This window comes from Apodemus sylvaticus, chromosome 10 (assembly GCF_947179515.1).
Source record: "Apodemus sylvaticus chromosome 10, mApoSyl1.1, whole genome shotgun sequence".
Taxonomy (NCBI): domain Eukaryota; kingdom Metazoa; phylum Chordata; class Mammalia; order Rodentia; family Muridae; genus Apodemus; species Apodemus sylvaticus.
The window spans coordinates 57,269,204-57,339,988 of NC_067481.1; the positions used below are offsets into that span (position 1 = coordinate 57,269,204).

The following is a 70,785-nucleotide window of genomic DNA, read 5'->3' on the forward strand; positions in this document are numbered from 1 at the left end:
CTGGTCATTACTGTAATGAGTATAGCAACTGTCGTAGCACCGTAGTATAAAAAGCATTTCTTTTATCTGAAATATTTAGGTATTTGACATTTTCAGCCAAAATTTCATTTATATACTGTGATTTTTATTTGTTGTAATATGTTAAAGTTCAGAGGTACTTTGGAGCTCAAAAGCTGGGATTTCTAAGTCAGTATGCACATTTTACATAATGAGCTATTAATGGTGCGTGAAGTGTTTTGTACTGACTAGATTTTTTTCCCTATCTATACAGTATATTGTATGTATTTTGTGGTCTTGAGGTTCTAGAAATTAGGGTGTCAATGTGCCTTTAATGTGTTTTTAAACACATTTATGAAAATTAAAATATTTGGAGTCAAAGATATCACATTTCAACTTGTAGAACTCTTTTAACTATACCACCAATAAGCAGGGCTCCTCGGGCATGCCTTGGCATATCTGTAGTCTTGGCTGTCTTCCCACAGGCATGTGTGTGGTACCTACTGGGCTTGGCTTGGCTGCTCTCCCTGATAAACCTAGGTGACTAAGGATTTTGTCATAGATATAAGCAAAATGTTTCCTTTCTTTTTCTCTCCCTGATGTAACAAAATGGTCAGCCACCATGGAAAAGGGGAAGGAAGAGACCGACAAGCTCTTGGCAGATAAATTTTTTATCTCCAAAAGTTGTAAGTACAAAACAGAGTGACAAAGATCTTCACATTTTGCTCATCTCTTTGGTCACTTTCCTGCATTTGGATCGATCACTCTTCGCTTATGATTTTGGTGTGAACCTCGCGGCTCTTCACCCGCAGCTTGTTGACCTGGGACTCCGCGATGTCAGCCCGCTCCTCGGCTTCCTCCAGCTCGTGCTGGATCTTGCGGAACTTGGCCAGGTTGACATTGGATTGTTCCTCCTGTGAATAAGAATGCGTTTGTAAGGAAGAAATGCTCACAGTTCTAGACTTTAGGGTCAGTGCATCTTGGGTGTCTTTTTACTTAAAACCAATGCACTCTAATACATTTTCAGAGAAGTCTAGAGAAGTGTGTACTTTTTTTTTTTTTTGGTTCTATTAACCCCCTGTGGTAAACACAGATGACATTGTCTGAACTTTCAGAAAAGCTAGTACTATTATGTTTGTGCCAGGTTTCCAGGCCATGTCGTCATTTCTGTTGAGGCTCCTGAGGATGAATGAGACTCACACAAGCAATCGCTATGACACCAAACTGAATATAAATTATTGCCACTTGGGTCATAAATTATCCTCAACTTAATAAAGTTTAGAAATTAAACATGCTTATTATTCTCTAAAATAATCCAAGTTGTCTCTGATTATGCTTATAGATACAGCAATGAATTTTGAAAGGCCAGTTTTAATTTAGTCTCCAGTAATTATTCATTTTTTTAACGTCTCATTAAGAACCTTCGCCAAATATGACATTCAGATTTAGAACATTTATGAAGCTTAAAATTACTTTAAATAGGGAAGTTCGGAAAAGCCCTTGCATCTTCCTCTCATGGTAGAAAACAGCAAGAGTGGAGGGAAGCTACGTGGTTTGCCAGGCTGTGGGTACAAGGTACACGTGTGTGTGTGTGTGTGTGTGTGTGTGTGTGTGTGTGTGTGTGCTTGTTCTCCCTTCTGCCTTGGCTGACTTCCTCCTCTTTCTCTTCCTCTCAGAGCTGATAGCTCAGGAGGTAAACAAAAGCCACCAGTGGACAGAGGAGCATATCTACATGTATCCACAGAGACACAAGTGACCCTTGACTCCGTAAGATGAGTCAGAGAGGATAAGTGTGATGGTGTGGAACAGTAGTCTCCCAGTGGGTAGAGCATCACTGAACCTTCCGGCCTCCATATTATATGACACTTCAGCTGCTCCCTGGATCTCTTTACTGTGTATGCAACAATGTCTTGTGACGTGATTAAAGTAGAATTCCTATTTCTTTCTCGCCCAGACATCTGGTCCCTTTGTTTTCCATTTCAGTTATACTTGCTTCACCCACCTGGCTACTCACACCACACAACTTGGTGGATTATTGCTGCTTTGCTTCCTTTAACTTTCAGGGCCAGCCTACTGGCCAGCCTACTGCCTTCTCTCTCCAGGACATATCCTGAAGCTTGTCAATTCTTTTTGTTTTATTTTTGCCTTAAAGCAAGCCACAGACCCATCTGAAAATCTCAAAATACATTCCTGCACCTACTTGAGTTATCCAACAATCTCTTCTCTACATTGTAGTAAGGACACCTTTACAAATAAAAAGCATTGCTTCTCGGCCTTTTGGCTAAGATCAAGTGTAAAAATAAAAAGCAGGCCACATCTGGCCTGGAAGAAAATATTTCCCTTGGTTCTGTGGCCTGATGGCATTTGTATTATGATGAAGGCGTCTTTCCAGGACCCAGAGGACCTTGTGACCTACTTTCTGCCTGGTTCTCTGGCCTTAGGTACACTGTTCTCTTCCTCAGACTTACTGATTCATGAACAAGACTATGTTGCTCTTCCCCCTCTCTAGAGCACTATAGGGACTATGCTTTAGCTGGTTAGGTTGATCCTCACAACTGAACTCAGGGCCTGAGAGATGCCAAGCCCACATTCTTCCACTGAGCTACACCACCATCCTTATTCTCCCTAGGACATTTCTCTCTGGCTTGTGGAATGCCCAGTTGCGTCACATTCTTAGACCCTTGCTAGGTCATTTTCCTCTGATCCTTCCTTGTCTTGCTCATCTTTTTTTTTTTTTTTCACCCGGTCATGTCAGGGGTTCTGATCTCACCGCTTCCTCAGCTTGTCTCTTGTATGCCTTGACCTTTGATTGCAGTTTGTCCACGAGGTCCTGGAGCCTGAGAACATTCTTGCGGTCTTCCTCAGTCTGAAAGATTTTTAAAGGGTGAGTTTCTTGAAAGCATAAATACCACTCACTTCTCTTTTCTGTATCTATGGTTTTTAATGTCTTGTGGATAGGGGTAGGAACCCAGAGAAGGCGTTTCCTTACTTGGTAAGTCAGTTCTTTCACTCTTCTCTCATGTTTGCGCAAACCCTTGATAGCTTCAACATTACGCTTCTGTTCATTTTCGACTTCTCCTTCAAGTTCACGGACCTACACAAAAAGGTAGATTAAATTTTTATTTTTTTTAGATTTGCTTATTTTACTTTATGTGTATGAGTGTTTGCCTGCATGTGTGTATGTGCACCACAGAGGTCAGAATATCAGATCCCCTGGAATTGGTGTTACAGATGGTTGTGACTCACGGCGTGGGTGGGCCTGTCCATGAGCAGTGATTATTCTTGCTATCTCTTGCAGCCCCCAAAGGCACATTTACAAAACTGTTTTCTATCATCTAGTCAGTGAGTTTCTACTTCTTCAACTGGCCTGCTATTTTATATGTAAATCCTGATATCTTCATTCAAGTGTCCAAACCTAAGCTGTCAGGCAACAGGAATTATCTGCTCTTCATCTCACAATGCCCTGCAAGGTCTAGCTGTCTTAGGTACTGACAGTCATGTGCTAGAGTAGAAAGAGAGAAGCACATATGGACCAGAACACCCACCCTGGCCTCCAGTTTCTGGATCTGCTTCTTGCCGCCCTTCAGCGCCAGCTGCTCAGCCTCGTCCAGACGGTGCTGCAGGTCCTTCACCGTCTGCTCCAGGTTCTTCTTCATCCGTTCCAGGTGGGCGCTGGTGTCCTGCTCCTTCTTCAGCTCCTCCGCCATCATGGCGGCCTGGTGAGTGATAAAACAGTGTCGGTTAAGGGCTGACAAGGCCCAGTGGGACTCCGTAGTGCTACTACCATCTTGCCCTCTGCTCACATCAGTGATGGCTTTCTTGGCCTTCTCTTCTGCATTGCGGGCTTCCTGGACAATGTCCTCCATCTCTCCCTGGATTTGGGAAATATCTGTCTCCAGCTTCTTCTTGGTGTTGATGAGACTGGTGTTCTGATTAAAATACCAAACACAGAAATATTAAATATTGAAAGACAAAGTTAGAAAGGTAGATGTCCAAATGAGCCTGTAAACTAGTTATTAACTAGCTCAGGGGTTCCATAAATTATCTGAGTTAACAGCATTTTAAAAGGACAGTCAATTCTGGATGTCATAGGTCAGATAAACATGTTGTTACCCTTCCCCAGTTAAACATGTTAAACTTAGTTCTTCAAAAAACATTATGGGTCTATTTCTGAACAATGTTAATATCCATGTATGAGTTTCCCCTTCATACTTATCTACACACCTGGGTGTGGAGGAGCTGCACACGCTCACTGGCATCCAGCAGCTCCTGCTCTGCGATCTTCCTGCTCCTCTCAGTCTGCTCCAGCGTGGCCCGCAGCTCCTCGATCTCAGCCTGCAGCAGGTTGGCCCTGCGCTCCACCATAGCCAGCTGTTCCTTCAGGTCCTCCTGGCCCCGGAGAGCATCATCCAGGTGCAGCTGAGTGTCCTGTGCAGTGAACAATCATTGAGATGCTGTGTCCTCAGGACAGGTCACCTGACTCATCTGGGACCACCTCTTGGTGCCACCTACCTTGAGGATGCCTTGTGTGTTCCTGTAGTTTCTCAGGGCCTCGGCAGCCATGCGGTTGGAGTGGTTCAGCTGGATTTCCATCTCGTTGAGGTCTCCCTCCATCTTCTTCTTGAGCCTGATGGCATCGTTCCTGCTCCTGATCTCGGCGTCCAGCGTGCTCTGCATGGACTCCACGACTCTAATGTGGTTTCTCTTCAGCTGGTCGATCTCCTCATCCTTCTCAGCAATCTTCCTGTCGATCTCAGACTTGACTTGGTTCAGCTCCAGCTGGATGCGCAGGATCTTCCCCTCCTCATGCTCCAGAGATGCCTTAAGGACAGCAAGAGGTGACATTATCAGGAGAATGGCACTGTGCGGTGTCCAAGGAAGGTCATACTATCCCTCTTCACTTGCTCCTGTCTTTGTGCTACTACCATACATTCTGATACTCTATTGCTATGGAAATATATGGTGTGCATGATTGTTGATGTTATGTACTTTTCTCTCTCCAGCCAGGTGGTTCTCCATAAGGAAGGACCCTCCCCTTACTCATACTTGTTTGTTTTCTGTTTCTACCACAGTTCTTAATATGTACTTCTGGTACTTGGGTTCAATTCTTTATCTCCATCCTCAGTGGAGAGAATAAAGAATCATTTTTCATGTTTTTGATTCACCAATCTTTGCACCCCAGAGCAAGGACCTAGTTCATTCTATAATTGTGAAATGTTCAATAGAGTGTCTACCTCTGCTTCCTCTAAAGCAGCCTGGAGCTCAGATTTTTCCTGCTCAATTTGCTTCTTTATTTTCTCCAGTTCATGGATACGTTTCCCTCCTTCTGCAATCTGTTCAGTGAGGTCAGAAATCTCCTCTGTTAGGAAAAAGAAATAGAAATGTCTATAGAGATGGGGGAGGGTTCCTTTAAATCTCTCATTAAAGAAAATAGGAAATACACTCACGTTGCAAATTCTTATTCTCCCTTTTCAAGGTTTCGAGATGGTCTAAAGATTCCTCATAAGCATTCTTAATCTTGAACAGCTCTGTGCTGAGAGAGCGGGACTCCTTCTGGGAGGCTTCAAGTTCAGCATGGGTTTCCTCATACTTCTGTTTCCATTCTGCCAGGATCTGAAGAGCAAGGGATGAATAAAAAATGCAGCTGGGCAGGGTAGACATTGTGTGTTCTAGAAACTCTGAGTTTTATCTGAGTCATCTCAGAATGAAAAATAATTATGAAGGAGAAAAATTAACACAGGAACACACACACACACACAGCACAGTTCCTGCTAATGGATGAGGGTAGCCAAGTGGTTTGGAAGGCTGGTCACATTAAAGACTCTAGAAGAATCTGGAAGCACACCTTGTCAAAGTTTCTCTGTTTCTTGTCCAGGGCGGCACAGGCAGCGTTGGTCCTCTCCACATCAATCATGAGGTCCTCCACTTCATTCTGCAGCCTCTGCTTTGTCTTCTCCAGGGAAGCACACTTGGCGTTCACGGCTTCTACGTGTTCCTCAGCATCCTGCAGACGCTGAGCCAGCTTCTTCCTGAGAATGAAAATGGACAGCACCTGAGGATGGCTATCAGCAGGACTGTTTCAAAACAGCTCTAAGTGAGCATTTCAGAGGCCAGACTTCCCCCAACCAGTGTTTCGGACGCTTGTTTGATGCAACAGGTTCTCTGGGGACTCAGGGTTGCTCTCCTACCACCAAGTGCTAACTGCAGCCATATTTCAGCACAGTTAGACTTTATGGAGCATGAGTCAACTTGAACCTTCTGCCCTCCTTTGTAGAACGTAGAATCTGTGTCAAATTCCTGCCAGTTAGACCCGTGCCTCAATTCAGTTTTAATGCGCAGAGAGTGGAGTCTGTATTTTGCTAATCTTTGTGTTCTTATAGGCTGGCCCACATACTAAGTATTCAAATGTTTACCATGTTAAATTTAAATGAGACATCCTTGTCTTTGTCTGAGTAATTGTATCTCTTTTCTTCTTTGCCATGTTTTTGTTAATCCGTCAATTTAAAAAAAAAAAAAAAAAACTTTCCCAAAATAAATGCAGCTCTGAGAGTTTATTTCAAAACCACTCCTAAGCATCTACCAAAACATTAATTTCATCGGTATATAGATTGTGCATTATTCTGAAAATGAATGCCTAAGGGCTCCTTAAACTGATGAGTAAGATTCTTTCCTACCTAGATCCTTTCTCACAAAAATTCAGCCTTGAACTTTCAGATGGCATTGGATGTCTGTTCCTTTATAAAAACCGTGTGCTTTCTCGCTTACTGCAGCATCTCTGTCCATATAACACATTGGGCCTTGATCACATCTTTCAATTGCCACTTATAGTCATATTTTTGCATATAAAAAGAGAGCTACTATCAATCCAGATTATTTTTCTCTTTGCACTCATACCCCTAGGCCAATTATTGCATTAGTGGTTGAGAGAGAGGAGAAGCACACAAGAGTATATAATTAACTGAATATGCTATTATACTAATTCTATCTGCATCTGTGTAGACAGAATGAGGTCAAAAGTTTCCCCCTTTGAAAAATTACCATTCCGCTTCCTCTTGCCGACATCTTTTCTCTGTCTGTCATGGACTTCTGTCCTCTCCACAAACTACCTAAGGTATTTGTATTTCCCATATAGATTGATATTCACATTTTCTCCAGCATTCTTGAACTTTGAAAAAACAAGGGCACTCTGCCCCTCAGAGAATTCCTGACCCCAAGCACTTTGTTAGTAGATATATTGCCATTTTCACCAAGTCAGGCCCATACTTGGCCTCCTCCAGCTCCTCCGTGCGCTGGATGGCATCTGTCTCATATTTGGTCCTCCACTGGGCCACCTCGCTGTTGGCCTTGGACATGGCCCTCTGCAGCTCGGCCTTGGCCTCCTGCTCCTCCTCGTACTGTTCCCGCAGCAGGTCACAGTCATGGCGGGAAGACTGAAGAGCATGAGCCAGGGCACTCTTGGCCTGAAAAATAAGAGTTTAGAGGTTTAATTTTATGTGTTCAAATGGGTATTTATTCTCTAAGATCTTAGATCACATCAGCAAAGAGGGTTGGAGCATGCACACACACTGAAACGTACAAAGAACTGCAAAACCAGTGATAACCATGACAACAAGAAGAAGCTGGTTCACCTTTATCTCCTCTTCAAGCTGCCTCTTCAGCTCCTCAATCTGTTGAGTGAATGCCTGTTTGCCCCTGGAGAGCTGGGAAACTAATGAATCCTTTTCATCTAGCTGGCGTGAATATTCACCTGTAAAAACCAAGGTCCAGAAAACTCAGCCTTACATTAAACATTAAAACTCTCAAATAAAAACTGGAGTAGAGAAGGTACTGATTCTAAACCATTGTGACAGGTGGAGGTGAAATCAGATGTTCATTGTCCACTTCAATGCTGATGAGCAAATCTTTGTACAATGAGAAGATGGAGAATTTTGAACCAAACTCTTTATGATCAACCAGAAGGTTTTGGGAGATATTTAAGATCTGATTGCAGTTCAAAGAGGTGACTGAAAACATGAAAAACAATGGACAGACAACGGTCAAAGCACTCAGATGCTTTCTGGCTGCCGAGTTACTGTGTTGGACCCCTGAAACATTTTTTGGAGGGAAATGGGAATCTTCAAATAATAGACCCCATATGCAGAACTGATGATTAGTAAACACTCTGGGAGGCCTGTCCATGTTGGGAAAAGAGGCAACTGTCTTTCTGTCCCCCAGAATAAGTTGGTTCTGAATCAAAAACAGCTCCCAAACCAAACAGTGCTTAAGTTTCTCTTCTGTTCTTGAAGTAACATGTTCAGAAAATACAAGGTGAGGAAAGCCTTGCAGCACCCCCTGTGAAAAGTCGTTACAAGTCTTACCTGTTTTGAAATTTATTAGGAAGCATGTGTTTAATGTTTAACCTTTTAAGATCATGCCACTGATAGGAATAAAAACATGTGCTGAAGAGGGGGAAATTTCCAGGAGTATCCTAAACTTGAGAATAGCTTTTGTTTTACTCTGAATGTCCTGTCCAGCTTAATAACAATAACACAGTCTTTGGGTGTCACAGGAGTAACATGACTTTAGTAGAAAGTTGGTCAAGTCGTTAAGAGGAATTCATACAGAGACTTCCTTATCAAGCTGGTCAAAACTATAGCTTCACTTGAGCTCCTGTTTCCTTACTGAACTCAAATTTGTACTTGGACAAGATTGAAAAAGTGAAGAGTCAATAGGGAGATATACTTTGTATTTAATAATTCTGTTTGTTTTTGAGATCAAGCCTTGATATATAGTCTAAGCTGGCCTAAAGCATACAACACATGCCAGGCTGATCTTAAACTTAGCATCCTTCTATTGCCACTCCCTGGAACTACAACTATGGCTATGTGCCTAAATGCCCAACTCATATTTGATAACTTTTGGATTGCATCCAAATCCGCTATATGATGTTCAAAACAAAAAATGATTGTAACAACCAGTCTATCTACCTATCTACCTACTAAACTACCTATCTTCTTCTGAAAAAAAAAAAAACAGCTTTATGCCGTTGCTCAACGATGAGACGTCTCCACGGAAGGTAATGTGTAACCTCAAGTAACTGAGTAAAGCGTTCAGCAAACTGAACACCCATGGCAAGTTTGAGGATCCAGAGATACAGCCTACCTGACTCCGTCTGCAGACGCCCCCTCTGCGCTGTCAGCTCGTTGATGAGCCTCTGCTGCTCCTCCTCCTTGGTCTTCAGCTCACTCACCTGGTCCTCCAGAGTGCGGCACATCTTCTCCAGGTTTCCCTGCATTCAAAGAGTTGTAGAAGCTATTCAAGCGAGAACTTGCACAGAAGAACAATTGAGTGATCCAGACATAGCGGTTGATTTGAGAATAAAGTATCTCCAGACAAAGATAATAGCAAGCTTCAGATATCATGAGAAGAATAACCAGGCATATGGTCTGAGCAAACCACTATGTTGTTTGGTGAATCCAGCCCTTCTTTAGATTTTCTTAGCTGTGGTTTAAGATAATGATGCCTGACTGAGCCCATGGCATGTTTGCGAGAAGCCAATTTTGTTTCATCATACAGAATGAATGAAAAGCCCTGTGGTTAATACAAAGCATTTTAAAACTTCAAAATGTATAGCTGGACAGTAATTTTTGGTTTCTGAAGGAGATCAGTTTCCACTCCTATTATTTGGGTATGGCTATTCTCAGGGTGAGGACATCAGACTTGCTCCCCATTTCCTTAGTCCCAACTTGTGTTGTCCCTCCTCCTGTGAGTTCCTAGTGATTTGTCTACAGAAATCTCTTTGACGTTTATATCATGTTTGTACCTTGGATTTGGAAATGACCTCCATGTTACTAGCGAGGTCGTCGATCTCCATCTTCATCTCGCTCTTCTCCTTCTCCAGCTTCTGCTTCACCCGCTGCAGGTTGTCGATCTGCTCCCCAAGCTCCGCCACGCTGTCTGCGTGCTTCTTCCTCAGGGTGGCTGCGGTGGCTTCGTGCTGCAGTGTGGCCTCCTCCAGGTCCCTGCGCATTTTCTGGAACTCGGCCTCCCTCTTCTTGTTCATCTCGATCTGGGCTGAAGTGGCCCCGCCAGCTTCTTCCAGCCTCTCGCTGATCTCCTCCAGTTCCCGGGAGAGGTCAGAGCGCTGCTTCTCTGCTTTGGCCCTGGAGGCCCGCTCTGCCTCGATTTCCTCCTCCAGCTCCTCGATGCGGGCCTGGGGGTGGTGGAAAGGGCTGACTCAGCTTCTTGGGTCAGTCAGGTTTTTTCCCTGGTGAGTTAGGCTGATGGAAGCCATGGGCTTACCTGCAACTCCTTGATCTTCTTCTGTAGCTGCATGCCGAGGGCCTGCTCGTCCTCAATCTTGCTCTGCAGGTTGCTCATTTCAAACTCTTTCCTATAGAGAAAGCCCTTGTGTCAGTCACAGAGCCTTCAGTAGTAATTTCCCCCGAGACCTTTATCTTCACTGCTTACTTTTTGAGTTTCTCATCAAGCTGTTGTTTGTCATTTTCTACATCCATTGTGGATTCCTGGGCCAGTTTCAGGTCCCCCTCCAGTTTCCTCTTGGCTCTTTCAAGATCCATCCGGATTTTCTTTTCTTGTTCCAGAGAGCCTTCAAGCTAAAAGTTAACAATTCGTGAATGCAGTTCCTAGAATAGCACATTTGCCCCAGGCTGAGTTGGTGACATTAATTCATAGTGTATCTGCATTGGGGTGGGGAGGGGGAGGTTATGAATTAGTGAATTAGGAAGACATGTCTCATCACTCTTCCCTTTGTACTGCTTGCTTAGACTAAAGAGTCGGTGTTTAAAATGTGAAGTGTACTGATCTGGTGGCATGACTACTAGTGAGACATCATGGCTTCTATACCTCACATGGATTACCTTATAGGCAATATTTCTAACTTGTGAAAGACAGCAAAGGGATGTTTTCACACCATGACTTTAGCTAATACATCTGTATTTACAACCAATAGGTTCTCTCTTAGATATCCTACCATGTATAAGACCAGCTGATCTTCAATATTACTGTGTCCCTCTGAGCATGAGGCCTCTTGACATGTTGCTCTGCTTCTTGCTTAGAACATGTGCTATCACACATGGGTTCTTGAAGCCACCAGTGTTTCTAGTGAGCTAAAGATTGGTTTGTTCCTACAAATCTTGGTGAACAAGTCCTCATTGCCTTTCACTCTTTTTAACTCATATCATCTGTTATCAGCCACTTGTCTGATTGATTTTCTTCTGTTCACATCTTGGTCTTCACATCAGCAGTTATGTACCAAAGTTCTTGTGTTGGGGAAGTGCTTTGGCGATGCCCATTATGTCATGGGGTGCTTAATTATTAAACATTAAAAGTTGTTTCTGGGGTATTAGACTCACATCATCCACTTGCTGTTCAAGCTTGATTTTGGCTTTGGTCAGGGTGTTGACTTTGTCCTCCTCTGCCTGCAGGTCATCCAGGGTCTGCTGGTGGGCCTCCTGGAGGGCCTTCTTCTCCTTGGTCAGCTTGGCGATGGTCTCGTCCAGGCCTGCCATCTCCTCTGTCAGGTTTTTCACCTTGGGAAGCAAGTGTGCTTTCCATTAAATGTTAGGTCTTAATAGTTTGGGTTTTCTGTTTTGCTTCTTAATTAAAATGAGTCATAAGCTTCCCATGTTCACATCTCATACCTTGTTCTCCGTGGCGTGCTTCTCCTTCTCGACCTTGGCCAGTGTCAGCTCAAGGTCATCGATGTCCTTCTTCAGCTCTGAGCACTCGTCCTCCAGCTTCCTCTTCTTGGCCGTGAGCTCAGCGTTGATCTCCTCCTCGTCCTCAGCTCTCTCAGTCACCTCTTTGATTTTGGCCTCCAGTTGGATTTTGGTTTTGATCAGCTGGTCGCATCTTTCCTCTGCATCAGCCAAGCTGTCTGCTTCCTGTGAAGAGATATTAGACATTTTTAGATTTTAGTTCCCTAGACCTTTTAGGTTTTATTAATATTTTGAAAGCAAGCAAGCTAATGATGTTTAAAGGCATTAGGTTTCTTTTATTAGCTCTCTACCACTGAGCAGAATTGTCAGGGCACTGACTATTAACTTGAATAATAGCAAAGAAATGTAAAACACAGGTTCCAGTGAAACTATGATTCTATTGCTTTGCTATATGTTTAATGTAACATAATTTCAAATCGGCTTTCTTTGTTTAATGTATATTTTTATTAAAGCTTAGTATACAAAAGAAGATATTAAAATAAAGAAATGAGAATCAAGACCTTACTAAGAGGACAGTGAACATCAGAAAAAAGTGACCTAAACGGAGAGAGTGTCTTCAAATGACAGCGTAGCTTAGAATTAGAAGAATGACTAGAAGAACCAAAGAGAATGGGTCATAGGGCCACGTAGTACTTGGAAAAGTATTAACCTTGTTTCTCATGAAGAAATAGGATTTGAAATATAAAATCTGTGACAACATGCTTGTATCTCTAGGCTCTAGAACTCATAAGATAGTTACTAAGTGGGTAGTAGATGGAATACTGCTAGTACACCTTCCCCCCCCCCCCAGAGAGAGAGAAAAAGAGAGAGAAAGAGACAGAGAGACAGAGAATAGTTGGAAGCTTAGGTGTCTTCTTCATCTCTTTATTCTTCTCATTTTGGAAAACCTCAGTCTCTACAAACAACAGTAAAGATACAAGCCAACCTTGGTGTTAGTAATTCCTTTTGTTATGTATTCGAAATAAAGACCCAGTGGGACTGATTGCTTCCCCCTTCTGATTTCAAAAAACTAAAGGGGAGCCTTTCATGTTTCTATGCTTGATCATGATAGTAGCTTGGGCAAAACCAAAATAGATTAGATGGTAGCCCCCTGTCACACATTATTTTCCAAGTCTCTGGTTATTTATTGGGTTATCAGAGAGAGATTATGAACCCAGTCCCTCATGCCATATGAAAAAAAAAAAACAAAACCAACACTACCTATAGAAAGCCTTGCTGTGATCCAATTCCTTTGAAATTAGTCTAAAATTTCTACAACAAAACTGTATAGAAATGTTTTAGAAAACTTTGGTTAAATATTTGGAATATTGAACTGAGGCTGATGCATTTTTATTACAAGGCCTCCTTCCAATTCATTTATCAATAGGTAGGATTGTGGGGAAGCAAATATCTCCATATTTCCCATCCACAGTCTGCCAGGAAAAGCAACTAAAGAATGGGAAAAATTTGAGAGGTTTCTTCCAGGCAACTAAGACTCCCATTGAACTGATTTGCAGTATGGTTGGTTGTGGAATGTTACAGAACACTCAAAGAAGTTGTTAATTTAAACAGTTGTTAGCCAATCACTTGATTCTGAGGAATCCTGGCATTTTCTTAGTCGTCACTGAGCTGAGATTTTAGCATCAGAGAGAACTTTGAGACTCACAGACTGAACTTGGAGCTGCAGGTCATTTTTCTCTTGCATGAGAGCTACCATTTTTTCTTCCAGCTCTTTTCTTTTGGCCTCTGCCTTTGCAAGATTTTCTTTAGCTTTTTCAAATTCTTCCTTCATGTTGGCCATCTCCTTCTCGGTCTCCGCGCTCTTCAGCAGCGGCTTGATCTTGAAATACAGCTTCATCCAGGGCCAGTGCTTGACATTCATGAAGGCACGGACATTGTACTGGATGCAGAAGATGGACTCTCTGTGATAGGAACGTTCAAAGTTGGATTCTAACAGGAATCAGGAATGAGGGAACTAGAACAATGAATGTTGCCCTTATTCATACCTTCTCTCCACCATCTTCTGATACTCCACTCTTGCCAAATACCCTCTGCACATGGCCTGGGTCCGGGTAATAAGCTGGGCCAACTTGTCATCTCTCATCTCCTCTAGGAGCCCCAGAAGACCAGCTTTGAAAAAGACCTGTGTGCAGGCAATGTTGCAGATCAGAAACTTCACACAAAGTTTAAAGGGGCAGGGAAACGTCAAGTTGTATTTCAAGAGGATTACCTTGGTGTGACCAAACTTATACTGAGTATGATCAATGTCAATGGAGCCAAGGAGCTTCTCAGAAGCCTTCTTGCTATCAATGAACTGTCCCTCAGGGATGGCACTTGCATTTAAAACCTTGTATCTGTTTAAACCAACCAATACATGATATAGCTATTGTCACCGAACAAATCTCCTTACCATAAAAACCGCATTGAAGGAACTATATTATCCCTTTATCTTTTCTTTGTATAGTCAAAGGACTTTACAATGTGTCCCCCAAGTCACTTGAATGTGTTGCTTTTCTAGTTGTTAAATAAGAAAAAGCAATATCAAAAGCCTTAAAATAATCCACAGTGACAAATATATAACCTCTGTTTGAAGTCCGCATAGAGGATCCTGCTGGGGAACCCCTTCCTGCAGATGCGGATGCCTTCCAGCACCCCGTTACACCTCAGCTGGTGCAGGACCAGTTCATGCTCCATGGCACCTGAAAGAACACATGCATGTCATGGTCTAGACTCTGAAACAAACACACTGGGACCTGTCTGGATAGATACCAGGAGTGTCTTACCAGGAGTCTTGGTTTCATTGGGGATGATGCACCGTACAAAGTGGGGATGAGTGCTCCTCAGATTGGTCATTAGCTTATTCAGATTCTCCTGTGGATCCATAGAATTTCTTGTTTAGTATGTGCTGTTATATACACTCCTATTTACAGACATAATGGCCATGAGCCATCACTTTGGTTCAATTCTACTGAATAGTATCCAGCTTTGAATTTTTCAAACTCATGGCTGGAGTTTCTAAGTTCTTAACATGCCCTCCTAGCTTATGTTTTGTGGACCACAAGCATGGTTTCCTATTAGTTGTTGAGATGGCTGCTCACAGCTGATGAATTTCTTGGCATATGTAACATACCTATCATTGCACTAGGATCTGCATCCATACGTGGGCCTTTACTGAGATATTCGGTGTGGCTTAGCTCCTAATCCAGTGCTGCCTTCCAACCCTCCATTGATCCCCTTACTTTCACCAGCTCTTTTCTTGTTCCTGGCACACAACTGTATCATCCTACTAACAGCCATATTACTGAGTATAGAAAGTTTACCATTTTTCAGAGAAAGTCTTTCAGACAAGAGTGTCTGGTTTTAAAGATGTAATTAAGAGCTGAGATTGCCAAGAAAAGACATTTTTTTTCTTGAAATCCTCCTGATTTGTCACATCTGGTTTCTTATATTTTCTCCTTTTGACTCACTCTTCAGTTCCTGCCATGATTCACCAGTCCTCTACTTTCAACTGAGGCCTCTACTAAAGATGGACTCCTAGTATATACCTAGGAACCTAAATCACTTGGAAGCTCTCAGAGGCTCAAGAAAAAAAATCTCATTATATATGCAATCCTCTCCTACTGGATATTTTTCTTTTTAATGACAAATGACCTCATTATTGAATCCCCAATTTAGTTTTCCATCTGATGCTTCTGTAATTTACTCCTGACCCTTATCTTATTTATTGGAGGATTGCTTCAAAGTTATTCTGACTCACCCTAAAGTTCAAGTCTACCACTGTCAGCTGACCCACCCCCTCAAGTTTCAGAGCATTCAAGACAATAGCCATGTCCCACCATACCCTTTATATATAGCAGCATATAATCTAACATCCTAAACCCATTTAGAGAGAAAATGAAGTTTGTACCCTGAAGAGAGCTGACACCGTCTGGAAGGAAGAACCCTTCTTCTTTGCCCCTTTCTTTCCACCACCACCACCAGACTCTGGGGGAGCAAGGAAAGCACAATCAGTCAGAAGCCAGACTTCTCTGCTTAGAAATTTCACATTAAATAAGTATCATTGATTGAAAATCACCTGCTTCAGCAGCTGCTGCTGCCCCAGAGAAGAGGTAAGCCAGAGTTTTCATTGATGACTTCTGGTACAGCCCCACCACGGTCTCATTCAGGGGGTCCTTGTTCTTGTCTAGCCAGCCAGCGATGTTGTAGTCCACGGTGCCCGCATAGTGCACTAGGGAGAAGTGGGCCTCAACCTTGCCTTTGGCTGGTTTGGGCTTCTGGAAGTTGTTGGACTTTCCAAGATGCTGCTCATACAGCTTGTTCTTGAAGGAGGTGTCTGTCGCCTTGGGGAACATGCACTCCTCTTCCAGGATGGAGAAGATGCCCATGGGCTAAAAGAATAAACACAGAAAGAAATGCTCTATGAACTCCATCTGCTCATAGGAATGAAAGATTACTCAAATGGCTAAATTAAATCTTCAGTTCCACAGAGCTAGAAAAGACTCCTTTGTTTGGTCAGAAGTCATTGATTTAATGAGACTCCTAGCTATATAACGAAGGAAGACAAATGAAGGCTGTGCCCTTCTGGAGTTTGTGTCTTTACTCCAAAAGTCTTAGAGCAGAATTTCTCCAAGTACACCTTCTGAACTAGTTGCACTAGTTCATTGTTGGTCTTGCTAACAATGTAGACTCTAAGGCTTACTCAACCTTTGCAGAAAGAACTCATGGGAGTGAGAGCAGGGAGCACCACCATCTTTGTGTTAAGTACTTGGGATGAGTTTAGCACAGCTTGAATTTGAAAGCCTATGTCAAGCCTGGCGGTGGTGGCACACACCTTTAAGCCCAGCACTCAGGAGGCAGAGGCAGGCAGATTTCTGAGTTTGAGGCGAGCCTGCTCTACAAAATGAGTTCCAGGACAGCCAGGGCTACACAGAAAAACCCTGTCTCGAAAACCTCCCCCAGCCCCCCAAAAAAGAAAGTCTATGTCTACAGCATTAAAAATACATATTTCAGAGGTCAATAGTAATGAATCCAAGGATGTTGGAAAGTAAGAAAAAAATGTTCTAATAAAGGCTAAATTTTCACAAGAAAGGTAGCTTTTGATGTAAGAGTTTGTAAATTCTGGACTCTATAGAACATATCTATCTCAAAAGAGAGAACAGAAAGAATGGAGGATCTGAAAGATGGGGGATGGGTGAACCAGTATCTTTAGATGTGACATAGCTGGTCACTGTCCTCATGATTTCAGTGGCTGTGGTTAGTTACCTGCCAAACACCTGTACAAAATGGAGTCTGTTAGCCTTCTATCTTGGATGGGAGGGTTCGTAGGCTCCACCATGTCCTGAGGTTACAAGCAGTTAGTGGCAGCTAGGGAGAGAAGGTGTATTTTCTTCTGTGGGATAGCCTCTGACAAGTTGCCCATGGTGTGATGAGCAATCCCCTCTCCCATGCTCGTGTATGATCATGCAAACCCAGAGGATCAAAAAAAAAAAAAAGGAAGAAGAATTTTGAGGATGAGTCAAGAATTAGTGGTGGGGTAGGGGGGACATTGGTAATGTGGAATTGGAATAATCAAAATATATTATGTATAATGTATTATGTATTATATGTGTGTGTGTGTGTGTGTGCACAAAGTAGTCCAAAAATGAATGTTTTTTAAAAGAAAACATCTTGTCTCATTTATCAGCATACTTTCCTCATTTTGTTTATCAGTAGGCATCCTTTTCCGTTGTACATACTGAGGTTTTGTTGTCTTTTGCTTACACACCATACAACTGTGACCTGAACAGGGCACACAAACCTTCTCGATGAGCTCGATGCAGGCCGCCAGGTCCATGCCGAAGTCGATGAACTCCCACTCGATGCCTTCCTTCTTGTACTCCTCCTGCTCCAGCACGAACATGTGGTGGTTGAAAAACTGTTGCAGTTTCTCGTTGGTGAAGTTGATGCATAGCTGCTCCAGGCTGTTGAACTAAATAGGTGGAGGTGGAAATTAGCATTCCGTTTCTCAGGAAAGCATCTCCTGGCTTTCCTCGGTTGGCAGGCTAATCGCTCTCTCAGCACGGTGGGGTTTTCCTCTCACTTGCAGCAAACCCCCTTACTCAAATTTCATCCAGTTATCAATATGCTGATAGAAAAAGGCACAAATACAGTTTCAGGATGAGACCAATGAGAAATCGTACTGATTTCTAAGTAGAGAGCATATCACCTTTGCTGACTGGACTGTATGGCAGTCTTTTTAGGCAGGCATACTTGAGTTTATTTAGTTGCCATTTCTGTCCACTTATGCCTGGTCAGTTGCAGAAGATACCTTAGTGTCAAAACACACTTCATTTCCCTAATCAAGCAGATAGGGATCTCAAAGTCTATCAATTCAACATTCCCTGTCCAGGGGCCATTTGGAAGCTATTGTTGCTTTACCATCTTTTCAATCATTTACTGATTACTGATTGTGTATTGAGGGCTGTTTTAAGAGCTTTAAATGCAGCAGTCTTATAACTTACAAAAAGACATGCAACAAGGTGTTACAAACATTGACGGGTCTTCCTTGAAATTCTGAAAGACCAGGCATATGGCACCCACATAATCACACCGTGAAGACAGAGATCTAGTTTAAATCCAAAGTTCATATTTCCAGATTTTTCAATCCTTTTGCATGAATGAGTTTATATGCAGTTATTTTTCATAGATGTTCCTCAGTGACTACAAGATTTGTAAACTTTTCTCCTACAAAGTGTCTGCTAACTCACATCAAAGATCTCAAAGCCAGCGATGTCCAAGACCCCGATGAAGTACTGTCTGGGCTGCTTGGTGTCCAACTGCTGGTTGATACGGGTGACCATCCACAGGAACATCTTCTCATAGACAGCCTTGGCCAGGGCACCCACGGAGTTGTATACCTTCAGAGACAGAACAGTTCTTGTTGGCATCATTAACAATGTCAAGGCGGTCTCTGGTATGTGTGGTTCACAGAAAGCATCCATTTACCTGCTGCACTGTCTGGCCTTTGGTGACATACTCATTGCCGACCTTGACCCTGGGGTAACACAGGGCTTTGAGCAGGTCAGCAGAGTTCAGATTTTGGAGATAGGCAGCCTTGTCAGCAACTGCGGAAACAGAATTTAGGTTCCCAACATTTCCTCCTCCAGGGCCCTTAATACATAGAGGTAGAATGTTTAGACTGCTTTATACACCCTATTTGGGGATAAATTTGAGTGTGCTCTCTAGAAGCTCAGCTTCAGAAGAAACATGACTTTGCACTATATTTCCTTTTCGAACCCATGTGAAGAGTTTTGTTTGGCTTTGGCTGTTTGGGTTTGGTACCTTCGGTGCCATCCGGTTCAGCCTGCTCCTCACGTTGCTTCTGCTTGAACTTCATGTTCCCATAATGCATCACGGCCCCTGTGAGCTTGTAGATGGAGACTCTTTCATCAGAAGTGAAGCCCAGAATATCAATGGCACTCTGTGAGGAGACATAAGAGGATAAACATAAGGGCGGAAGACGCTGCTCTCTTAGCAGGACTTGTAGTTTGCCCTAACAAGGCTTTTGCTAGCATATACTCATCCGTAATATATGACTTACGTCTGTGGCCATCAACTCTTCTTGGTCATCAATGCTGGGCACTGTGATCTCCCCTTGACTGACAAAGGCGTAGTCATATGGGTTGGTGGTGATCAGGAGCATTTCTGGGTGCATAGGATTCAGGGTATGTTTAGTATTTGAAATTGTTAATAGGCAGACTAAGTTTCATCTATGAGTGTAAGGTTCTTACCAATCAGATCTGGCTTCTTGTTAGACATGATCTGGTAAAAAATGTGGTAGCTTCTCTCAGCTTTTAGCTGGAAAGTGACTCTAGACTTTTCCAGAAGATCTGTAGTGGAGAACCAATATCAGATGAGAGGGGATTACCAAGCGTCTTAGTCTGGTTTTAGAACTTGAGGTCATCAGCTAAGTCTTAGGACCCCCTGAGATAGTAGCTCAATGTTTATAAGGTGCTACATGCTACATCTCTGTGAACACTGAGTTTCCTCTTACTACCTCAAAACTGAGGGGGAAATGTAGTTGGCTAAAAGAATGCTCACTTGTTATAGAGAGGAACCTTGACATATGGAATGTAATCTAGTCTTGAAACTGCTGCTTCTTGGAGTCTCCTGGCATTCTAATAGAGAAGCTACTGAGGGAATTAGTTACTGAAGCTCATAAAAAGAAAAATCACATACTTTGAATCCATAGGCAACTCAGCTACCCCCATGTTACTTTGTTCTTTGAATATTTTGAAATATTCAATTTGAATTGAAAGTGTTGTGAGCCAGCATACTTCAAACGAGTCCAAGAATGCCTGGCAGTTCCTACAGAATCATTAGCTCATGCCTGGGTTGGTAAAGCACCCTGTGGATTTTGCCTAGGGCTGGCACTCACTGCAAGCCTGTTTGGCAGCTGAGTTGGTTTCTAGGCTCCATGCTGAGCAGGAGCTGCGGAGTGTCCCTCCAAACCCTCATTTGTTATTCTTGGATTCCAGTTAGAAGGTCCAGTTACTCACATGTTTCAATATCAGCTGAAGCCAGTTTCCCTGTGGTACCAAAGTGGATCCTGATGAATTTACCCTTGGAAGGAAAGAGATGATGTTAGCTTCAAAGCTTGAAGCACACAGATAGGCGTAATGCAATGCTTCTGATATAGTTTTCAACAGAAGGCAGAGAAGACCAAGAGACTCACAAAGCGAGAGGAGTTGTCATTCCTCACGGTCTTGGCATTCCCAAAGGCCTCCAGCAGGGGGTTGGCGCTGATGATTTGATCCTCCAGGGTCCCCTGTGAGGAAAAGAGTGGTCCTCACATCTCAGGCTCTGGGCTTCCTTGTCTGAGAGCCCTAAAGAGCCTGGACTCTGGACTGTGACAATCAGCTCACCTGCATTTTGCCAGAAGGCGCCTCCTCCTTCTTTTTCTCCCCAGTGACTGCAATTGTTGCAAAGTACTGGATGACACGCTTGGTGTTCACAGTCTTCCCGGCCCCGGATTCTCCGCTGTCCAACAAACACCAATATGCAGGAAATTGAGCTTTGTGTTTAGTGAAACTATTTCTGCCAACAGTATTTACTCTCTCATGCATCTGTTTTTACATCTATCTCTCTATCACTGTGATGTAGGTGAGGTCTTTTTAGTCTACAGATAATTGTTTCCCTTAGTTTGCACAGACAAGTAGGAAAATCCATTTATTATCTGTGGTTTGGATGCTTAAGATGGTCTAGGCTCATTTCAAGGTGCTGAGACCTGCTCTTGAAGAGTCCACCAAGCAGCCGTGGAGGGAGGAGTAAGAAATCTTGAGTGATGTGTACTCCTTGGCTGCCTCAGACTAGAGATACAGCTCCAGTTAGCTCTCCCAGGGGTTAGAAGTTCCCTAAATAGGCCTCAAAGAATAAGGCTGACGCTGTCCCTCAAAAGCTTTACAGCTTCCTTAGGTTCTGCGTTACTCTCTGCACTGGACTGAGATCTGGCCAAGCTCCAAGAGGAAATTTACGTCCCTTACTCCCATGGGTGCCACGTGGACAGCACTCTCAAGGCTGTACTGAGCGGCAGGATAAATTGCCGCGTACTTGTTTTACATCTGGACTCTATCTACCTACCCTCTACAGTGAAACAGAAGCAGAGTCTAGGTCCTCAGTGACCTCATCATTTCCTTAGTGCTACCTAATTTTCTCTTAGGGTGGATTTTTCATTTTCCCAGTAGGAGGAAAAAACACCAGTAAGTTTCAGAATAGAAATACATACGTGATCAAAATAGACTGGTTCTCCCGATCTGGAAGAGAAGCAGTGTGTGGTCAGCACATAAATCAGTCACATATGTTCTTCTTGACTTGCTAAGTATCATACTTTTACATGGAATCTTTTCACTATATTTTTGTAAAGTTAGAGATGGGATTTAGTCTCTAGTCTTTCAAGTTAAGAAATAAAGTAATAAGTTGCTGTCATGACTACATTACCACAGGAAGAATAATACCCCATTAGTTTCATATAAAGGACTGTATACTCCAAAGTCAGACTCTTTCCTTCCCCCTACCCCCAGTCACCGTAGGAACACTTCCTACTGATTAATAGCTACTGCTAGAAATGCATAACGTGCTTTGTTACGGGTGGGAATGGCGATGTTCTAGCCAGGATTAAGATTGCATTTCTAAATGGGTGAACTAACCTCACAAAGAAAGCATTACCTCTTCCTGTGGCCCCAGAATACAACCCTGTGAAAGGCCTTCCTTGAATTGTTAAAGAACAAGCAGCAAGATATATCTCAAAGTGAAATCCTTTGTGGGGTGAACACTTCTGGATTATAACCATGAGGGATCCCAAACACCACCTTCTTTAAGTAGAAGCCACCTTCTAGGATATGGTGACTTTAAAAATGGCAGTACTTCTAAAAGTAGGCAGTCCAAGCAAGTAGCCACTGAGGCAGTGCGAGGGGTGGTGGATGACCTGATTTGCACTTCCAGTCAAGCAATGTGTCCCTCGGTTATCATTTCTCATTTATTCAAACACACAAAGTAAAGCACACATTTCCGAGCAAGACACTGAGAGGCAGCATGGAACTGCAAGCAGTTAGTGCCTACTGGTCTCTGCTTTTGACACATTTTGTGAACAATTAGAACATAATGAACAATCACGAACAATTGTTTTTTTTTTCTAAAGGTCTTTTGGACTCTGATATTTCTGGGTTATAGGTGATAATTCGTATGAAAACTATTTGAGCCCCTCACCCGTCAGCATGAACTGGTAGGCGTTGTCAGAGATGGAGAAGATGTGGGGCGGAGCCTCCTGGCGCTTTTTGCCTCGGTAGGCCGCCACCACCTCTGCGTTGTACACTGGCAGCCACTTGTAGGGGTTGACAGTGACGCAGAACAGGCCCGAGTAGGTCTGCATCAAGAGAGGGAACATAATTATTGAATGGGACGTTCATTGTCTACTTTTTTTTAAAAAGAAAAAACAAATTAACTGCTCTCTTGTTTAAAAGACCACGATAGCGAACTCACGTAGATCATCCAGGCTGCATAACGCTCTTTGAGGTTGTACAGCACAGCGGGCTCGTGCAGGTGGGTCATCATGGCCATGTCCTCGATCTTGTCGTACTTGGGAGGGTTCATGGGGAAGACTTGATCATCTTTTACTGTTACAGTCTGTCCATAAACAAGAGATATTAAGTTAGAAACTAAGTGTCAATCAAACTAGCCCAGCAGAGTATTGTCACCAGCTCCAGATGTTTTACTCACAGCTCCGCCTTCGGTCTTGGCCGTCACCTTCCCCCCTTCCCTGCTCTGCACTGTTGCTTTTACAAAAGACTCCTTAGCATCCACCACAAACACGGATGACTTGGCATCAAAAGGCTTGTTCTGAGCCTCGATTCGCTCCTTTTCAGACTTTCGGAGGTAAGGAGCAGCCTCCCCGAAAACGGCCATCTCGGCGTCGGAACTCATGGCTGCGGGCTATTGGTGGCAGCCCAGTGGGAGAGCTTGCCTGGCCAAGGGAGAAATGGTAGAAATTCAGAAACTGACTACTAGAATCACATGCACTTTTTTTTTTTCATTCCCTGACAGTTGGGTGAATGCATTGCACCCGGCCTAACCGCCTCCTTGGCTGTGGTGTGGCTGAAATGTCAGACTCCTTGTTCCTTGCCAGTGTTGACAAGTACTTAATCATGCATTTGGAAAGTAGTTGTTTGTGGCTCACCTACTGTGAGAGATGTCTACTGCTTCCTGCACCTTGTTTGTTGTGTATATTAACCTTTAGAAGCTGCCTATCTTTGGCTCTTATAAAACACAAAGCACAGAGGATGTTAAGATTTTCTCAGGTTTCTTTATACATTTTTTTCTTCCCCATTGGATTTCTAGAACCTTTCAGCAAGAAGGGAGTCCTTCTCTTTGCCAGTAGCCTTCACACCTCTGAGAACACATGCTGGATAGTGAGGTCTCAGAGCTGGATGCCTCGTTAAAATGAACAATCAGGTTACGTGGCTAAAGTTTTAGGGTCTCTCTTGCATGTGGAGATCCATGGGGAGTTTGGGATTCCCCAACCCCAGTCTCAGCGGTTACAAAGACTACACACTACAATAGAAAGCAGAAATGTGAAGAACTTGGTTTGGCATTATTTTGTTAAAATGACAGTTTATTATCCATCTATCTGAATTTTCACAAACTTCATTATGTTTCTTTTACTCATACTATTTTAAATATTTTCCTGAACTGTTTCCTTTAAGATTAACTTCTTACTATCCATGAATGGTCTGTGGATAGTCATCCTATATAATCCATTGTAACTTTAAAACATACCCTTTTCTGGGAAAGCTCCATTGGGAAAACTTTTTCCCATTTCTCCATTCAAATTGCAATCGCTGATATCAAAACTAAAGTACTTTATCTTGCTGAAACCACTTTCTCACCATTTAAATTTTTATTTGACAGACTATGAGACAACATGCAGATTTGTACTTTGGTAAGTCAAGGGTTGATCCATTCCATCTGTCCAGTTAGACATCATCTCACTGCCTTATTAATTACTGTTAAAAGCTGTAGCATAGAATGCTTATGTTTGTCTTTTTAAATGAGCAAACTGTGTCTCATTGCATGTTGCAATCACTTAAAAGACAAACTACAAAGCTAGATATAGAAAACCCCATGCACAAAACTCCCAAGACTCTGAGAAAGTATCACATAGGCTGCAAAGGATCTGTGTTAATGAGACCCAGTTTCCTGAGCTCCTCAGAGTTTTTCAACAGAAGCATGATAAGCCATGACATTGAAATGCTTTTCATTTTTCAACCCCAACAGACACTTTGCAAACACTAAAGAAAATTGCTTGCACTAAGAATGAAGAAAAAGCGGGGAGGGAGGGGAAGACCTTACCTTTAGGGATACAACTTCGACCGTGGGTCCGAAACTGTAATTGAATTGAAAAAAAAAATGCCTTCTGATTAGCAGTGACTCCCAATAAGAGCACAGTTCTTATCTGAGGGAACCAGGAAATGGCTGGGGAGACCACAACATCTAATTACAATTGCTACAGAGTAACTTAGTGCTTTACTGGAAGGACTGCCAGGGGCAGCAGGAGCCAGGATGTGTGGCATGCACACCAGTAGCCAGGCATCCCTTCCCGACCACACAGAGCCCTGTCCTCACACACTCTTACCTTGAAGCTTTATGAGGAAAGACAAGTCATTCTCATTCCAAGGAGTACTTTTATAGGATCAAATATGGAAAACACGTAACCTCCTCCTCTTTCTTAAAACATATTTGGCAAAATGTGTTTTTGGCAAGGAAGGTCTCCAAGCCTAATTCCCTTCATATTAAAGATGTTTGGATATAATTAGAAATATTCCCTCTCACATTGGGTTAAGTATATGAATCAATCTCCTATAAATAATTTTAGTTGTTGGTGATAGGAAAACGATCTGTCCTTGGAATAATGTAAGGTGTTGTTTCAGAGACTGCTGAGTTCTGGAATTTGTGCACTTTGTTGCCTGGAGTTCTTCTGTTTCACCAGTGCCCTCTGTGAAGGCTCTTCAGCTGCCACACAATTGCAATATTAAACCAAGGAAACTTTCTGCTCCTCAGTGTCGCTGCAACAACTGTTGCTTCCTCCCAAGAAGATAGGATTATTTTTTTTCAATTCATTGTCCCTTTTGAAGGATGCTTCAGAGCTTAATTTTAAAATCTGGTTGATGAAGAACAGCCAAAGAAAGACAGCTGCTTTTGTTTCCTCCTGTCTGTCACCTCTGACTCACTGTCCAATAATCCCTTTCCTACTTCTGAGCTACTCTCAAACTGTTGCCCAGCCACACGCATGGTTCTCTCATTAAAAACAAATGAACAAATGAACAAACAACCTCAAGTTGCTTGTGAAAACCTGTTTCCTCTATGAAAATGGGTGCAAGAAAAATATTAAAATGGGATTTCGGTCTATAAGTGCCGATGAGTTTGACTTTTCCAGCAGCCACAGTGCTATATATTTAAATTTTCACTTACAAATAACACCTGAACATTGTTTCCTATTTTAACTTGTGTTTGCTTTGCTGTCTGAATGGCCTTGAATCTTCTCTCCTGGCTAACGTTGTATGACTGAGACTGAGCCCCCAGGATCTAGGTTTGCACCCATCTCTATTCCACTGTTGTGGCTAAAGCAAATTGCTATGTGTAAAAGTAGGTATCTAGAGATGCAGATCACGATGGTCATATGATTTCATTACTGCAAAGGACTCTGTGATCCACATTCCTCATCCTTCTAACAAAGCAACCCAGTTCAAAGAAGAGAGGACAATCTACTCTTCTAAGAGAGTCACACTGCGCTTTAGACTCTGGACTAATTGATCTGTAGCCCAGCACTCTCAATGGTGACACTATCTAGAGCAGATTAAAGACACCAGGAAAGGTCCTGAAGAACTTTGCATCCACCAGGAGCTTCCTAGGCAACTATTAGCTGCTTTGCTCCCTCAGGTACATCATTTTGCTTCTTATGTGTCTGTTTCTCTATTAAGTATCTGTAAATGTGGCTAACAGTTCTCAGAGCGAATGTTTTCATAATTCTCTGAATAGGAGTTGATGGAAATCTTAAGATGGACTTTGGTTCAATTGGGGGGAGGGGCGAAAGAGACTTTTCAGAGAGTAGAAAGCAAAGCCTTGGTTTGCTGTTGTTGTCACTACGGAGCTGTAAGGTACTTACACATTGATAGGTGACTTGGTGGGGGAAATGAAAGAAAAGCCAGGACAGTGAGAAGAGCAGTCCTGTGCTCTTCCTCAAGACCAGTGCAAACCAGTTTACCTGGGAAGTAACTCCACATGTCTTGATTGAACTCAGTCTCAGACTTGCCACTTAAACCAAGACCTTAATCCAAGACAATTTTCTTTTTGCTCAGTTGGGAAGTTAGCATTTAGCTTTTACTAGGTACTGTCTAGGAAGACTGTGGTTTTGGCTGTGCATCAAAGTTGTGTCCAGTTCTAAAATGTTAATTTTCTAGATAGCTACTATATATATATATATATATATATATATATATATATTCTTTCTAGTTGTTCCTGGTATCTTCATATTGTATCTATATGCATATATATATATGTATGTATATATATATGCATTTGAGTAAACTGCTTTGAGATTCTTGGTCTAATCTCTTAGTCATTAACTTTATTCATACAATTACACAGGAGGCTACAAAGAATGTGAAAAATAGGCACATAACTTATTATACAAAATTATAACATATAAAATAGTGTTTTCTATGTGTTCAGATTTGATAGGCATCCTACAGCTTTCACCAAAAAAAAAAAAAAAACCCTAAACCCATTATTTACAATTGATGGTACACATGAGCCATCATATATACTATGGGTTAATTCATGGTATTAAAATTAATATTAGAAAGGGTTTTCATGAACTAATGAAGAATACTTGGTGCTTGTTTTCTTTATCCCATTATTAAATGTGGAAAATTAATGACATAGTCAATGTGAATTGTCTCTGTAGAAATATACTTAGCATCATTCTTTGTCTAGACTGAGAAAATTGGGTTTATGTTATGGGAGGTAAAAGCTACCTGGGATTTGGCAATATAAAAATACCAGGAGCAACAAGAAAGAAATAGAAATTACTTCCAGAGTTCTGTTCATTAGAACAGGCTTTCTTGATAAGTGACTCCTTTATCAACTTAAACTTTCCCAATAAACCAAAGATAGACGTGAAGATGTGTGTGTTTCTGAGTTGCAGGTGGGATGTGATTATCGCTGAGATGTTTTACACTTTGAAACTTTATGAAGGTGACAAAAGACAGGGCCAGCCTGAGGGTGTTGCTTGCAAAGGAACTTGGGCTCTTTATTTCCTTACAACAGGATGGAATAGAATCGCACAGGGACATGACCAAAGGCTTCACATTTTGTGCCTCTCTTCAGTCATTCCACAGCATCAGGACTGCCTTACTCTTCGCTTATGATTTTGCTGTGAACCTCTCGGCTCTTCACCCGCAGCTTGTTGACCTGAGACTCGGCGATGTCAGCCCTCTCCTCGGCTTCCTCCAGCTCGTGCTGGATCTTGCGGAACTTGGATAGATTTGTGTTGGACTGTTCCTCCTGTGAATAAAAATGAAATTATATGAAACCCATGCGGTAATCTTTCTAAGCTCTGTAGACTGGCAGAAACAGAGCTTGGAATGACTAGAAAAGTAAAATCTTAGCCCTTTCCAAGATTCTTGCTTACCACTGAAACTGGTTTATGATTAGAGATTGTTGTCTCAAAGTTATCACATCACAAATTTTGCAAACAAAATATCTTTTTGTAAGAATCTTATTTGTGTGTGTGTGTCTCTGTCTGTATATATGTACGTATATATGTATGCATGTATATACGTGTGTATGTATGTCTTCGTGTGTGAATGTAGACCCTCTTGATGAACAGAAGACGTCCTGGACTCCCTGGAGCTACAGTTGAATGTCGTTAGTTGCCTGGAATGGGTGCTGGAAACCAAACGCAGATCCTCTGGAAGAGCCGCAAGTACTCTTAATGGCTGAACCATCTCTATATCCCCAACAACCAAATTATCTGAACGGACAAATGCCAGGAATAAAGCAAAACAAGAAAAAAGATCAGAGAAGCAAGAATAAAAAAAAAAAAAAAAGGCCAGGTGGTTAATGCTTGCTTTTAGGTGATGACAATTAACTAAAATTAGCTATTCCTCATCATGGTGTGATTTCATAATCATTTAAAATATGAAAATGTCTATTGAATTTTGTCATAGGTTATTTTATTTTGACACAAAATGACTATTTCCTCTGCTTTTGATACAACGATTGTATTGACAGATTCTCAAATAAGGCATCTTTTACATTGTGGGATTTAAGCCTATTTCCTCACTGATAGACAAGTGCTTCAGATAAGTAAGGGTTTCTGTTCAGTGATATGTCCCTGCTGTGACTGCAGTCAGGGCTAAGGCTGCCCTTTTCCTCTGTCCTCCCTTGGACCGGTGTTGGTATGAGGGCTATGCGAGCTTTGTAATGTGAATTGGAAAGCTTCGCTTCTTCCCCATGCTCTTGAACTGCTTACATAGCTGGGGATTATCTGTTCCTTGAAATTTTGAAAGACCTATCTGGACCAGGGTCCTTTTCAACAGTAATTCTGAAGTAACTTTTTAGCCCAGCTTGGTAACTCATATTCTCCTGGGGGAGGAGGATTTCTTTGTAAGCTCAGTTCTTTGAACTGTTTTACACATTACACTAAAAACTCTGCTCTATGTGCAAGGCATGTCTCCCTGTGGTGCTATTTGTATTGTCGTCTTGCAGTTTCTTCAATAAACTAGCTATAAATGTATTTGCTTCATTAATTGTCCAGAAGTTATCAGGTATCACTAAAATGTCATGTTACAAAATAATATACTCTAACTGATTCATTTTTCTTGCTTTGTTGTCTTATTGGTATTAATTTCTAGGTTAGATATAAATGTATTCATTTATTTTTAATTTTGATTCATGCTAAAAGCCTATAAAACAATGGTTTTATAACCATTTATTAACCCTCTAAACAACTTTGGCTGCATTCCATATTTGTAAAAGTCACATCTTCTTTTTAATATTATTTATAATAAATCTGGTAATCATGTTTTTCCAATATCTATTATAATAAATAATGATCTGGTAATCATGCTTTTCCAATATCTGTTTTAGCTTGAGTTATTTTTTACTTTTATATTTTATGTGTGTAGATATTTTGTCTGGATGTATGTCCGTGAACCATTTATTTGCCTGATACCTTTGGGGGACAAAAGAGAGTATCATAACCCTGGACCTGAAGTTATAGATGGTTGTGGATGCTGGGAATTGAACTCTGGTCCCCTGGAAGAGTAGCCAGCATTCTTAACTGCTGAGCCATCTCTCCAGTGCCCAAGAGTTATTTTTAAGTTTGCCTGTTAACAGCTAGGTGTCTGGGGATTTCTGCTCATGTCTCTTATCTCGGTATCACTTTGTCCCACCAAGCCTGGGAGAACAGCCTGAATAATTTCTGCTTTTAATTTTTTTCTTGAGGTTCCTTTGTAAACTGGGGTTTTCCCTTAAAATCAAGCTATTGATATTAGAAGCAATGTGTGAGAAATCCAAAGATGTACAAAGCCCTGATGTACAGAATCTGTAGAACAGCTTCTTTACTAAATGAGGCAGTACATTGAATTATTTAGCAGCCTTTCCCAATTCAAGGACTTCACTATTCTCTATCCTAAAGATACTCACAGCCTCCTCAGCTTGCCTCTTGTAAGATTTCACTTTTGCCTGGAGTTTATCCACCAAATCCTGAAGCCTGAGAATATTTTTTCGGTCTTCTTCTGTCTGCAAGATTATAAGAACCATAGGGCATGCTATCACTGTGAGTATCTCACACGCATCTGGAGGGCGCTTAGCTGCTCAGGACCACTGCCTACCTGGTACGTAAGCTCCTTCACTCGCCTCTCGTGTTTGCGCAGACCTTTGACAGCCTCGGCATTCCGCTTCTGCTCGCTCTCTACCTCACCCTCCAGTTCACGCACCTACAAAAAGGAAGACTCTGGAGAAATTTGATCCAATGAGGCATTGGGAACCTATGGAAATGTGCAAGCACAGAGACACCCACCCTGGCCTCCAGTTTCTGGATCTGCTTCTTGCCGCCCTTCAGCGCCAGCTGCTCAGCCTCATCCAGTCGCAGCTGCAGGTCCTTCACCGTCTGCTCCATGTTCTTCTTCATCCGCTCGAGGTGGGCGCTGGTGTCCTGCTCCTTCTTCAGCTCCTCCGCCATCATGGCGGCCTTGTTAGGAAATCAAGAAAGCTATTGATATCAGTAGTTCCCACTGCTCACTGAGTGCAGAAATGTGACTCTACTCACATCAGTGATGGCTTTCTTGGCCTTCTCTTCTGCATTGCGGGCTTCCTGGACGATGTCCTCCATCTCTCCCTGGATTTGGGAAATGTCTGTCTCCAGCTTCTTCTTGGTGTTGATGAGGCTGGTGTTCTGGTTAGAAACGAGTGTAACACTTTCTTATGCTATCAAAGTACTTGGTGGTAACTATTTCTCAAAAATCATGAGATAAAAATTTGTAAGTAAAAGAAGGGCTCTTCAATATTAAAGACTTTTGTTATATATCACAATTTGGAAGAGAAAAATTAAAGATGCTGAAAGATAGTCAGCACCTTCACATGCACTAGAAGTAAATGAAATAGTTTTATGATTTTATAATTGTCATTTACCAATCAAACTGTCCATGCACATAAATAAAATTGCAACAGATGTTTGTAGCATGACATTTTTTCACAATGAAAATGTCAATGTTGATAATAAGGATGACTAGATATACTGATACAGTAGAGAGTGGTCACCCATAAAATGCTCTAGAAGAGAATCAAAAACAATTGCTATAATAAAACAGTGAGAGATTTCTCACTCAGCAACACAGTAAAATTTGGCCAAAGTTGTAATCTGGCTGTTAGGTTAAAAAGTACAGGCTTTCTGAGATGCTTAGGCATTCACTGCTCGGAAATGTTTGTGCAAATCCCCACCTGGGTGTGGAGGAGCTGCACACGCTCACTGGCATCCAGCAGCTCCTGCTCTGCAATCTTCCTGCTCCTCTCAGTCTGCTCCAGCGTAGCCCGCAGCTCCTCGATCTCAGCCTGCAGCAGGTTGGCTCTGCGCTCAACCATGGCCACCTGCTCCTTCAGGTCCTCCTGACCTCTGAGAGCGTCATCCAGGTGCAGCTGAGTGTCCTGTGTAGTGAACAATCATTGAGATACTGTGTCCTCAGGACAGGTCACCTGACTCATCTGGGACCACCTCTTGGTGCCACCTACCTTGAGGATGCCTTGTGTGTTCCTGTAGTTTCTCAGGGCCTCGGCAGCCATGCGGTTGGAGTGGTTCAGCTGGATTTCCATCTCGTTGAGGTCTCCCTCCATCTTCTTCTTGATCCTGATGGCATCGTTCCTGCTCCTGATCTCGGCATCCAGCGTGCTCTGCATGGACTCCACGACTCTAATGTGGTTTCTCTTCAGCTGGTCGATCTCCTCATCCTTCTCAGCAATCTTCCTGTCGATCTCAGACTTGACTTGGTTCAGCTCCAGCTGGATGCGCAGGATCTTCCCCTCCTCGTGCTCCAGAGATGCCTTAAGGACAGCGAGAGGCAACGTTAGCAAACAAGGAACAAGCATGCTCCAGTGTTGCCACGAAGGGATGACTGTGTGCTGTGCCTGTTTACACGCTCTGTAGGCGGACTTAGGTTAACCGTGCCTGCAGCCTGTATGCACCTCTGCTTCTTCTAGAGCAGCCTGCAGTTCACACTTCTCTTGTTCGACTTGTTTCTTTATTTTCTCCAGTTCGTGGATGCGCTTTCCTCCTTCTGCAATCTGTTCCGTGAGGTCAGAAATCTCCTCTGTTAATAGGGTAAAAAAACAGGTAAGGGCGTGGTCAAGGCATGACATAGAAGAGAGTTCCCTCCGAGGCATGGGTACTGTTGAGAGAGAAAGGGCCTTACGCTGCAAGTTCTTATTCTCTCGCTTCAGGGTTTCTAGCTGATCCAGCGACTCCTCGTAGGCATTCTTCATCTTGAAGAGCTCAGTGCCCAGGGAGCGGGCCTCCTTCTGGGATGCCTCCAGCTCCGCGTGGGTTTCCTCATACTTCTGCTTCCACTCTGCCAGGATCTGGGAGACCAAGAGAAGTGAGCTGCTGCCGATGACAAAGAAAGGTGCACCAAGCAGAGAGAGGATGCTTCGGGAATCACCTTGTCGAAGTTTCTCTGCTTCTTGTCCAGAGCGGCGCAGGCGGCGTTGGTCCTCTCCACGTCCAGCATGAGGTCCTCTACCTCATTCTGCAGCCGCTGCTTCGTCTTCTCCAGGGAAGCACACTTGGCGTTCACGGCTTCCACGTGCTCCTCGGCCGCCTGCAGACGCTGAGCCAGCTTCTTCCTTGAAGATCACCCAAAGTTTTAGAAAGAAGAAACCATATGAAAAGTATGAACTATCACCACATTGAAGAGTATCAAAAACTTCATATTGATGCTATTCATTCACTCAACAAGATTCACGAGGGTTCTCTTCGAACCAGACATGAATACACAGCAGTGAACAAGACAAATGTCACCGACTCCATGAAGCTCACAGACAAGTGAGAAAAATCAACAACAGTCAAGTCTGAAGCTGCTTAATAACACCCTTCAGATATGAATGCAGTGAAGAGTAATAAAATGTGGTAATTTGTGGGTGAGAACTCTAGCTATTTAGGGAAGGTCTTGCTAAGAAAACAGAGTGAACTAGTGGGAGACCTGCAGGAACTGCTGTGTACAGACGGAACAGCCAGTGCAGAGCCTGGGGCATTTGGCAAAGAGCAGCTGGCTCTGGAATTAGCAATTATTTGTTATTCTTTGTTACCTTAACTGGATTTTAAGTCAGTGGGTCAGGGATATGTTCATTTTATTTGGGGATTATTCTGATAGTCCAGAAGACAGAAGCTAGTCTGCAATGGCGTGGCATGGATATGTAAAGTTTCCTGCACTTTCTTTCCCAAATGTGCACATACTTGGCCTCCTCCAGCTCCTCCGTGCGCTGGATGGCATCCGTCTCATATTTGGTCCTCCACTGGGCCACCTCACTGTTGGCCTTGGACAGCGCCCTCTGCAGCTCAGCCTTAGATTCCTGTTCCTCCTCATACTGCTCCCGCAGCAGGTCACAGTCATGGCGGGAGGATTGCAGGGCATGGGCCAGAGCGTTCTTGGCCTATGGAGATGGTCACACCTTCATTGTACTAGATATTTAAATATTTAGTCCCCTTAAAGATGGTGGAACTGGCTCCTTCTAGGGTCAACTCAGGAAATAAACTATGGGGATCAGCGTTAAATTAATAATCACCTTTACTTCCTCTTCAAGCTGCCTCTTTAGCTCCTCAATCTGTTGGGTAAAGGCCTGCTTCCCCCTTGATAACTGAGATACCAGCGCTTCCTTCTCATCAAGCTGCCGGGAAAATTCACCTGGGAAATGGAAGAAACAGCACGACGGTTCTCTAAGTGAAGAACAAACTCTGAAACCCATTTCAGAAGCACATTTAACTCTCAGAACCCCAGGTTGAGAGTTCGGATGATTAAATTGTCTACTGACATTTTCAAGCTCTGTTCAAAATCTCTAGGTTTTCTAATAAAACTTGCATAGCAACCCAGAGGAATAAATACAGTGCAAATTCCTTTTCTCTCCTCAGAGTAAAATCTCATTTATATGACACTATGGAAAATCTAGTGTTGACTGTCAAAACGAGAATCTAAAATATCTGTTGCCACAGATGTGTGTGTGTATGTGTGTGTGTGCTACAGTAGTCCCATGAAAGGGGACAACTCTTTGGGTTTCTCTTCTCCCACTTTCTGTGGCTTCTAGAGTTTGAACTCAGCACTCCAGGCTTGTGAGGTGTTGCCCAGTGAGTCATCTTGAGGACCCTCCAAGGACAATTGAGAGATGGGCCTGTACATTGCTTCATTCAGAGATTTAGTTTACACTGACTTGAACAAGAGGCCCTGAAGGGCTGGGGACACAACTTCAAAGCATACTACTTGCTTAGCATGTATGAGGCCCTGGGTTTGATGTCCTGCACTGCAAAACAGGAATGGCAACAAGAAAAGATATGAACTGAGACAGAAACCCTGGGATCGTGCTGGAGTCTCTCCTGATTCCACTTCCTCCTCTGTGGATAAATCCTCAAGGCTTATTCTGGATCTGAGCTTGACCTAGTCATGACTTTGGACATAGGCTGAGCCTGAGCCTTCTGGTGAATCACCGGTGTTCTTAGTTGCTTATATTAGATGCTCACACCAGCAGCTCATTTATTCTTAACTACCTCATCTCTGTGCTCAGACAGCGTTGAAGATGGAGAATTACCAGATTCGGTCTGCAGGCGTCCTCTCTGGGTCGTCAGGTCATTGATGAGCCGCTGCTGTTCTTCCTCCTTTGACTTCAGTTCACTGACCTGGTCCTCCAGGGTGCGGCACATCTTCTCGAGGTTTCCCTGAGTGAGAGAGAGAGAGAGAGAGAGATGACAAGATGACAAAGCTTGGAGAGAATGAATAGCCTTTGCTGCAGCTAGTTTTCCTGCAAAGGAAAACATATTTCTTTGAACAAATAAATCAAATTATCCTATATTTAATATAATCTAGATGATGTCTTTCCTTTTACTGAAGAGAAATTATAAAGCAATAATAATATGAAAAAACTGAAGATTAGACTCTGATTTTACGATTCTGCAAGCATTACATGGTCTGTTCTCTACGAAGTTATTAAAAAATGCTTCACTGCATTTACATATACTAGAACATTGTCATACAATACAAAATATGAGAGACCCTAATTTGGAGAGCACAGGGGACTGTGCCTAAGTCACTTATTAACAACAGAGTGATGGACTCCTGTGCATGGTTTCTTTGAATCCCATGTCTTCATATGTAAAATGGAAATACTAAAAAAAATACTATCATTTCTCTGGTCACCTTTCTGTACTCTTGAAAATGACTTAATGTCTGGAAAGTGCCCTGTGCACACTGATATATCCATATGGACTAGTATCATTAATATCAATTTTTCAAACATGTACCTTGGCCTTAGACACTGTCTCTACATTACTAGCGAGGTCGTCGATCTCCATCTTCATCTCGCTCTTCTCCTTCTCCAGCTTCTGCTTCACCCGCTGCAGGTTGTCGATCTGCTCCCCGAGCTCCGCCACGCTGTCTGCGTGCTTCTTCCTCAGGGTGGCTGCTGTGGCTTCGTGCTGCAGGGTGGCCTCCTCCAGGTCCCTGCGCATTTTCTGGAACTCGGCCTCCCTCTTCTTGTTCATCTCGATCTGGGCTGAAGTGGCCCCGCCGGCTTCTTCCAGCCTCTCGCTGATCTCCTCCAGTTCCCGGGAGAGGTCAGAGCGCTGCTTCTCTGCTTTGGCCCTGGAGGCCCGCTCTGCCTCGATTTCCTCCTCCAGCTCCTCGATGCGGGCCTGGGGGTGGTGGAAAGGGCTGACTCAGCTTCTTGGGTCAGTCATTTTTCTTTGACCAGTGGGATAGACTGATGGAAGCCGTGGGCTTACCTGCAACTCCTTGATCTTCTTCTGCAGTTGAATGCCTAGGGCCTGTTCATCCTCAATCTTGCTCTGAAAGTTGCTCATTTCAAACTCTTTCCTTAAAGAAAAGAAACACGATGTAGAAATCCCATTTCTAGCCAAGTGGAAGCAAAGCCCTGAGCCATTCCTTCCCACTTACTTTTTGAGCCTTTCTTCAAGCTGCTGTTTCTCATTTTCAATGTCCATGATGGACTCCTGGGCTAACTTCAAGTCACCCTCAAGTTTTCTCTTGGCTCTTTCTAGGTCCATTCGAAGTTTCTTTTCTTGCTCCAAGGACCCTTCAAGCTAGACGAATGTAACATTTGAGTTAGAAGAAATGTATAGTTTCCTTTAGGAGGAAATCATTCCCTTGGTGATGCACAACTTACATCATCCACTTGCTGTTCGAGCTTGATTTTGGCTTTGGTCAGGGTGTTGACTTTGTCCTCCTCTGCCTGCAGGTCATCCAGGGTCTGCTGGTGGGCCTCCTGGAGGGCCTTCTTCTCCTTGGTCAGCTTGGCGATGGTCTCGTCCAGGCCTGCCATCTCCTCTGTCAGGTTTTTCACCTTGGGAAGCAAGCATGCTTTCCATTAAAGGTTAGCTCTTAATAGTTTGGGTTTTCTGTTTTGCTTCTTAATTAAAATGAGTCACAAGCTTCCCATGTTCACATCTCATACCTTGTTCTCCGTGGCGTGCTTCTCCTTCTCGACCTTGGCCAGTGTCAGCTCAAGGTCATCGATGTCCTTCTTCAGCTCTGAGCACTCATCCTCCAGCTTCCTCTTCTTGGCCGTGAGCTCAGCGTTGATCTCCTCCTCGTCCTCGGCTCTCTCAGTCACCTCTTTGATTTTGGCCTCCAGTTGGATTTTGGTTTTGATCAGCTGGTCGCATCTTTCCTCTGCATCGGCCAAGCCTTCAGCTTCCTGGGGTTGGCAATATAATCCAAATGAGGGAGAAAGAATAAAACATATTGTCATAGTAAGAGTTTAACCTTCTTGAGTTGGTCCACTGTGTTTCTTGTATGTATTTATCTATTCAAGGATTTATGTTTCATAAACCACCTACTGTATACAATGCTTTTTGCCTATGTGTGTGTGGGGGGAACAAACTATGTTGTGTTCTCTCATTTATAACAATGTGTTTTATCATAGATTAGAACACCCATCTCTCAAAGACTGCCATTAATTTAAAACATAACTCATAATATTGGACATCAAATGCATTGGTTTCCTTATGCATTCATGAAATTAGTCTTCAAGCTGACCCTTATGAGATGAGTAGGAATGAAGTGTGTAGAAATCATCTTATAGGGAAAACAGCAGGAGGCAGATGGGAAAGCATTTGTTCAGGGAAACTGCAAGATGCTGCAGGTGATGAAATATTTTTCTCTGTGGTATTGGAAGATGGCTCTACTTTATAAATGATGTATATAGATATATGATATACAGATGACATATATGATACACTTACACATATGATATCTATATACATTTATATACTAATTATCCTCTGCCACCATCCTTTGAATGCCTAAGAGACTGTGGTGTGCCCCATGTCATGAATTCACTTGAGTGAATGGGATCTGAGTAACTGTGTGCGGAGAATAGGAAGGAATAATTAGGTGCAGATTTGAAGGAAGCAGAAAGAAGACCCCTTCTGTGAGCCTGGAGGAGTCATCATACTGCCCCAACTTAACAGCAAAGACCAATCTTATAAGAATGTGTGTGTGTGTGTGTGTGTGTGTATCCTGTTATGCACAAAATTCTACCAGACCAAATCAGTTTAACCCAAATGGAAGCTAGTCTTATAAATCATATTCCCGAATCAATAGCTGGTCCAGAAGTGAGCAGTTAGTAAATTTGGTGGAATAAAAACTGGGAGAAGGCTTCGAAACTAAGACAGAGTTGCGGGTGTGGTACAAAAGGCCACTGTCTATGGAGATGGAAAAAATAAGAGGCATGAGTTTTTTAGATCAATAACAAACAATAATTCAGTGCCATCTGCTATCTATGTGGTAATGTGAAGCCAATGGATATCAAGAAGTTGTTCAAGAACATTTGAAAGGAAAAACCTCTCCACATCAATTTTCTCTTAATACATTATGTGGGTTGTGTTAATCACTTTTGAGGACTATTTTTAAGCTGAAAATAAGCCACAGTTCCTGTAGACTGCTGAAACTGTGCAGACTGGGAGGATACAAACAGTTCTACCTCATTTTCATGGCACTGGTTTGGGGGTATTTATTGAGCAGTGAGAGAAATGTGTCTAGTTAGTCTTTAACCATCTCTGTACAATGAGTGCCGTACACTCATTGATACAAGACTTATCAATGATACATCTCACTTATCATGACCAGAGTACCAGCACTTCACCTTAATTAGTGATACCCAGCATAGAGACCCAGCTTACAGCCTGAACTTGGAGTTGCAGATCATTTTTTTCTTTCAATAGGGACACCATCTTTTCTTCAAGTTCCTTCCTCTTTGCCTCCGACTTTGCAAGATCATCTTTGGTTTTCTGGAACTCCTCCTTCATGGTGGCCATCTCCTTCTCGGTCTCTGCACTCTTCAGGAGGGGCTTGATCTTGAAGAAGAGTTTCATCCAGGGCCAGTGCTTCACGTTCATGAAGGCGCGGATGTTGTACTGGATGCAGAAGATGGACTCCCTGAAATGCAGCAGTTGCAAATCAGATACAGTGGATGATGAAGCAAGTGTAAATTTCAGGAATGAGGGTCAAAGTTTCTGTCCCTCTCCATTCCATCCCATTCTTTATTTGCATCCAACCTTGCAGATTGCAAAAGTTATATTTCATGGCGATGCTAAAGGACTTGTCACCATTAACTTCTCTACACCATTGTGTCTCAACCTTGGACATGGTTGAAATCACCTGAAGAACTTGTTAAAAATCTTGATTTTGAATGCCACTTCCAGAGATTCTGATTCAGAGTATTTAGCATGGACATGAAATTTTTGCATTTTAATAAGATTCCAAAAGATACCAATGGCACAAATCAAGGATTGCCATTTGAAAGACACTGCTGTTCATCAGTTCTTCAAACACACCCGTGAGAGTAGCACAGGGCAGTGGAGGGGCCATGGCCTTGAAAAAGGTGGTGTGGGAGACTTCAAAAAGTTAGATTTTTTGACAGTCTTTAGTTTTACATTTTAGTGTTGTATGAATGCAGCATTCTACTTTATAATGTTACATTTGCCTTAATCTAGGTTATTTAAAAATTATTGACCATCATATATAGTTAGTTAGCTACCCAAATATAGCATAGTGACTGTGATAGGAAAAAGTGAGCATAACTTCAAGTGATAAAAGTTGTCTCGTGCAACCTGTGTGTGTGCACACAGACTTGTTCATGTGTGTGCATGCACAGATGGCCATTTGTAACACACTTCTCATTTCTGGTCCTACAACATCAGGCTCTGTCATGTACTAGTTCTTCAACTAGACTACCAGGAAGTTAACTCCCTCGACGGGATTGTAGTAACCTATTGTGAAAAGTTCTTCACAAACACCCTATTTTAAATTATGATAGTTCAATAATAGAAATAATCCAACTGAAGAAATAGTTTTATATACTACATAAAGCCATTTTTTAAATTACTATACATTTTAAGGTCCTCTTGAATAATATGTCTAATAAAACCTTGTCAGAAATTTTATATCTGCATACTCACTGGTGTATTTCTCAGTGTTAGGTAAAGAACTACCCATGCCTGATGTTTCTCAAGTTTTCACCCAGACATTTAGGATATAGTCCATATAGTCCCAAACTTGTGTTCTCCCATTTCCCCACAGAAGTCTATTCATTCCTTCTTAACTTTGACCTTCTTATCAGAACTGTTGAACACCTTGAGTATATTTGAAGACATGAGATGCGAATAAACTATGAATTGTTATACCTTCTCTCCACCATCTTCTGATACTCCACTCTCGCCAAGAACCCTCTGCACATGGCCTGGGTCCGGGTAATAAGCTGGGCCAACTTGTCATCTCTCATCTCCTCTAGGAGCCCCAGAAGACCAGCTTTGAAAAAGACCTGCGTGCAGGCAATGTTGCAGATTAGAAACATCTTACAGAATTCAGAAGGCAAGAAGACACAAGGCTGGATTTCAAGAGGATTACCTTGGTGTGACCAAACTTATACTGAGTGTGGTCAATATCAATAGAGCCAAGGAGCTTCTCAGAAGCCTTCTTGCTGTCGATGTACTGACCCTCAGGGATGGCACTTGCATTTAGCACCTTGTATCTGTTAAAATAAGTGTAGTTTGCAAAGATTTGATTTGAAAACAGTAGCCAAATTCTGAATAGTTTATTTAAAAAAAATCAAAGCTTTTAAAGAATAATTACTCTTTGTTCACAGAGGAACATTATTTACATGTTTCAACATATTTGCTATATATTTTCATGACATTGTAGTTTCCTTTATATTACAATCTTTTTTTTTTTTAGACAAAGTACATACATATAGCTATGGCTGTCCTAGCTGTTAGCTGTCCTTACTATGTAGACAAGACTGACCTCAAAGTCACAGAGACCTACCAGCTCTGCCTCTGGAGTGCACGACCCCACTCTTCCTGTCCATTACTTTTTTATCAGACTCTGTTCTCAAAGAAAGATCACAAGATCTTGTTCACATTTAAGAATAAAGGACCTATGCAAATATAATATGCTATCATGGCTTGATAAATTTGTTTTAAAGGAAGTTACTGGGTCCAAGAAATCTGCTTTTTAAATTAATGAATATAGAGGCATTATTAGTTAATATTAATTAATTACATTAATCAACTAATTTTAATTAAAATAATCCATGAATTTAAGAAGGAAAGGGGGAGGTAGAACATGAGATGAACTAAAGGGAAGAAAGGGAATAGTGAAATGGTATAATTATATTTTAATGATAAAGAATAAGTTAAGGAAAACAATAGTTGATATTTTAGATATGGGGAATTACCCTAATGGCCTAAGAGCAAGCCTTGGGTGCCTTTGGGTCTTGAGCACTGCTACTCCCTTTCAACTTAACCAACTCTAGATTTAGGAGACCAGTGTCCTGTAGCTGCCACCCAGAAGTTATTCTTGACTCTTTAGATCAGCTAATCAGGGCGTTCTAACTAAGGAGCTGTCACTGTGACATATCCCCTCTTATTCTCGGGAACTGGGAAAGTATCCTGCAAGAGAAAACTGAAATCAAACAGAACACGAAGATGACCTATTGTAGCTCTATGTGCAACATGCCACCCCAGGGACCTATTTTAGCTTTGACTTTAAGCAAATAATTTGATCTCTCTGAACCCTACTTCACTTGTCCAAAAACTGAGGTCATAGTAGTTCTTATCTCAACTGTGTGATGGTGAGGGTTAAATGAGATCAAGTAGTGAAAAGAATAGCTCTCTTAATCACTGACACCAGGGAATATATCTATGAGCATTGGTAAATCCAGTGGAAATTTTGCATATAATGTTTAACATATAATACAGTCCTTTTGTGGCTGATTAAATAGAGACATGCTTTTCACTAAATTTTTTTGCTCACATCAAACCTGTTTATATTAAACATCAAAGACAGATCATAATTAGGAGAAGCCTGACCTCTGCTTGAAGTCTGCATAGAGGATCCTGCTGGGGAACCCCTTCCTGCAGATGCGGATGCCTTCCAGCACCCCGTTACACCTCAGCTGATGCAGGACCAGTTCATGCTCCATGGCACCTGCAAATGCATGTTTTGTTCACAGAGGAATACAACACAGGAGATGAGGTAGCCATGATCTGTGCTTTCACTCAAGACACTCTTACCAGGAGTTTTGGTTTCATTGGGGATGATGCACCTCACGAAATGAGGATGGGTGCTCCTGAGGTTGGTCATCAGCTTGTTCAAATTCTCCTGTAAGAGCAGGGAAATTTGGTCAGAATAACAGGAGAGGGAAGAGCAATTGGTGATGTCTGTAAAATCAGTCTGTGGCTTGTGTGTGTGTGTATGTGTGTGTGTGTGTGTGTGAGAGAGAGAGAGAGAGAGAGAGAGAGAGAGAGAGAGCATGTGTCTTTATGTGTGTGTGAGAGAGTTTGTGTGTGTTTGCGTGTGCGTGTGCGTGTGCGTGTGTGTGTGTGTGTGTGTGTGTGTGTGTGTGTTTATATGAGTATATGCATGGACATGTACACTACTCCTTTGAAGTTTTAGGCAGACCTTGGCTATCAGTCCTTGGGTATCTTCCACCTTGTGGTTGATACAGGGTCTCTCACTGGGTTAGAACTTTGCCACACTGGCCAGAGCTGCTGGCTTAGGATCTTCCTCTGCCTCTCGTCTCACCATTGGTGGGATTGTAGGAGCATACCACCATGCCAGGTTTTTTATGTGGGTCTTGAGAATCTAAACTCAGACCCTCACACTTACAAGACAAGCACTTTACTGACCTAGCTACCAGCCTTTACTCAGGAGAAGCAGCTCTCATTGAAAGAAGAGAGACTTTTATTGCTTCTGCTAGTCTGTAGACTCTTCCTCAGTCCATCTGTCTGCATTCTTGTTGGCAGGAGGGATATGTGTGTGTGTGTGTGTGTGTGTGTGTGTGTGTGTGTGAGAGAGAGAGAGAGAGAGAGAGAGAGAGAGAGAGAGAGAGAAAGCCTGGTGTGTGCTTTCTTTCACTTTGTACTAACATTATTGTGCTGTCTTCTCTGACCTTTGATCATCCAAACATGCTTAACTACTAGGTCAGTAGCTCTCAACCTATGGGTTACAAGCCTTTTGAAGGTTACATATCAGATATTTACATTATGATTCATAATAGCAGCAAAACTACAGTAACAACGAAAATAATTTTATGTTTGGGGGGTCACCACAACATGAGGAACTGCATGAAAGGGTCACAGGATTAAGAAGGTTGAGAACCACTGCACTAGATGATGCCTCTATCCTTCACTATGCTCTAGTTCTTCAATAAGGAGATGCAATCATGAACCATATTTGGACCTTGGATGGTTTTTGTTTCAGCTCCATCCATAACATAATAACTTTATAACTTTGTGTTGACAACTAAATGGATCAGTAGCAACAATGTTATATTAGCTTCATCATAGGCTAGCTGCTAGGTTGCATTAATCTTTCTCTTTGTTTCGATGTCAGTTTGGTTGGGTTTAGTTTGGGCTTGCTGTCATTGTAATATTCTCAAGAATGTATCATGGCCCATTTTCAAATTTTCAATCCTCCTGCTTCTGCCTCCCAGGGATTACAGGGTTGAACACCACAACTTCTGGGTTCCTTAGTCTTACTGATTATTTTCTTAGTATTTCTGTATATGATTTTGGTCCTTGTCACCCAACTAGTTTATGAATGGCGGGCTATTATGTTCTGTAAGATTTACAAGGAGGTGCCCTTCATCCTATGGCAACGTAGAATGAAAGATGAGATAAGATAGTGTCTGAATGGTTTAAATTTCTTCCACTACATATCAATCAAAGTTTTACATGTCAACCCTTTTCTAGAATCTTCTGAAAAATGTGGTCTCATACTTCTAGAGCCAAATTCCTAAAGTAGTCAGGAGTGTTGCAGTTTGTTCTTACTCTGAACAGGGCAGACACGGTCTGAAAAGAGGAGCCCTTCTTCTTGGCACCTTTCTTGGCAGCTCCACCGCCGCTTGCCTCTGAAGAAGGAAAAGGATAACATAGTTCATAGTGGGCACCCTCTTGCTGATTTCTGTGCTCTTGGTGCTCAAATCGAACTTTCCCCCACCCTAGGAACTCCTCCTACCCCACTGGCCCTCTTGAAACCTTGTTTTTTAATTAAATTGACACCCACTTTTCTGTCATTTGTTATCTATATGGAGTTGATGTAGACAGCAGTCGCCTAACTACAAAGAGACGGACCTTCTGATATTGATACTTGGCACACAGTGACTTAAAATATTATCAGAAGTTAATGCTGAAGGCAGAATTTTGTAACTATATTCTCTGTAATATCCCCCAGATGCTTCAGATTCAGTAAAGTGGGAGAAAGAGGAGAGAATTTCTGAAGCTCGAGCTTTTTTTTTTTGGTTGACAGACTCATTCTGACTGTTGTGATAAGGTCTTGTTTAGTAGAGAGGTGAACCACAAATTTCTAACTACAGTATAGCCTACTACTCAGGGACTTAGGGTTTGGCATGCCACCCTTCTACTGAGGCTATCTCATTAGCCTTAACCTAATAGCTCAATTGTAATAGCTACAGAAAATTAAGGCTTGAAAGCCTAACCTGCTTCAGCAGTTTGAGCCCCAGAGAAGAGGTAAGCCAGAGTTTTCACTGATGACTTCTGGTACAGCCCCACCACGGTCTCATTCAGGGGGTCCTTGTTCTTGTCCAGCCAGCCAGTGATGTTGTAGTCCACGGTGCCCGCATAGTGAATGAGGGAGAAGTGGGCCTCCGCCTTGCCTTTGACCACCTTAGGCTTCTGGAAGTTGGCAGACTTTCCAAGATGCTGCTCATACAGCTTGTTCTTGAAGGAGGTGTCTGTCGCCTTGGGGAACATGCACTCCTCTTCCAGGATGGAGAAGATGCCCATCGGCTGGATGGAAGGCGGGGCAAAGCAGCCGAGTAAACAAGAGCGGAAACTACATGGGACCGGGCCACAGGGCAGCGCAGTGGGTGGGATACCTTCTCGATGAGCTCGATGCAGGCCGCCAGGTCCATGCCGAAGTCGATGAAGGTCCACTCGATGCCTTCCTTCTTGTACTCCTCCTGCTCCAGCACGAACATGTGGTGGTTGAAAAACTGTTGCAGTTTCTCGTTGGTGAAGTTGATGCACAGCTGCTCCAGGCTGTTGAACTAAATAAAGAGATGTGCTTATTTCTCTCTAAAATTAACTGGGCATTTTATTTAAAATAACTTATAGATGAGTGTCAACAGCATAGGTCATAAAAGTCTCTCTCTTTTTGTCACACAAAACAGAAAAGAATGGAAGACTTGAGGCATGTAGAAGTCACTGTTGGCTGCCATTTTACAGAACGTCTTAAATCAGCACTAATACTCTTTGCTTGAATTTGCTTAAATTCACTCATTTTTGTACCTGAGTTTGTACTTAACCTCCCTCTATGTATTCCAGTTGCCCCTATGGCTTCCAGAGGCCTCATCCTAACTCTCAGTCCATAAAAAGTTGGTTCAGAGCTTGCACTGCAGGAATATCACTGTGGTGGGAATTTCAAGTGACCGGTAATTGTCCTTTAATGCGAAATGGAAGCAATAAACAAGACACAAAAGATCGCTAAAATAGAACAGTGCACATTTATATCTCTAGAAACCCTACCAAAATGTCAAATGAGCTAGATATACTTAGTAGAATTATGTGCTTTTCCTTGCTTTTCTATATTTTCTGTTAAAGCCAAGTTTTATTGTAATAATCAAAAGAGAAGATAAACCTTTAAAAAGCTCTGAGCAGGAAAATGTATCTCATGATCAAATAGAAAATTTTATTTCATGATATTGCATTAACAAGCATTAAAAGTTAATTGTGTTTAATTAATGATGACTCTAAATTATTAAGCCTTTTACAGGCTTTATTATCTCCCTAAGTATTTCTCAGTGATTTCTGCACTGTATACTCTGAGCACATTAGATTACTAAGTTCAGCTGTGCTATTTAATATCAGTTTCCTTCACACACCCTTCCCTTTTCACAATCTAACTCCCTCTCTCCTGCAGTGAGTTGAAGGGTCTTCATTACACAAGTTGTTTGTCATTTATCACAGGAAATGACTAGTAGGTGCCAAGAAAATCTCCTTTATGTCTTCATGTAACAGACAGTGGCAAGGAAGTTTCCTAAGACTCCTTCTTTGTTCCATAAATCAGCTTGCAACCTACATCAAAGATCTCAAAGCCAGCGATGTCCAGGACCCCAATGAAGTACTGCCTGGGCTGCTTGGTGTCCAGCTGTTGGTTGATGCGGGTGACCATCCACAGGAACATCTTCTCATACATGGCCTTGGCCAGGGCACCCACAGAGTTGGTCACCTTGAAAGATGGAAGATAGAACTCTTGACGTTATGTGGAAAAGGTTCAATGCTTTGATCCCCTTGAGATGGTTACTAATTTCATGCTTACCTGCTCGACAGTCTGGCCTTTGGTGACATACTCGTTGCCGACCTTGACCCTGGGGTAGCAGAGGGCTTTGAGTAGGTCAGCAGAGTTCAGACCCTGAAGATAGGCAGCCTTGTCAGCAACTAAAAGAAAGTATGGATATAACAGTATTAGGGTGCAAAGAAACCCATTTTCTTAAAAAAAAACAAAAAACAAAACTTCATCTTCAAGCATGTTGTGTGGAGCTTTCAATATATTTTAAATAATCTTGCTTATGTTCTGAGTTCAAGACCTTGACTACACCAAATGATGTCTTGCTTTATTTAAGTGCTCTATAAAGCTCAGATGTGAAATGTGAATTAGCCTTCTTAGGAAAACTCAGAATAACTCGTTAAGAACATGAGCTTCCACCACGTCAGGTGGAAGACGCAGCCGGTACCTTCAGTGCCATCCGGCTCAGCCTGCTCCTCCCGCTGCTTCTGCTTGAACTTCATGTTCCCATAATGCATCACAGCTCCCGTGAGCTTATAGATGGAGACCTTTTCATCATTTGTAAAGCCCAAAATGTCAATAGCACTCTGCCAACAAAATCAAGATGAGAGCTGTTAGGTTATGACCTGCTACTTACAGCTCGTGTTCCCATTCCTCACTAACTGGTCAGCTGAGGAAATAACACCAGAACTACTGGAGGGAGGGAAGGGGGGTGTTTAGCAGGGGCGTGGAAAGGATGCTCACTGGAGCAGTGAAGTTAGAGGTTTATGTTTCTCACATGTCAAAAAGAAGCTTAGGAGGAAACATTGTAAACCTCAGACACTTATTGCTTTTTGAGAAGTCGCACCTCTTCTTCATCAAGATCTCTGCAAACTCTGAGGTGATGGAATTTTAAAAGCCTGTGGAGGGACAGCGTCTGAGCCCAGGGAACCAGTGGTTTCTTAATGCCATCCACTCTTTGCTATTCCTTCTGGAGGCTCTGAATAGTTATCTCAGCGAACCACATCTCTGACCCTGCACAGTATTCCTAAATGTCGCTCTGTGTTCTACTTACATCCGTGGCCATCAGTTCTTCCTGGTCATCAATGCTGGCCACTTTGATCTCCCCTTGGCTGACGAACGGGTAATCGTATGGGTTTGTGGTGATCAGCAGCATTTCTAAGTACATGGAAGGGAGCAAAGATGAACATAGTCAATGTTCCAATGTGACCATTACTCCAACTGGGTAAATTGTATGCATTTATCTATATGTAACAATATGCCCACAGAAGGTGAATGGTGTGATGTTTATGTAGGTGTTCATAATGGTTACTTCATAATAGAAATTAGAGATCATTTTTTACTTTTCCTTTAATTTCTTAAGAATCTTTATAATAAGCAAATATAATTTTAACAAACTTACAAAGCTTTCCTACAATTACTCCTGAAATGGTTTTTTAAATTTTCCATTAAAAAAAAAACTCAACAGGATTCAGACATGGTGCATCACGTTGGGCAACGCCCTGGCTGGTGTGACTAGTATGCGGTGCTGACTTAGGAGAGGGATTATGACATCCCTTACCGATCAGCTCTGGCTTCTTGTTGGATGTGATCTGATAAAATATATGGTAACTTCTTTCTGCCTTAAGCTGGAAAGTGACCCGGGACTTCTCTAGCAGATCTAGAAGAAAGCAGATCGCAGGGGAGAACTGTGAAAGCTGGCAGGGCACGCAGGTCTGACTGTCAGGCAACTTTAGCAGTCCCGAGAACAGAACGGTACTGCAGGTGAGCACTCACAGGTCTCGATGTCAGCGGACGCCAGTTTCCCCGTAGTGCCAAAGTGGATCCTGATGAATTTACCCTTGAAAGGAAAACTAACATGTCTACTTTGTTTTCAAGAATATCACATCATTGAAAATGCTCAAGAACACTAGGGACAAGACTGCTTTAATTTTAAACCAAGTCAGACACTATTTATAACAGAAATAAAATGTCTGCCTTCTAATTTACAAGTAGAAGGATTTTATCTTGGATTTAAGAACTTATGAATATAAATATACGAGGTGATGCTGTGTTAATTAGCTTGGATTAATTATCCTACAATGCATAAATATATTAAATCATCCCATTGTGTCCCATAAATATATGCAGTTATTGTTAATTAAAATTAAAGATAAAGTATTTTGTAGTAGTACTAAATAATAATATTAATAATAATAATAATAATAATAAACAATACTCCAGAAAGGAGTCACATGTCCTTCTGGCCTGGATTTTTGATCTTTGAAATAAGCTAAAGAAAACCACAGTATGATGTAATGTGAATAATGATTCAAAGACTACATCAGAGACTTTCCACAGATTTTGGTCCATCTGTGTCCATCGGAGTGTACTAGAGACTCACAAAGCGGGACGAGTTGTCGTTCCTCACAGTCTTGGCATTCCCAAAGGCCTCCAGCAGGGGGTTGGCACTGATGATTTGATCTTCCAGGGTCCCCTGCAAGGGAAAGATCAGACCTTGCTTGTCAGACTCAGGGATTTCTTGCCACCCCCTCCCCTGCAAAAAAGCCTGGCCTCTGTGGTAGTCACCCTCACCTGCATTTTGCCAGAAGGCGCCTCCTCCTTCTTCTTGTCCCCAGTGACTGCAATTGTTGCAAAGTACTGGATGACACGCTTCGTGTTCACAGTCTTCCCGGCCCCGGATTCTCCGCTGTCAAATCAAAACAATCAGAGGAGGCCCCACACCCGGCAGCTTCCATAGCCAAGAAAAGAAAGCAGAAAACCCTACTTACGTGATCAGGATTGACTGATTCTCCCGGTCTGGAAAAAAAAATTGCAGGCACTTAATGTTGTTTTCAAACCCACTTGTAAATGGAATCAGGGCATGAGCTTTCTATTTCTCTGTTCAGCAGCCTTAGTGCCTGGTGCACAGTGGGCCTAACATTTTCCCTCTCTTCTTTCCCCATACTTGATGCACGCACACCTGCTTAAACCAAGTACAACCCACTCATGTCTTCCCAGAACATTTCATTCAAGGGGGGAAATCCTTTGATGAAGAAGTTGCCTAAAAGCCTTGATATAAGGGGTACTACATTGTGTTTTCCTGAGGCACAAGGCTTTCTTTCTAATCTACTGCTAAGTCACCTTCTAAACTAGACTTGGCTTGTCCATCCCATTTTGATGACAATTTAAGTCAGTGACACATTCATGGTAGGCAAAAGGACAAGTGCCGATGGGGGCATTGGGAATGTTTTGATGCATGAGGAGTAATAAGGGGTGGTAAGGTAGAAGTGTCGACAGTACGCATGGCTTCATCATACTTTTAGGGGAAAGCAAGAGCTGTGATCCGTAGCTTGGCCTTAAGAATTCTCCAAGCCGTTTCAAAAGGGGCCACAAGTGTATAAGATCAACCTGAGTGAAACACCATAGGGCTAGAGTCACAGTATAATGTCCTGATACCAGCTATGTCTTAAAATCTCACTGGTTGGTTCTGGCAAAGGCAGCATCCTCTATACTGTTGGTGGTAATCTCTGATACTAAGGAGAAAACCACAGAAGCTAAGTTTGTTCTCCTGCATTTTGCCATACAGTAACAGTTTGCGTGTGTGGCTGTGTCTATGTGTGTGCATGTGCATCTGCACATGGATGCTTGCCTTTTCATGTTCATAAGTCTCACTGCAAGTAATCTTCCTCGACCTCTAAACATTAAAGAGCTCTTTGGTCATTCTGTATTATCTCACATGGGCCCCTGTGAGAAGGGATCATCTCGAGGGGAGTGATGCAATGGATTCAAGGCTTTCTTGAGAGGTCTGCAGCAAAAAGTTTAGGCACACAGAAAAGAGCCAAGCCACTCACCGGTCAGCATGAACTGGTAGGCGTTGTCAGAGATGGAGAAGATGTGGGGCGGGGCCTCCTGGCGCTTTTTGCCTCGGTAGGCCGCCACCACCTCAGGGTTGTACACCGGCAGCCACTTGTAGGGGTTGACGGTGACACAGAAAAGGCCTGAGTAGGTCTGTGTAAGGAAAGAGAAAATGACTATCCAAAGGTCCTTCCTGTCTGTGCAACTCAGCTGGCTTTTAAGAAAAAGGACTTTTGTGAGTACATTTCTCCCAGGCATCAGCATGAAAACTGATTGGTTGACAGACAGCAACATCGTTGAGAGCAATGACAAGTTCACAGTTCCTATGCTTCCCTTGGGACTTGTCATGGTTTTCACATAGCAGGAGACCAATACCATGTCTGCCTATTTGTTTTTAAGTGTGGACTATGAGAGGTTTTTGAAAGAAACAGGAATATATTTTCTTTGCAGAATTGAGACACTTTGAATTTATAAGAACATAAATTTGCACATAAATGTATTCAACAGTAAGAGAAGGATGGGGACCTTGGAATATTTTAACACAACATGATAAAAACCTTTTAAAAGTGAGTGGGACCATATGTAGATGTGGTGGCATTGAGAAACACTGTAAATTATTTTTTAGTTATATGGTGACAAAGAACAAATAAATGCATAAAGATCAAATGCAGGAATTTAAAAGTTGTCTGTCAACTGGTTAAGGACTGTCACTATCTAATTTAAGTGGTTATGGAGTATAAACCTGTGTGGATGTTGCCCACTTGAATATCAGTACTGGCTAAACTGTGTAAAAAATATGAATATAAAATATATCAATTCAAATGTTTATTTTATATATATATTATATATATATACATATATTATATATATATAATATCCTAGGACCCTGCAAGGATGTCAAACTAACACATAAATAAGATAGAGTCCTTTGGGAAATTCCCACTCAACACAGTAGATGAAGAAGTTAATGAAAAACATAGTCAGTGTGAATGCAGGGATGGGAAGAGCAGGGCAGAATATTCAAGGTTGCCTGAGGATGCTGGAAAGATCCCACAGATGAAAGGAACTAGAACACAGAGACCCTGGTATTGTTGTGTGGGGAGATTTAATCCCTAAAATGGAATTTAGCCCCTAAAAATTCCATTTTGAAATGTTTCAGGGTGTTTATCTTTTCACTGAGATGATTCTGCAACAACAATGGACAGAACAGAAGTAAAGGCAGGGGAAGGGCAGGGGAGGAAGGGGAGGAGAGGGGAAGGGAAGGGAAAGAAGGGAAGGGAAGGGAAAGAAGGGAAGAGGAAGAAAGGGGGAGAGGAGAGAGGGAAGGGAAAGGAAGGGAGGGGAAGGGAAGGTGTTACTTTTGGGATGTGCCTTACAGTCTCAATAATGAACCTTTTAGTAACTAGGAATATGCTAGTGACTTCTAGTGACTGGGAGATACTTAGGACACATTTGCGCCTCATCTTTTAGGCCACATGGTGATGACAATAAAGACCCTGGTGTGGGTCACTCACGTAGATCATCCAGGCTGCGTAACGCTCTTTGAGGTTGTACAGCACAGCGGGCTCGTGCAGGTGGGTCATCATGGCCATGTCCTCGATCTTGTCGTACTTGGGAGGGTTCATGGGGAAGACCTGGTCTTCTTTCACGGTCAGGGTCTGGTAAACAGGAAAGATAACTATTGGTGTCAAGTGAGTGAGTGACCAACCCAGCAAAATGCAGCACAAATGTAACAGGTACAACATGGCAGGCTCTCTACGCACCGCTCCTGCTTCAGTTTTCACAGTCACTTTCCCTGCATCTTTGCTCTGAATGGTTCCTTTGACAAATGATTCCTTGGGCTCCGCCACAAAGACAGATGTTTTGGCATCAAAAGGCCTATTTTGGGCCTCAATTCGCTCCTTTTCAGACTTCCGGAGGTAAGGAGCAGCCTCCCCAAAAACGGCCATCTCGGCGTCGGAACTCATGGCTGCTGAACTCACAGACCCTGAAGGGGATAAAACAAAATTCATACAGTCTTCAGTGTCTAGTATAACAGCAGATCATTTTGCAGTTATCACTATTTGATCTGGATGAGTATCTTCCCTGTATGTATGCACATTCATGTATGTACTGTGTGCATATACTGTGTGTACTGTGTGCATGCCTGGTGCCTAAAGAAGCCAGAGGAGAGTATCAGATCCCTTGGAACTGGAGTTACTGATGATTGTGAAGCACCATGTGGGTGGTAGGAACAGAACTCTTCAAGAGCAACAAATGCTTTTAACTGCTCAGCCATTTTTCCAGCTCCAACTAGCAGAGCTTTATAGTGTAGTGGTTCGCAAACTCTAAGTTGCTAACCCTTTGGGGGTTAAAACACCTTTTCACAGGGGTCATCTGAGACCATCAGAAAATACAAGTATTTACATTACGATTTATAACAAAGTTACAGTTATGAAGTAGCAATGAAATAATTTTATGAGTGTGGTCACCACAACATGAGGAACTATATTACAGTGCCCCAACATTAGGAAGGTTGAGAACCACTATTAGAGTCTCTCCTGCAGGGGCCCCAATTGCAAATTACTCTGGGCAAGTCTACTAGTACCAGGCTGCAGTTGCTGAAGCAAAAATCACATGAACAGAATGCAAGAGATTGCAGTGATGTGTGCTTAGGACTGGACATCCAGTATCTCCCATCCTCTGAGACTGGCATCCCAGTTGGGAAACTAGGTTATAGGTAGAGTGATGTTGCCAAGGGTTGTGTGACCTTGGGTAAGTCTTGATCATTTTGACCCTCAGTAACTCCATCTTTAGGGCAGGGATGATAGTACTAGCTTCTTTTCACTTTGAAGCCCTTGGGATAGGGTGATATTTGGAAAAATGTTAAAAAAAAAAAAAAAAACTAGACTACTAAGTAATTGAAACAGGTTCAGGATATTATATGCACAGAAAATGTCATTTACTTTAATGCCACACATCTTTCTGGCCATACAAAGTAAGACCACTTTATTTCCACATATAAATAGTTGGCCAAATTTGCGCTAAGTAGTTTTGGAAGAATTTTAATTGTGTTTTCCTTTGTGTACGCCATGCCCACCCCATTTTTTTTTAAGTTGGATGCTGGGTAAAGTTATTCTAACAGGATGTCTTTGCACACTAAACCAAGCTAAACCCATGAAGGAGACAAACCCACACCCACGCACATCCTTTTGCTTCTCCATGGCAGGGCTCCCAGAGGGCTAAGTTTCCTTGTTCAGAAGCCTGGCAGCTTGTTCCGCGCTGCTTCAAGGCTCAGGTGGCAGAACAATGCAAGGTGGGGGGAGTTATCCTGTACAGCCTCTGCAGAATCAAATGCTTGAAACTCCTTTAAATCTCTCTCCCATCTCCCTCTACAGAGAGCAGCATGCAGTAGTAACGGGGGCTGCTGAATTCCTCATTTTCACATTTAAAAAATTCACTATGTTTTAGTTTTATGAGACGACTTTTACAGGTGTATAGGGAGCTTAAAGGATCCATTGTTCTAAGTACTTCCTTTCTTTTTTGTTAGAGATCTTATTTATTAAATGAATTCTATCAGCTTTTCTACCAAGGGGATTTTAGTGGGGATATTTTTTTTCTTACAGAAACCAGACAAAAACAAACAAACTAACAAACCCAACTTTTTAGAATTGATTTTGCTCACATGACAGGGATAGATGTCCTCCTTCCCTCCCCAGCCCCTTTCCTTAAATGCAGTTGTTAGTGTTTCCTGACACAGGCACTTTGTCAAAGGATGCTGAGTGACATGGAGCCATCCCAGCAGCTCCCCATCACGCCTCCAGGGACCAGTTAGTCCAGCCTTACCTTACTGGCAAGTGAGAAGGTGCAGCTGGGAAGTAAGAGGGTCCTGTATGCGAAAAGAGCAAGGCACTTGATTAGTTGAGAAAGAAATCCCACTCGCTACCAGAAAGTCAAAAGCACCAGGATTCACAGATATGAAAAGCAGGGGAGCTGCAGCCCAGGCGGTGGCCAGTGTGCTGCTCCCACCTACCTTGGAGCTTTTTAAAGCAGGACGAGTCAGCCTTGTTCGGGACTCTTTTATATGGCTAGCTATGGAAACAATGCGACTGCCTCTTCTTTCTTAAGTCAAAAGGAATTGTCTGGCAAAAACCCTCTTGGCAATCAAGCGTCTCTGCATAATTCTCATTCATATTAAGAATGGTTGGATATAATTAGAAATATTTTTCTTATTGAGTATGTGGATAAATCTCCTATGGATAATTTGAGAAGATGATCTGAAAGGAAGATTCGGGCTGGTGGATAAAGACAGTGGCCAGCCAGCAGGATACCTGGCTGCTGTCGGAACGTCTTTTTGGCGTCGCCAGGCATGCCATTCAGAGCCTTGCATCACTCTTGAATATTTCTCCTATTAAATGATATAAATAAAATACACTTATTTTAATTTTACAAGGCTTAATTTTCACCTGTTAATCCTCTTTCTCCAACCCAGCAAAATTAAGTTGCATGCTTTCGACAACTGAAGCAGAGAGAAAATCTTCTCTTTGTTTTCCTAACATTCCCAGAATTTCCTGGCTCTTATTTAAAAAAAAAAAAAAATCAACAACTACTTTGGTCAAGCCGTTCCTCTATATGGTAAAATGCCATTCCCCAGTTCTCCTCTTCATTCGCATGCATGCAAGGGGAAAAAAAGAGTCGAATACTTCCTAGTTGTAAAAAGTGAATTTTTTAGAGTGCTTCCTAGTGTTTTTTATATCATAGTGCATCAAGTAAAAGATGACAAGAGTGTAATACAGTAGAGGAACATGGGAGAGATTTGATTTGGCTGTAGCTACATAAATGATGTAGGAAGGCTCTTTCTTTATATTTCCACACCTTTTGTTTAAAAAAGCAACAAATATAATACCTACCATATTAATAAGAATATTAAATACTGAATTATCTCGAGCTTCTAAATAATATCTTTTTAAAACTGTTAAGGAGAAGTTTGATGTAGATCGTGCGCGCGCACGCACACACACAGACACACACACACACACAAGACCATACCTCGATTTGTGCTCAAAACATGATACTTTTCTAATCAGAAGTTTTTAAGTGGTGCATTTTCTGAATTCCTGATAATTACTATCATGGAGATCTTTGCACACGAAGGGAGTGAAAGGCCTCCTCATGCTTTTCACACCAGTTAAAATGATGTATGGAGATCTTGCCAGGCCCTCTTCTGCCTTCACTAATGAGCTGTAATATTGAATTTTCTAGGATAATGGAAGTAGAATGTTGGCCCATTTGAACTCTTTTACATATCATATACTTCAAGACTTGATGAAAGATCCGAAAAAAAAAATATATCCATGTGCTAAAAACGTCCTTAGTTGCTAAGTTGGTCAAAGGGCACATTAGTCACAGAGAAGTGTCTGTGCGAGTGAGTCAAAGCTCAAACGTTGGAATTTTCAGTCTGAGCTATCACCCAGAATCACAGTTCCTGCCTCCAGCACCTTTCCTTCAGCTGGTGCCTTCTGGGCATTGTGCCCTGCCCCAGGCATCCTGGAACATCAGCTTTCCAGCAATTACAGGGGTCTCTTGACAACAGCAGGACCCATCACACTTGCAGTTGGCTGCTGAAGTCCTTCCTGGTTCCACTGAACACATGGCCAAATACACCATTGTGCTCGCCTCCCGTCGGGATAAAGCGAACACAGCCAAACTCTAGCAAAGCCCAGGCTACTCTCAAGGGACCCCTGTCCAGTTATCTCAGCTAAAGGCTGCCCCAAGGTCATGTCCCAACTGCTCCTCTAACACTGAGCGGATCAACATTCCACGCTGCATTTGTAGCTTTTTTGAGGCTGGGATACATGAGCACTTCTGCTTTGGTGAGCTATGCTGCAGGTTTTCATTAAACACAGCATGAGTGTCTGGTCTGATAGTTTGATAATGTCTTATTTTATTTCTCCTTCCTTAATTAAGTATTTCTTGTTCTGCGCTGTTTCTGAACCGATCTTCACTTTCAAGTGACCTGGTCATCTCAGAACATATATATTGTTTTCTCCGTTTGTGAGATTCTCCCTCAAACGTTATATGATGCTGTGATACATGAGTACAGGCTACCTGGTGTGGCACTTTTTAGTGTAAAGGAGAAAGTCCAAAGCCTCGGTTCCTGATGTTTGAGAGATGAGCCCTAGTTGTTCCTTTTGCCTTTGGACTCCTGACTGGTAAATCTTCTCCAATGTTCTCTAACCGCCATTTTGGATATAGATCAATGAGTTGGGCTGGTGTACTTTTCCACTCTGAAAACAAGTCAGGATAAGCATCCCTTCTGTGCCTCCTGGATTTCAGCGCTGCTCCAATGAGTCAGTCTAACACTTTCCCCTGGCCACCCCCTGAGCTAATTGTCATATTCCAATCTGGTGCCAGCAGCAGAAATGGGGGAAATTCAAGACTGAGGGTTGGTCTATGCTGTTCAGAGAGGTTCCAAGGGAAACAACAGCCACTGACCTTGTCTACAGGAGGACTGGGTCTAAAGAATCCAAAGGACGTTGACAACGTGGTTCAAGTCACCTCAAAACAACGTGACAGCAAGATTTAAAAGTACGGGGTCCAAGTTCTTTTCAGTGTAGGAGTTGTGTTTTAGCCTTGTTAAAACCAAAGAGCTAACATTTAGAAAGTCACTTCCAAACCCAAGGGTGCACACTCGGGATGCTCCACATGTCTGCCTTAACATTCATGACCTGAACTTATGTTTTGACTACATGTAAGTTTAATGCCCTTGGAAAATTAGAATACCCTTCGAAGTCTCCATTTCCCACAATATAAAATGATAAGGAAGTAATACCATATAGCAGTGTTTGAGAATTAAATTATAAAAGGCCTAGAAACTTAGAACAGTGCATAGTACTCCTTACTTACTCGGCTGATATAGCACCTGTGATTGCAGGGGCCTCGTATTTTGTTAGTGCTTCTGTTGAATTTTCTGCTACAGTGAGGCTTGTTTCCTTGTCACCTCGGTTACCCATCATGCATCAGGCTATGAGCCCCCACGGCCCTCCTCCTCTCTTCCTTATCATTCCTCAGGTTCGTCACAGTCAAGTTCAGATCATACCCGCCCATTCGTTCCAATTATTCCACCTAACAAAGAAATCAGGAGTTTGGTCCGAAATAGACACAGAGCTGTCGCAGTATGATAACTGTGAAGAAATCATAGCTTAGACTAGAAACTTGGTGGATGGAGAGTGGATGGAGTGGATGGAGAAACAGGCTAACTGCTTCCCTCTGGGGAGGAACTGGATCCTTGGTAACAGTGAAGGGTTCTGCTTTTCTGTACCTTTCGAATTTTGTTCTGGGTACAACCAGGAAGAACAGAAGTGAGAGGAAAAAAGGCTTACATATCTATGGGAAGAAGAACCAGCTTTTATTATTTCTTTTAAAATAAAAGCTGGAGATTTCTAAACAATTATTTATGAGTTAAAAAGAATCATGTGCAGTTGAAAGAAGTGTAAACACTGAATTAGAACTATAAGACAATGGCTTAGAAGAGGCAGGATTGGAGGTGGGAGTTTTCAGAGGGTCAATTCTCTCTCTCTCTCTCTCTCTCTCTCTCTCTCTCTCTCTCTTCCCTCTCTCTCTCTCTCTCTTTCTCTCTCTCTCTCTCTGCAGTAGACCAAACTCCTGGTCCATGGCTCTGTAAGCAGAAAGCAATGGATATTGATAGTTTCCTAGGAATTGCGGTTTAGCTGCTCCAAACTTGGTAACTATGTACCAGCAGTCTACCTGTATAAAATATGTTTGAATATCCAGATATAGCATTTTCTAAGGAATTACTCTTCAAAGAAAAAAATGGAGTCAATGAGATGACTCAGCAGGTAAAGGCCCTTGCCTCCAGGTCTGATGACCTGAGTTCAAGTCTCAGGACCCACATTATGGAAGGAGAGAGAACCAACTCCCACAAGTATCAGAGAGAAAGAGAGAGAGAGAGAGAGAGAGAGAGAGAGAGAGAGAGAGAGAGAGAGAGAGACCTGCAGACAGAGACAGACAGAGACAGACAGAGAAAGAGAAAGAAAGGAGAAAGAGAGGGACAGGACAGAGTATAAATAAATATAACAATAACAGCAACAACAAAATAACAAAATGACAAACAGCAAAAGGCTTAAAAATTTTTGAAACAGTTAATGTGATCATTCAAAAGTCATTTTAAGTTTGATTTTCTATATCTGAAGTGGCTTTATAGTTGTTCCAGATTTAGCCTTAAAAGATTACATTATTTGGCGCTACATTGAAGCAGGTATAGAAGAAGGTTTTTTAGTTTGTTTTTTTTTCTTTTATTGGATATTTTCTTTATTTGCATTTTAAATGTTATCCCCTTTCCAGGTCGACCCTCTGGAAATCCCCTATCCCATACCCACTCCCCCTGACTCTATAAGGGTGCTCCTTCATCCACTCCAGCTTTCAGGCCCTGGCATTCCCCTACACTGGGGCATCAAACACCCTCAGGACCAAGACCTGCTCCTCCCTCTAATGTCCAACAAGGCCATCATCTGCCACATATGTGGCCAGAGCCATGGGTTCCTCCATGTGCATTCTTTGGTTGGTGGTCTAGTCCCTGGGAGTTCCAGGGGTGTGACCAGTTAACCCTTTTGCTCCCTCCATGGGTCTGCAAACCCTCTCAGCTCCTTCAGTCCCTTCTCCAACTCCTGTCTGGGACCCTGTGTTCAGTCCAATGGTTGAATGCTAGCATCCACCTCTGTATTTGTCAGACTCTGAAAGAGCCTCTCAAGATACAGCCATATCGGGACTCCTGTCAGCAAGCTCTTCCCAGCATCCACAATAGCATCCGGGTCTGGCGACTGTATATGGGATGGATCCCTAGGTAGGGCAGTCTCTGGATGGCCTTCAAGAAGGAAGTTTTGTATCTGTGCTCACTCAGTGATGGAACTGTCCAGGAAATTACTGAAAGAGTGCTGTATCAAAACCCAGCAAAACCCAGATCTTATGTAAGAACCCTGTGAGGTGCTTAGGACAGAGCAAAGTGGCCACTCCCAGGCTCCCTCACCCAGAAGGGCCACAGCAGAAAGCACATCTGGATATGAAGAGCTTTGTGACTACAGAAGACTCTAGGGCAAGAGACCAACTCCTTTGAGACTAAACATATTTTGTTTCTTCTCATTGTAAATGTATATAAGTGTGTGGAAATGCCAGACACCTGGGAAAAGAAAAACAGAAGAACAAAAGGAGAAATTATTTGCTTGTTTTGAGATAGGCTTTTGCTATATTCATAGCCCAGGCTAGCCATAAACTCAGGATTCTCCTTCTCAAGTGCTGGAATGGTGGGATAGTAGGCGTCTGTCCCTATAGCCACCTGGAGAAGTGATGTCTTGGTGGACATGAGACAAAACATGTTCAGCTGTGCACGTAGGTGTTTGTCCAAGTAAAACTCACATCCAGTTAACAGTGCAATTGAGAGGTATGATCAGTGTGCATACATGACCTCTATTGTCCCCATCCCTATCATGACAGACATCAATATGCATGGCTTGAATGGCTAAGAATAAGCCCCTGTTGTTTCAGTAATTCCACATTTCACCTGGAGTTCTTATCCTATCCGCTATCTTTTCGAGTGTGGCCATCTTTTTTAACAGGTGTGGATGGGACAGATACGTTCTCTTAATTTTTTCTCTGGGAAACCAGGATCCAGAAGGGAATACGTGTCTTGTATATTCACACTGGAACTCAGATAAAGATGTCCTAACCCACCCCTATTGCTTCTGAAACCTAATGCATGCACCCCTGAGTTTTGCTCACTCCAGGCTATTCTAAAACCCTTGGGCTGCTGACTGGCATGTCAGTCAGTAAGGGTACCATACAACACTATGAGAAAGCTAAAGTAATAAATATAACAATAGTTTATCCTGGAATGTAAAAGATTTAAATTTAGAGCCCAGAGAAGATGGGATGAAAGAGCCACCTGTACCTGTCTATGCCATTCTGTCCTTCAGTCTCTTCAAGCTCAACATGCTGGCAGCACAAACAGAATTATTTTATTATAATTTATGCAAGCTTATTAGCATATATCCTGGTTTCCCAGAGAAAAAGTAAAGAAAGCAAATTTATCCCATTCACACCTGTTAAAAAAAGATGACCATTCATGACTCTTCAATTATAACAGGTTTAACTATGGCATTCCCATACATGTATATGGTGTGTTTTGATCACATCCCCCGAGAATCCATGAAGGAATATATAGGATTTGGCAGCATCAAGTCTGGGGGTGGGGGGAGAAGAAAATCTTGATGCAAAAATGAGAGCAGAAAGAGCAAAGTTAGGAAGAAGGAAAACTCAGTCTCTTTGGGGAAGTCTTGCATGAGGGAGGAGCTAGGGAGGCAGGGTGGCTGGGATGTGTCAGAAGTGGCTATGCTGACTAACTCATTAAGAACGATTGTCCTGTTCCAGAATTTTACAGGGCTGACCAGAGAGTTTCCTTTGCTCCTGTGTCATCAGACCTTTGACCTCCCCTCAATCCCCACAAACCTTCCACTTGTTTGATGGTTGGTTCTTTTCCTGGCTGTTTGGACACAAGGTCCTGCTATGTGGCCAGGCCTTGAGCTCACATCTTCTTCCCTCAGTCGCCACTGCACCTACCTCCTCCACCACATTTTTTTCTTTCCTTCATTTGCCACACAGTTCTGCTCTCTCTGATTTTTCCATCCTCTACAAGGGTATCAGCTACACTGACCTCTCCTTGTCTGACTCCTCCCCTTGATCTCTTCCCAAGCCCAGAACACATCCAGGAATTCTGTCAGGGCTCCTAACCTTTCACCTTCCCCCCTGGACCAGTGTCTTTGCTCGTGTGGATGCTTCTTGAAATTGGAAACAGCTATGATTTATACTTCTGCCCAGTTCCTATGCTATCCTACCAGCCTGACTTACAGGCTGCAACAACAAAGGATGTTATGGGGCTGCTAGCCCAACACAGCCATGGCCTTGGGATATAGCTCAATGAAAATGGCTTTACTCAGTGTATGTGAGGTCTTAATACACAGAGAGAGAGAGAGAGAGAGAGAGAGAGAGAGAGAGAGAGAGAGAGACAGACAGACAGACACAGAGAGGGACACATAGAGACAAAGAGATAGAGATAGACAAACACATAGAGAGATACACACAGACACACAGAGACAGAGAGATACAGACAGAGAGACACACAGACAGAGAGAGATAGACACACAGAGAGGGATACACAGAGATACACAGGCACAGAGACAGACAGACAGACACATACACACACACACACACACACACACAGCATTGGCATGAATCCAGAGTAGTACACCATGGAGTTCTTGAATAGTCTCCTACATGACTTAAAGTCTATCTACCAATTCTTTGAGGAATTTTATTTCATTTGAGTACAGTGAGGTTTCTAAAGTTAACTTCTTAGATCTGGAAAAAAGAAATCACCAAGTAACCTAATTCTCTTTATTTTATTTCAGCTGCAAGAATGAAAAGTCAAGTTGCTTTTGATCTTGTCTTACCAAATCATCTCCCACCAAAAGCAAACTTAAAATACCACACCCAAGCTCTCCCTAAGAAAAGCAAAGAGCTCATGGTCGAGGAAGCAAAGGTTTTTGTTCTTTCTGTAAACTGGGCGTTTCAAGGAGACCCACATGTACATCAGCTTCCACCGAACAGATTCTTTTTCTTTCTGGTTTCAGCTTGCTCCAGATCAAGCAACTGTCCCGGTGAAGAGGAGCTGCTGAAAAGGAGGTCGTGCTCCAAGGCCGAGGGTATTTTTAGAACTTGAGGAGGAAGGCTATTTTTTATGTGAAGGGAAGGATGGGCATGCCATCCAAAGCTCTGGTCCTGTGAAGAAGCTGAAACTTGGCATGACCCAAGAAACTGACCACAGGACAGGAGCCAGCGGCCTCGCGTCCAGAAGCCAAATGCTGGAGACCCAGTCCCAGTCGAGTTAGAAAATTGAACACAGAATTTTTCTCATTCTTTGGCCCCTTTTTTATTATAAATCACACATTCATTAATTTTGGTTGGTCTGTTGGTAGGCACACCTTCATTTCCTGTATTCTTTCTCCCTTCAGCAAATAAGAAAAACAAATAAAAAACCATTGATATCCCACACACACAATATAGTATACCCTGTGGGAAAACATTAATTAGCTAATCCTGAAGAGGCTTCAAATTAGACAGCCTGTGAAGATCAGATGAACTGAACTCCTCTGCCTGTGTGCATTTGGGGAGGTGTGTGCTTCTTACTCATGCTACTGTAGCTTGAAAAGTCTCCCAACAGCTCATAGACTAGTTCCCAGCTCGGTTGTAGAATCTGTAGTAGAAGTCTTTTGGCCACTGGGAATGTGTTCTTGGCCTTTGGTAACAACTTTCCTGTTCTCTCTTGTTACCTCTTATGAGGCAAATGGCTGCCTCTCCAAAGGCCCAAGTCAATGGGGCCAATCAGTCATGGAACATCCAAAACTGGGCCAAAATAAACCTTTCTCATTGCAAGCTGACTATCTTGGGTGTTTGTTAAAGTAATAGGGAACTGACTAGCATGCTTAGCATGCATGCACATACTTAGCAAAAGGTACATTGCAGCTAGGAGGAAAGAAACAACAGGAATAGCAGAGTCCCATCCTTCCTAGATGTTCAGACTCATTATGGGATGCATGGCTGCCAGATAGATGCTCCCTCCTGGGATCAGATTAAAGCACTAAGAACAGGCAATAAGCTGAATGTGATGATACACAACCTTAATCCCAACGTCTAAGAGGCAGAAGTAGGCAGATCTCTATGAATTCAGGACCAGCCTGGTCTACATAGTGAGTTTCATGCCATCCAGGGCTGCCTAGTGACACCTTGTCTGAAATAAATATTCAATAATTTAGAGACTTTCTAGCAACTGTCCTGTGCAACTTTTTGGTCTTGGCTCTACAGATCAAACTATCTTTATCTCTACAGAGACTGCTATCCAGCCAGCCATTAATTTGTCATACAGATTCTGTTCTCTGGAGATGCCCAGCTGAAATGGTGACAGGCACTGTCACTAAAGTTTGAACTTGCTGCCTGTAATGTATTTGAAGGAAAAGAACCTTGAGTTCATTTTTCCTGGGATTTTTTTCCTATGATGAGTCCAAAGATCACTCATTTACAAAATATGCAGATTTCTCCAGGCATTCCCATCCCTGCTGAGAAGCCAATCACATAAGACCCATTCAGCAAGGCAACTGAATTGTCTATGAAAACCTAAGCCTTTCCTAATTCAACGTGGGTTTCTTGATCACAAGGGTAACATCTATGCTTATTTCAATATTCCCTATACCGCACTGCGATCAATACACTAATGAGTACATGGTTCTTCTGTGATGTTTAGCCCTGGACACACATAAAAACCGTCTGCAGGTTCTAGAGTTCTGTGTCCTGGACACCAGCTCCCAAAGTGTCCCCAAACTCACAGCTGCAGCCTCGCTTAGGAATTTGGTAATGGCACATGTTATCAAACCTCATCACTGACCTATGGTATCAGAAATGTAGGGGTGAAGCTCAAACTCTAGGATTTTGGTTAGCACTAAATTTTGAGTCAGAAGATACAGAGAATTCATGGAATCTAGAAGGAGGTACTACCATTTGTTAAATATCACAAGGTCAAAGGGACGAATTAAACTCACCATTCCATCTCAGGGTGCTATCTTATACCTGACACATGGTCTGGACACCCCCAAATATGCTGAACTAGAGAGAGAGAGAGAGAGAGAGAGAGAGAGAGAGAGAGAGAGAGAAGAAAGAGAAGAAAGAAAGAAAGAATGAGAAGGAAGGAAGGAAAGAAAGGAAGGAAGGAAGGAAGGAAGGAAGGAAGGAAGGAAGGAAGGAAGGAAGGAAGGAAAGAAGAAAGGAAGGAAGAAAGGAAGAAAGGAAGAAAGGAGAAAGAAAGCAAGGCAAGAAAGGAAGGAAGGCACTTTGTGCGACTCATAAGTTGTGTGATGAGCAACCATATTTCTCATATTTGATGGCTTTTACAAGAAGAAACTACAACAGGCCCTTGGAAGATGTACTGGCTGGTTTTGTGTCAACTTGACACAAGCTGGAGTTTTCACAGAGAAAGGAGCTTCAGGTGAGGAAATCCCTCCACGAGATCCAGCTGTAAGGCACTTTCTCAATTAGCGATCAAGGCAGGAGGGCCCTTGTGGGTGGTGCCATCCCTGGGCTGGTAGTCTTGGGTTCTATAAGAAAGCAAGCTGAGTAAGCCAGGGGAATCAAGCCAGTAAGAAACATCCCTCCATGGCTTCTGCATTAGCTCCTGCTTCCTGACCTGCTTGAGTTCCAGTCCCGACTTCCTTTGGTGATGAACAGCAACGTGGAAGTATAAGCTGAATAAACCCTTTCCTCCCCAACTTGCTTCTTGGTCATGATATTTGTGCAGGAATAGAAACCCTGCCTAAGACAGAAGATGAACATCCTCTGAAGGTTCTACTTATTGCCAAGCACCAGTTACTTCACAGATCGTGCCCTTGTGGAGCAGCAAAGAGTTTTCCAGCTAGAAACCTGGCTACCAAGATTTTGAAAAACAAGCCAAAAGGTCAGACTTTAAAAAATTCAAATGTCTTCAACAACTTAAATTTTGAATTTCTTTTTCCTATGAGAAGTTGTTCTGAGGAGCTCTCTGCTCTTTTCTGAACTTCTGCTCTCTGGTGAGGACCGAACTCTGCCTCCAGAATAAAGGAAGGGCATCCTTCTGCCTAGAGGGTAGAGCAGAGCTAGAAACAATTGATGCTGGGAGGGACCACTGTCTCCAAAGGCTGTAGTTCACACGCCCTTTACACAGTTCCTCATCACATGAGAATCATGTGAAACCAAATAGGGAATTCTCCAAGGCATTTGAGCGCGCACAACCCAAAAGAGAAATTAAGTCCTCAAAACAGTCAGCTTCAGCCCCTCCTCACCCTCCATTTATCTGTTTGGCAAGGTTCTTACCAAAATAGATGTTCTTTAGTTTGTCTATTTGCTTGCAAATAAATTTACTGTTTTTGCTCCTCATAGAACCCATGTGGCAGTTCTCATTCAGACCATAGTCTGACCACAGAAGCATTGCCTAGGCACAGTTCCTGTTCCCTGATGGTGAGCCATGCTCTAGGATACTGTGGCTCTATATATACAGCTCACATCCTGATGCTGAAATTTATGGCTCAGTGGGCCGGACCATTTTGCTTAACTTTTTTAAGACTCATTTTTTTAAAGTTAATTTATTTTTTGACAATATTATACATATGTAGATATAGTATGTATACTATTGTATGCTATCTATCTACCTATCTACCATCTGTGTGTGTGTGTGTGTGTGTGTGTGTGTGTGTGTGTGTGTGTCGTGCATGTGCATGTGCATGTGCGACTGTGAATAAAACATTCTGGTCATACTCATTCCTCAACCCTCTCTCATCCTCCTCTTACCTCCACCAACCCCCTCTTTCCTCTCACCAAGTCTCCACCCCACTTCTACATCTTTTTGCTTGTTTTTCTCATGACCCCTGTGTTTAACAAGGGGTCACTTAGGGCCACCCACAAGCACAGATGTAACACTATGCGTTGGTACTGTGGGTAACTCACCAGTGACTCCAGCACTGAAAGCAATGACTTCTTTGGCAGCCCTTGACTGCCGTTAGCTTCCCTACATTAGACAGAGCCCCATAAGCCCTCCAAGTGACTGACTATTTACTGGTTCAGTGTTTCATGACTCTGTGCAGGCAACAGGGGCTACTGTGAGTTCACGAGCGTCATAGTCTTACCAGTCCTCCTTGGTATAGTGTGACTCTTAAGCTCGCCCCTTCTTCCACAAATTGCACTGAGCTTTAGGGGGCACCAAATGGTGTAGTGTACAGGAAACACTTGACACAGTGTGCTGTGTTAGCTGTTGTGGGGCTAGACCTTTTTTTTTTTTTTTTTTTTTTTTTTGGTTTTTTTGGATTTGTTTTTTGTCGAGACAGGGTTTCTCTGTGTAGTCCTGGCTGTCCTGGAACTCACTCTGTAGACCAGGCTGGCCTCGAATTCAGAAATCTGCTTGCCCCTGCCTCCCAGAGTGCTGGGATTACAGGCGTGCGCCACCTCCGCCCGGCTGGGGCTAGACCATCTTAACCTCATCTTCAATCCCTTCAACTCACACCCCAGCTAGAAATAAATCATCATTCAGAATGAAAATTTCAGGCTGGCCTGAAAACTGGAGAGGAAGCCCTGAGGAACTCAGGTGCTTGTGCAGATGTTAGATTTCCTCCAGGAGTTGTGAGAAGGCGAGATGTCCTCAGCTGGCCCTCATTTCTTCTTGGAGGACTTTAACGCTATTTACATAAGCTATACACACCAGCAGCAGTTGGCATTGCTGTCTCACCTGATACTCCTAGAGTCTTCGTTACATGAGCAAACCAATTTCCTGCTGGGCTAAAAAGTGGTCTTTAATAGTTCCAGGAAATATTGACTCATAACCTTAAAGCTATAAATGTCTCTACGAACAACGCTATATACGCTACATTCTAAAAGACTTAACTCTTGCTGTTTGTGGAGAGCTATGTCTATCTAAAGTAGTAGGAGGCCTTGTTTGTCCTAAGGGCAATTTTAGAAGCAACCTTGAGATAATTAACTCAGCAGGACTTCCCAAAGTAGCTCCAATTAACCCAAGCGGCAAAGGACTTTTGAAATAAGGAGCACAACTTGAGGAATTTCTCCCCTGTAGCTGTACGTTTCACAAGTGAAATTATAAACACAGAAGATAACTTTAAAACATGACGCAGGACTTGATTTATCCTGACAGAATTGTCGTTTATTCCGTTAAAGTCATTTTAAATTCCATTCTTATTACTAGAGGCATCAGTAAATTTAACAAAAGGAGTTTTATGTGTGGGAATAAATATACCTGATATATTCATAAAATCACCGAGCATTTTCCAGAACTGTGCATTTCAAATTCTTCCTCTGCTGAGATGAGTTGGGCTTTCCTATGTGTCTCATCTAATGTGTCTTCTATGAAGATCTCCTTCTGGCGAGGAGAGGCCTGGCAATCATGAAACCTGCAGCAATCACCCTTACCTGCTGAGTCATCTCTCCAGCCCTTAAACAAAATCTCCAAATGATAGTTATAGATTAGTTTCGAATTACTTAATCCAATCGTTCCTTGGTATCTAAGGGGTATCCTGTTACAACCCACCAGTGTTCAAGTCCCCTGTGTAAAATGACCTGATGTTTTCCTGGTCCCTTCCCACATCCTCTCATGTGTTTTAAATCACCTCTAGACCGTTTATAATACTTAATGCAGTATACAAATGCTATAAATAACGGTTAGACCCAGTCGTTTGGTAAATAACAAAGAGAAAGTATCTGTACCAACACAATACAAACATTTTCCACCTGTGATTGGTTGAATCTGCCCCTGAAAAACTTACTGGGTCGGGAGAATTGACTGCAGCCCGTAGAATTGACTGCAGCCCGTAGAATTGACTGCAGCCCGTATGTGTGTGGTTGAAAGTACTGAAGTTTTCATGAACTGAGTTTATCCAACCTGTATGTATTACTGGCTTCAGCTTTTCCATCAATTTGTGTTCGCTGCCCCAGCTCTGAGTTCATCCAGTTCCACAGTTCCACACTCTAGCCACGATAATCTCATAGAAGTTTGCAACTGGAAGAACAGTGTCTTCAGACACTTTGTTCAAAATATCTTCATTCTTCTTGTATGATTTCTCTTCTGGCTGAATTTTAGTATTTACTTCCCATCCCAACTTCAGAATTACATGAGAAACTTTAAGGAACAAAGAATTAACTTTAGAGGGCAATGCTTGCATCTATGCTACATCCATAAATTAGTGTGAACACGGCCACCGTCAAGGCACAGAACAGCGTCATCATTCAAAAAAGTTCAAAAAACAAAACAAACAAAAACCCCACCTCCCTGCCCACCACTTACTCACCTTCACTTTTTCTTCCAGCAGTGAACCCTGACCCTAATGATCACTATGTGTTGCCTGTCACTGTATTCTCTTCTTTTCTTTCTATTTTTAAAGAGGAAAAAATGTTTATTTCCTCATAATGCTATTTCAGTGACTGCTGGCTTGGAAACATACTTGGTTATCCAGGACAATGCGACAGGAAAAAAACTAAGAACACAGGCCAGTTAATATAGCTACTTGCGGACCTTGAACTGTGTGAGCAGTAACTTTCTCTTCTCTGTCAAACACGATAAATGCACAGGAGAAGGACATCACAATTCCCATACATGTATTGTTATGTATAAATCGTTTAGTATTTGTCATTTCCTTTTGGAAAAGACTATATTTTAAGACAGATTACGATCTAGACCTTTTGCATTAGACCCATTTTCTGGTAGCTGAAAGGTTCCAGGAGTTTTATTTGACTGTGTTTTTGGTTTTTTTGTTTGTTTGTTTGTTTGTTTGTTTTCTGTTGAGACAAGGTCTTTTCAGTACTGGCCTGGCTGGTTCCTAACTCCTGGGACCCTGTGGTCCTCCTGCCTCAGCTTCCCAAGTAATAAGAAGAGTATTTAAATGGAACCATTCAGTTACAGAACCCCCTGAGGCTGCTCTTTGACTCAGCACCCCTGAGATTCTCCAAGTCCACTACCACAATCTTTCTTCATTGCTCAGATGCACCATTGCATAGATGTGCCATGGTCTACCCATCCTCTCCTACCAAGGGAAAGTCACATTGCTTGCCGTTTGGGACTGGTCTATTTAGCACTGTCTTGGACATCCATGTGCACATTTTTATGGACTTATATATGGGTTTTTTTTTTCTCTCTTGGAGTTAAATCAAGAGTTGACAAACAAGTATAGATTTAACATTGTAAATGACTGCCAAACTTTTCTAGATCAGGTACCAACAGTGTATTAGTTTCTTCATATTATGTTTGTATTATAATTTTGCTTGTTTGTTTGTTTGTTTGAGGCAGGGTTTCTCTCTGTAGTTGCCCATAGGCTCATAGATTTGAATGCTTCGTCAGCAGGGGATGGCACTGTTAGGAGGGATGACTTTGTTGGAGTAGGTTTGGCCTACTTGGAGAAGTGTGTCATTAGGAGTGGATTTTGCAGTGGTGGCGCACACTTTTAATCCCAGCACTTGGGAGGCAGAGGTAGGCAGATTTCTGAGTTCGAGGCCAGCCTGGTCTACAGAGTGAGTTCCAGGACAGCCATGGCTACACAGAGAAACCCTGTCTCGGGGGAAAAAAAAAAAAAAAAAAAAGAACAGGCCCAGTAACTAACACACACTCTCTCTTTCTGTGTGTGTGTGTGTGTGTCTGTGTGTGTGTCTGTGTGTGTGTCTGTGTGTGTGTACTGTAGGAGTGCATGTATGTGTGTTCACATGTGTGCACATAGTGTGGGCAAGTGTACGTGCATGTGGATGCCTCTGTGTGTGTGTTTGTGTGTATGTGTGTGTGTATGTGTGTGTGTGTGTGTGTGCATGTGTGTGTAACGGCATGATATTAGGAATCTTCCTCAATGGGATCTTCCAGTTTGTCTTTTTGAGTCAAAGTCTCTCAGTCTCCATGAGGTATTGTAACTATCAGCTTGCTCTAAAGATCCCATTTTTTTAGCTTCTGTGGTTGGAATTACAGACAAGTCCCAGGCAAGTCCCCATGCCCAGCTGAGACTATGTGGGTTCTGGAGGTACAAATGAGTTTCTCAAATACACAGTAAGCACGTCAACCACTGGTCCATCTCCTCGAAACTCTTCTTGGCATCCTTAATGTTGCTGGAATGAGGGTCCCATGCTTTCATTTTGTAGCAGAAACAGGCAGCTACTCACATTCATTATATGTGATATGTAATTGCCTTGGGCCTGGTTGTTGCTTGTCTTTTTATTCTCTTAATGCAGCCTTTCCCAGAGCACAGTTTTAAGTTTTGATGGAGGCTAATTTAGCAATTTTCTCTTTGATGGCTGGTGTTTTGGGGGTCATTTCTAGGAGCCCTTGATCATGGAAGGTTTTTCTTCTGTTATCTTGTAAATGTGTTCCAGCTATGTTTTTCATTGAGAAGTGTGGGCCATTTTAGCTCATTCCATGCACCCCACTTTTGATTGGCAGTATTTTTGGATGAAGGCCACGCAGCATCTTTACACAGTGGTGCTATTTACATTTAGCTTCTTCTTTCCTCTCCTATAAAGTTTCATGTTTTTATTCATATGTGTCTCACAGATCTTTATTACTTTATTGGTGTGCGTATTTGTATTTTTTATTGCTCTTGTATGAGATCCATTCTCTGTTGCATTTACTGATTCATTGGAGCAGAAGAACTGAAGCTGCAAAACATTGAAAATAAAGAATTAAGATACAAAAGAAAACTATTACATCTCTCTTGATCCTACAGCACAAGGGCTACTCATTGCCTGCTTCATAGCACAGTTCCCTTATGAACACTGTCAGTGGGGGTGGGGTGAGGTTGGCATGCAAGTTCTGCTGGAAACATGCCCCTGGCCAGCACTGTGGGTAGGGAACTGGCTCCTTGGAGAACTGCCTCTCAATTGCTGCAAGGTACTTAGTGCTATTGTTCTTAGCTGTGAGTTTTAAGGGCTAACTGCACCAGGCAAATAACATATTTTATCAGTTTATATTCAGTGAACTGCAAGTAACATACTAACTAAATTTGCTATTAAGATTTTTTTCTTTTTCTCACATAATGAGGGCTCTGGGGTGGCCATTGCTAGTGTTAGCTCAGCATTAAATAATTCTATTGGAAAGTCAAACTTCTCTCTCTCTCTCTCTCTCTCTCTCTCTCTCTCTCTCGATTTGGAGTGACATTAAAGTTACAGGAACACCATAAGCTTGGAATACCCAAGATACAACTCACAGACCACATGAAGCTCAAGATGAAGGAAGAACAAAGTGTGGATACTTTGATCCTTATTGGAAAGTGGATCAAAACACCCATGGCTCAGAGCCAACCAACAGAATGAGAATAGGGTCCCCAATGGAGCAGCTAGAGAGAGGACCCAAGGAGCTAAGAAGGTTTGTAAACCCACAGGAGGAATAACAATATGTACTAACCAATACCCCCAGAGCTCCCAGAAACTAAACCACCAACCAAAGAGTACACATGGAGGGACCCATGGCTCCAGCGACATATGTAGCAGAAGATGGCCATTTCAGACATCAATGAGAGGAAAGGCCATTG

The 70,785-nt window shown here is 42.5% G+C and overlaps 2 protein-coding genes across 4 annotated transcripts; both read right to left on the minus strand.

Moving 5' to 3' along the window:
- Window positions 1-680: 680 nt before the first annotated feature.
- LOC127694091 (myosin-1) lies at window positions 681-24,614 on the minus strand. Its single transcript, XM_052195496.1, has 39 exons — window positions 24,579-24,614; window positions 22,950-23,193; window positions 22,713-22,856; window positions 22,440-22,596; window positions 21,460-21,487; window positions 20,600-20,714; window positions 20,410-20,502; window positions 20,234-20,297; window positions 19,466-19,564; window positions 19,276-19,379; window positions 19,017-19,155; window positions 18,664-18,799; window positions 18,443-18,611; window positions 17,494-17,664; window positions 15,772-16,084; window positions 15,604-15,680; window positions 14,480-14,567; window positions 14,278-14,395; window positions 13,927-14,050; window positions 13,703-13,839; window positions 13,363-13,618; window positions 11,640-11,882; window positions 11,352-11,528; window positions 10,447-10,592; window positions 10,279-10,369; window positions 9,800-10,189; window positions 9,139-9,265; window positions 7,626-7,744; window positions 7,261-7,457; window positions 5,843-6,026; window positions 5,445-5,610; window positions 5,232-5,356; window positions 4,510-4,818; window positions 4,222-4,425; window positions 3,801-3,926; window positions 3,543-3,713; window positions 2,987-3,091; window positions 2,768-2,863; window positions 681-911 (listed from the first exon to the last, which is right to left on the minus strand). The coding sequence occupies exons 2-39, from the start codon at window positions 23,151-23,153 to the stop codon at window positions 759-761; spliced, it is 5,865 nt and encodes a 1,954-aa protein (XP_052051456.1). The 5' UTR covers window positions 23,154-23,193; window positions 24,579-24,614; the 3' UTR covers window positions 681-758.
- Window positions 24,615-27,638: 3,024 nt separating this feature from the next.
- Window positions 27,639-51,618, minus strand: LOC127694088 (myosin-2). Of its 3 annotated transcripts, none has more exons than XM_052195489.1 (38): window positions 51,415-51,618; window positions 51,166-51,309; window positions 49,648-49,804; window positions 48,586-48,613; window positions 48,389-48,503; window positions 48,198-48,290; window positions 47,591-47,654; window positions 47,376-47,474; window positions 46,869-46,972; window positions 46,263-46,401; window positions 45,848-45,966; window positions 45,608-45,757; window positions 44,406-44,576; window positions 44,011-44,316; window positions 43,339-43,416; window positions 41,581-41,668; window positions 41,377-41,494; window positions 39,914-40,037; window positions 39,691-39,827; window positions 38,188-38,443; window positions 36,459-36,701; window positions 36,171-36,347; window positions 35,942-36,087; window positions 35,770-35,860; window positions 35,290-35,679; window positions 34,581-34,707; window positions 33,567-33,685; window positions 33,238-33,434; window positions 32,444-32,627; window positions 32,198-32,363; window positions 31,971-32,095; window positions 31,521-31,829; window positions 31,233-31,436; window positions 30,562-30,687; window positions 30,313-30,483; window positions 30,125-30,229; window positions 29,937-30,032; window positions 27,639-27,791 (listed from the first exon to the last, which is right to left on the minus strand). In XM_052195489.1, exons 1-38 carry the CDS (start codon window positions 51,616-51,618, stop codon window positions 27,639-27,641), a joined length of 5,823 nt encoding a protein of 1,940 aa, XP_052051449.1. The 3 variants fall into 3 exon arrangements, with proteins under 3 accessions (XP_052051449.1, XP_052051448.1, XP_052051447.1); XM_052195488.1 differs by having other exon boundaries at window positions 43,339-43,418; window positions 44,007-44,316; XM_052195487.1 differs by having other exon boundaries at window positions 43,339-43,418; window positions 44,007-44,316; window positions 48,368-48,503.
- Between the last annotated feature and the right edge of the window lie 19,167 nt (window positions 51,619-70,785).

Coding starts and splice junctions, on each gene's coding strand:
- LOC127694091 (XM_052195496.1), bottom strand. CDS start 23,153: ATGAGTTCCGACGCCGAGATGGCCGTTTTCGGGGAGGCTGCTCCTTAC. Junction 19,156..19,275: donor AAGAGTTGATGGCCACAGAC/GTAAGTCATATA, acceptor GTCTCCTCACAG/AGTGCCATTGATATTCTGGG. Junction 18,612..18,663: donor CAGGTAAATGGATGCTTTCT/GTGAACCACACA, acceptor GATGCCAACAAG/AACTGTTCTGTCTCTGAAGG.
- LOC127694088 (XM_052195487.1), bottom strand. CDS start 51,618: ATGAGTTCCGACGCCGAGATGGCCGTTTTTGGGGAGGCTGCTCCTTAC. Junction 35,680..35,769: donor AGAAGATCAAGGAGTTGCAG/GTAAGCCCACGG, acceptor CACCACCCCCAG/GCCCGCATCGAGGAGCTGGA. Junction 31,437..31,520: donor ACACACAAGGCATCCTCAAG/GTAGGTGGCACC, acceptor TTCACTACACAG/GACACTCAGCTGCACCTGGA.